This window comes from Sebastes fasciatus, chromosome 9 (assembly GCF_043250625.1).
Source record: "Sebastes fasciatus isolate fSebFas1 chromosome 9, fSebFas1.pri, whole genome shotgun sequence".
Taxonomy (NCBI): Eukaryota; Metazoa; Chordata; class Actinopteri; order Perciformes; family Sebastidae; genus Sebastes; species Sebastes fasciatus.
Window position 1 is genome coordinate 33,650,141 of NC_133803.1, and position 72,089 is coordinate 33,722,229.

A 72,089-nucleotide genomic window follows, 5' to 3' on the forward strand; every position below is an offset into this window, starting at 1 on the left:
TTTGGTTTCTTTCCTGATCTGTATCTCTCTTCTGCTTTTTTTTTTACTCACCCACCTCACCCTTTTCTTTATCCTTTCTTTACTCCCTCTACATTTCTTCTCCTCCCTCTCCTCTCCTCGCTGTGTTTACAGTTTAATCTCCGTTGTGAACAGATCATTAGCTCTGTCTCTGACAAATGGCACCGCACTTTAACATTTGGAATTAAAGGCAATAACGTTGTTATTAAAATGTCTTCTATTCGTCCGGCCCACCTGCGTTTGTCTGGGCGGAGACAAAGAGCAATTTAAATGTTTGCTAATGTGACAGAATTAATATGTATTCATTACTTTTCTTTTACTTTTATCCGGCCGTGCACGGTAGCTCATTTCCTGCTTCTACACATTCACACACAGAGGAGCTGAACTAAAGTCACACTATACTGGCCACGGAGCGTCCTGCTGGAGACGGTGCTCAAAGGCATCTCGGCAGTGGTTGTTGAGAACAGAACAGAGCAGAGCTGATTTACAACCCTTGTTTTATTTGAAATAAGACAGCATGAAACACAAAGGCAAAAAAAATAATAATTCCTGGTGGAAACGCAGCCTCAGTATTTCGGTACATTCCTGTGAGCAACAGGAAAAGACAGTAATTTGCTGCTTCATTTAACAGTCATTTACCATAGTTAGCTAATTTAAACACACGCAGGCACACACAAACAAATCTCTGTCAGGGAGCATAATTATACGGTCAACAATCATTTCATCTGGGTCAGGTGAGAGAATCAGCACAATTAACTTGTTAGAACATGAGCGTCGTTGTCTAGTTGAATCAGTCACACCTCCCGGGGGATGTGACGCTCTCCCTCACACACACAAACAAATGCACCCGATTTGCAAAGATGCGTATTTGTGACGTGTGAACAGATAAAGTTATTATAGTTATTACAGCTGCTAGACTGCTATTGTGGCTGCTTCTATATCTCTCTCTCTCTATCTCTCTCTCTCTCTCTCACTCTATCTATCTGTCCCCCCAGCCGGTCTCGGCAGATGGCCGCCCGCCCTGCGCCCGGTTCTGCTCCAGGTTTCTTCCCAGTAATCGGGGAGTTTTTCCTGGCCACAGTGCGCTTGGTGGATCCTGTTGGGTCTCAAAACTATGGTGTACGGTCATAGACCTGCTCTACATATAAAGCGTCTTGAGATAACTTCTGTTGTGATTTGACGCTATACAAAAATAAATTGATTTGATTTGATTTGATAAATAGAAACACTCAGTAAGCGACAGCTTGAATGTGTAACATTTCAGCAACAGATGGACCCGCGTAATTTTTCCCTCACAGTGACTCATACATGAAGAGCTCTTGCACGTAAACCACTTGCAATTCCACGGAGTCACATGTGTAATTTCACACGCAGGCAGCTAATTGGCTCTGGGGCTTAGCGGAATCTCACATTTAGGTGTGTAGACATTGACGTGGCTGACAGGTTTAATCAGAATGTCTGATATAGTAGGCTGACTGTCTCCTTTACAGGCAGGGTGCCAACGGAGGATGAGCTACCAGCTGCACCTCACCGAAGAGGAAGCGAGGCTCCCGTTTAGGCCACCCACACACACACACACACACACACACACACACACACACACACACACACACACTCACCGATCCCTCAGAGACTTCTAGGAAAGCTCTGGGTCACCTACTGGCTACATCCTGAGTAGAGCATGTTGGGAAACGCGGAAAGCTGGCAGAGGAAAAAAAAGGGCAGCGGATGGTGTCGGCAATCTGTCAACATCAGGTGAATGTGTTGCTGGTGCGAGGCAAGATTGATGCAGGACTTTCCCCGGGAGAGAACCCATCATTCCTGCACTGTCTTCAAAACAAAGTCTACTACATCCAAAGTTCAACTTTAACAACTGTAGATAGAACAAGTGAAGGACCTCCCTGATTCAGCTTGTATTCTATAATAAAGACCACAACTCAACTTCAATGTTCTCATCCACCTCCTCTCCCCTTCCTCCCACCATCAGCAGTGTCTCTATCACCAGCTCTGAGCGTAGCATATTTAAGCAGATGAGTTTACGTCAACACAGACTACACGGAGTGCAAATGACACATCAAAAGCAAGAACGGCGTCCTTATTGCACGCAAAATGAGTCGCTAATTACCGTGTCATTCATACGCCATTTAGTGCGACCGGGCTGGTGATTGCAGAGGTTTAATTAGGCTCAGGTGTGCCCGACGCTCCATCACCTCTTGTGCAACAAGCCACAGTCATATTACTCTGAGGAAATGAGGAAGGCTATCTTTTGAGTATCAGGGCAATTATTGGCCTGCCAGGTTGAAATCTGCCACAAGATACGTAGACATTTAAATAAAAACATGCACATGTGAATTATGCATAATATTTGATAAAACTATATACCAGCCGTAGAATACCGTATACTCCAAAGACAGTCTGCTAAAGATAGGATGACTCCTTCACTTTATTTTACTTATATCAATTACAATTCATTATCTTTCCATGCAACACCCACCACTCTGTTGGGTAGTCTGCCTAGCTAATAAAACACTTCTACTATTTTATTACTTTTAGATGCCTGCGATTAATAATTATGTAGTTGAATTACCAGCCAACTTTAAAGGTAGGGAGGCATCATATTCATCATATTCTTAAGCCTTCAATGCATTTCGTGCATGGCAACCCGATATCACGCAAACGCATGTAATAGACCTGCCTGTCTACCAGAGGATGGCTTGTCAGTGTCACACTTTGCCTCACAGAGACCTGAATATTACACACTTTTATTAATGTGCAGTACCAGCAGGGAGCAACAAAACCACTCACTTAGGATTAGGCAACAAAAACAGTAAAATAAGTTTGTAAACTAAGTAAAACACGTACGGAAACAATATAACGTCTGTGCAGAAAACACATGACAAACGTCATCAACGTAACTTACAAAACAAAACACCGGTCTCCTGCTTGAAAGTCCTGTGTTTGTTGGATCCATCAACTTCCGCAGCAGCCCACCATAAGTGGTCTTTCTAACTTAATATACTACGTCACTAGCTCTGAAGTTAGACAATCATCACTACACAACACGTGACAATCGTCACTACACAACACGTGACAATCGTCACTACAAAACACATGCAGGCGTGTAACATTCACGTGTCGGCAACATAAAACTTGACGCTGACACACTTTCTTCCAGAGGACAGACGGGTCTGTTGCACGCTTTACTGTGAGACTGGGCTGGTGCTTTGTACATCGGTTATGAAAATGACCACAATGACCAAAAACATTACAGGTTATTATTTATATATATATATATATATATATATATATATTACAGGTTCATATTAATATTCATAGTACTTGCAGTCTGTGAAAGTTGTTCATAGTTTTCAAATTGTTCGTATCCCACGGGCAGAACAGTGGGTGGTAAAAGGTTGACTCACCTTTAACATGCCTTGATTTGTCTTACAGTGAGTGGTACGGGGCCTTTCATAAGTACAACTGGCTTCTGATATGTCTAAAAACAAATAAATCTGCCAGATATACCCAGAGCTATCACACTGAAAGCTGCTTTAGTCTTACCTTACCTACACTCAGTACTGAGTCTTACTCCAGGCTCTTATGAGCGAAAGAGCAGCAACAATCTTTAGAATAAACCCCAAAGACATCGACCTCACAACAAGGAAAACACCTTCCAACTCTCACTATAACAACCCACCTACATATAGTATTGACCAAATATATAACACCTACCGTACAATCTGTCTCATAGAGTCGATAAACACTGACAAACTTTCTGAAAGTGATACTCCACCGTAAAACACAAACTACCAAACAAATAAGAGCAGATTTGAATGTGAATTTTAGAGAAGAAATACAGAAAAAAAACAATGAGAGTTCTGTAAAATCTCTTTCTCAAGCTTCGGTTTAGCAATTCAGGTTGCCAGGTTTGGTTGCCTAAGGTTGCCTTTTTGTCCCCACCACCGCTGTTTCACTCTTTAGAGACTGAGAGCATAGCTAAGGGTCAGAACAGGCCTTTAATAAATTAATAGAGTCTTTGATTTGTGGTACATCTTTCAGTAAAAAACAAAGAGCTGGTTTGTTTCCAACTTGTCTGTGGACCTCAGCCGAAAGCCAATTTGGAAGATGTAACTCTTTAAAGGAACAGTGCTGTTGCCGTGTTGTTGGTTTTGGTCTTTTTGTGGGATTTTTAAAAGAAAAAAGAAAAAAAATATATAGTATAGTATATATAGTATTATATATAGCAGTATAGTATTGCAAGTCTTGTCCTTTAAGAAACATGACAACAAGAGAGAGTAGACAATTTAAATACAGTTAAAAGGAGAAATAAAATAATACAATTTAATATTCTACCTACTATCTACTATCATACAGTCACCTTGGTCATATATGGCTTTAAGGTTTCATATTTTCCTTTTTTTATTCCTTATTTTTCATCATTTATTTCTCAGATCATAGATGTTAATCTTTGTGCACGGCCCTGTAACATCAAGTACCAAAAATAAATATTACACACAACATGTACACTGACATCTCCACATTCTCCCTGCAGATATTTACCAAACGGAGGTGTGGGCGGATGGTCTGAGGTTGTACACAAACAAGTAATTAAGTTCAGAAAAAGTACACCCGTGCCCATCAAACTAGTTCTGTTGGTCACATTTTCCCACGCATGCACACACACACATGGCTAATAAATTCAACTTAAACATATTAAAATGCATGATTTCAGGAGAAAGGTCAACACTGCTGGTGCACAGATTCTGAGTGAAGCTGACATATATTGAAGGAGATAAATATGGATGATAACCTCAGATCTGTGCCGACAAGGTCCGCTTGTCAAGCAGTCAAATATGCCCTACAGCAGATGGCTGTAGCTTCTACATGTGGGTCAACAGCAGTCAAACTCTCAGCTGATACAGGTAGTACAAATACAGTAGTGGTAAATCATTGAGTTATATTGTGTCAGTGAAATGATTATTGTATTTTGATGTATTAATCACGTTATCTATAGAATAGTTATTATGCAGATATGAACATTGTTCATTGGTGTCTAATTAGAAACGGAGGATTTTCCACAGCAGGCTCTGAAAAGCTGTTGGACATATGGCGGCCAATCCGTGTTTTTCATGGCTATAACTCGGCCAAAGAACCAACCCCAGCGGTCATGTTTGATACCTCTCCCAATACACACCATTACTAGTGGGATTAACAGGATTGTGGTTTAACACACACACACACACACACACACACACACAGAGAGAGAGAGAGGGTGAAAGAGGCAATGTGAGACAAGAGGCTCTGGCAGTGGAAGACAAGCCTGATGCCAGTGAAGCGCTTTGAAATGAAAGAGAAGAACTGAAAAAAAGAGGACATAAGAGGGGGGGGGGGACAGAGACAAAGAGGAAAGGAAATTGGGAGAAACAAGGTCGAGACAAGTTGGATGACAAACGCCAAAAGCTGGAGTCAAACCCACAACATCTTGAGTACATGGTATGTCTTAGCCCGCTGCCACGCTGAGCATCCCAGTGTGTCTAACACGCTTTGGTTTCAGTCCATTTGGAAACAAATTCAAAGTGCACAGACATTGGGAGGCCCAGTGGTGAAGGGAGAGGAAGTGTGTGTGTGTGTGTGTGTGTGTGTGTGTGTGTGTGCGTGCGTGCGTGCGTGCGTGCGTGCGTGCGTGCGTGCGTGCGTGCGTGCGCGTGCGTGCGTGCGTGCGTGCGTGCGTGTGTGTGTGTGTGTGTGTGTGTGATTTGTATTTAAGAACTGCTCAGTTCTAATGAGTGAACTCCTCATTGTTTCCATCACACATACAGTGTGATCCTGTGTTTTCTTTGTTGTTGTTGATGACCTATTTGTAACCCGGATAAAAGAATACCTGAAGCTTTTGCATAAGTTAGCTTTTGGACCAACCAAACTCATACCCACAAAGTCTGCCTGGAATCTGGGCAGACTTTGTCTTGCAGTTGCAGGACATACTGTATGTAGGACGAAATCATGAGTCTTTATCCTGGTATACTGGAAACTGGGCCCGTATCATGATATCTGTTTCCTCCTTAAAGGGAAACTCCACCAATTTTACACATCAAAGTTTGTTTACAGGTCTTGGGAACAGTTGCATGAAGCCTTTGTATAAAGCTCCAGGGGGAGCTGTGTGAAGTTTAATAAACTGCCTCAAGTGATGTCACTCGAGACTACAAGTTTGAAAACTAATCTGAGGGTGTGGAGTTAGAAAGTCCACCAGACCTCTGCAGCCCCGTTTCTCATCTGTGCTGCAGGCGAGAGACTCCAGGCTACGTTAGCCACTACTAGCATAACACAACACTGTCAAGGAAAGAGAGTTGAGCTGCATTGTGGGTAATGTCGGCACCAGGTTTTGACAAGAAGAAGAAGACTGTCCATTTTGAGTCTGACAATGTTATAACTGGGCATGCATCATCGTCGGAATACTCTTTTAATCTAGAAGTGGTTCATGTTATTTTTAGATTAAATAATAATAATGATTTTTGTCAGGTTCATTTGTCTCTGTTTTATTCTCCCTTTTCTTTCCCTCTCACTTTCTCAATGTGTAGTATAATACAGAAACCGTGAGAGAATGAGGTAAGAAAAGGCACAAATTAGCAGAATGTTTGGGAAGAGGAGAAACTGGTCTGAAGGAGAGGTCACTCTGAGGAATACAGCCGCTCTCACAGTCTGTATTAAACCTCTCAACAAGAGGCACCTCCCACATCTTCAGATGGACACTTCAAGAGAATTGAAGAACCTCCGCTCATATTTTTTGTATTCAAAATAAGTCCCACTGCGATGTAACCCTGGTCAGTCCAATCATCCAACTCAGACTTCAGACGACTCACAGAGATGCATAATCTGTTACACACACACACACACACACACACACACACACACACACACACACACACACACACACACACACACACTAAGGCTAGCTTCTTCTTATTTTAATATGGATGGACGCGGAAACACTTTGTGCGAGTGAAAGTGCACATGTTGCAAAAGTGTCTCAACAGCAAAGCATAAAATACTACAACTAATTGGTTCTCTGTGGGCCTCCCCCTGACAGGCCCAAACATTAGGGTTATACAGCGGCGAGAGACGGGAGGAGACGCAGAATGAGAGCGAGACGGAGACGCGGAGATAACACGAGAGAGAGAGAGAGAAAATGAGACGGCAAACAACAGGGGAGAAAAAGAGGGGAGCGTTGTCAGACAGAGAATGCAAAAGGAGGGTCACTTGAGTCAATGAAGCCTGGAGAGAGATGTGGGGAGAAGGCAGAGAGGGAAAGAGAGAGAGAGAGAGTTTCCATGCAAATATATAATGGGAAAAAAAGGGTTTTATAAGCCTTTTGAGATCTCGTTTTCTTCTTTGACCTTTTCATTTCTATGTGCAATTTCACAAAAGTTAAAGACAAAGAGATCAGACAAGACAACTGACAGCTTGTGAAAACAGTGGATGTGTCTCTTTAAAGAAGTCCTTGATTGGCTGTAAATGCCTTGTAGTCCTTTCACACAGAGTCTCTGTGTGCCTCTGAATGTCTTGCACGGCCTTGTATTTCTCCTTGTTTGTGGTTGCACTTGTCTACCTGATGTGTGTTAACAAGGAACATTCCTTGTACATGTTACCAGACTACACGGTGATTGTAGTTCGGTGTGTTTAGAGCCAACGCAGCACATTCCTCAGCTTCATCTCCAGCTCCTCCTCAGTCCTCTCCGCACACTGGAGCTGTCAGTTCACCTGCTCCAGATAGAAACCACCACACGAGATACAGCTTACCGATGCATGTACACTCACTGTGTCATGTGTTTACGGGGAGGATTATAGATTTAAAGAGAATAAGGACTCATCAATTATTTAATACTACTACAAGGAACTTTAATTTTGTGTTGATTTTGGCGGTCCTTGTGGACAAAAGCGATAGTGCTTCCGAGCCCCAGATTCCCTTTAGAAAATCTCTCATTTCATAGTTGCCAACCGTGAGACTTTAACAATAGGGAGGATTTCTACGACAGCTTTTTGCTGCAGTGCCAAGAGCCCAACTTTGGGCGCTACACGCTGTGGCGAGCGCAGCTTAAACATGAGCTCAAACGGCGCTGTGTCGAGAGCATAGACTGCTCTCTTCCGCAGAGAAACGACAGTTGGTGGAGCTCTATTGTCGTCTGGATGGAAACAGTAGGGATTATACACACTGTTCAGTTCCAGAAACAGGCTAAGATAATGAAAAGGAAAAAAAAAAGTGTGAAAATTTGCCATAAACTGGGAGAAATCTGGGAGAATTGTGACCCCGGGAGGAAACCAGGACAGGGCGATGCAAAACGGGAGACTCCCGGTTGAAATCGGGAGGGTTGATTAGTCTAACCTGACCGTCTGATGGTTTGATTCACAGAACCATCTGAGAAGCCGTCATTGAAAACTTTTTGGAAAAGTGCAGGCACATACTTGTCAGGTGATTGGATGAACCATCTGTCAATCAAACTAACAAAAGCGGAAATAATTGAAGGCAAAAACGTCGCCGTACTTTACACGTCCAGCTCTGCTCTTTGCTTTTCTTTCAGTGAAGAAATACTCTCCAGTTCTGATAGAAGTGATGCTATTGCAGCATCTACGCTAACCTCTTCAGGAGCCGCAATTGTTGTTTAGAACAAACAGTCGCCCTTCCGTATCATGTCACCGGGTCTCATGTCACACACACCTAAACCACATCCCTAGCTGCAGTCGCTCCTCACAGGACGCTGACTGGTCCATTGTCTTGCGAGCCGGACACAAACGCATTACTTGAAGCCTGACAAGAAACACATACAATGAGCTTCTAACACCGATGGAGAGGTTCTAAATATCAGGTTTGGAGTCAAAGAACACAAGATGCTGAGTATCTACAGTAACTGGTCATAAAATACAGATATCCTCAAGTACAGGCGGAAACGATTGAATCCAAAGAGCCAATTTTGCTCATGAAAACATCTTCCTTCCTTCTGACAGCGTGGCCTTTCTCCTGGACTAATAGTTACACACATTATCTAAGCCAGTGCAAAATGAGGTGAAGACTTTTTCACAAAACACAAAACTATTCATCCACACTGCCAGTTTCATCACCGGTCGTTGGAGAACAACAGTTTTGTGTATTTATTTCCAAGACATATTAAAACTTTTAGTCCTATTAAACATCAATTGGAAGAATGAGTGCTTGAATTTATAATATTGGTTCTTTTAGTGTTACAGGTTAGAAAACTATGTATGAAAAAAGGCTATGAAGCACATCACCGACACATTTAATGAACGCTGACATTTTCACGCCCACTCTCACACGTTGGTCTTCTTATTACAACGCTAACAGTGTTCTGGTTGTCATCTTTAAGCCTTGAAAACGTCTATATATTCTGGGGGGAGCTTTGTTGTAAGGCCGAGGCTGGACGGGCCGGTGCCAGAGGCGGAGGGGGAGGATGAGGACAAATCACACTCCATCCTTAATAACATCTGTCATGTCTAATTAGCTGATGGGGCTGCGGTGCGTGTTCAGCCTCTTCATCAGATCAGGATGCAACATGAAGCATTTTAGGATGTGTTCATTCACAGACCAGGAGTCTACCGCCAGGATGAACTTGATCTGTGCTGTACTGCTTCTATCAATGAAGAACACTTTAGGAAGCAGCTAAATACGAACATCGGTTGTGGCTCTGCAGCTTGATCTTTTTCGAAGGAAGCAAAGAATCTCACCTCATCTTGACTCTGAGCTCACCCTGCTTCGTTTGTTACATGCAGCTTTCCAAGCTTGAATAGCTGCAGGCATTGAAATGTTGACATCCACCTCCAGAGTTTGAACACGCGGCTCCAAACATGCCTGATATGAATGTGCGCCTCTTCAGTTCCAGCTGTCAGAAGACTCATCAGTTCCTGCAAACTCAAAAGGGCCCCAGTCTCAGCCAACTAGGTGGGTGCTGAAGCCGGACATCTGCACAATCTATACAAACTATCCTCCGCCGCTTCTCACATTTCCATGCTCCAGAATAATCTATATGACATCTGCCGGCACTGTTTTCTGATCAGTTTGTGCTTCTGCACATATTCCGCCTGTGGACATGGCACATTTTTCTATATACGTGACCTCATTCCATAAATATCTCCTAACAATAGTAGTGATGCAGCACACAGAAGACACTGCATATCTGGCTTCATTTTCATATTCATAGTAGGCAAAGAGATTCTCTCTAATGTGTTAATGTGTTTGTATTATGTTGTCACTTTCTGTGTGTACAGCGTTCATTAACAACTTCTCTCCAATGTGTTATTTGTTAATGTTTATATGACACATTTTGTAAAGAGGATGCTGTTTTATATTTTACACATAATACATTAACAATTTTCTTTGCTATAATAACCCGTGGGTGGTTTCTGCAATCATTTATGTGTTTTGTCTGCTGTTGGTATAAAAATGTTTCACTCTAACAAAATGTTTCCGTTTCCTTCAAAGCGTACTTGCAAATGCATATTAGCGTTACAATTATTAACATAATTTGAAGGAGAGAGGGCTTATTTTTCTGTAGTTGTAGGCATATTCTCTACTGAGCATGTTCTAGTGTTGCAATAGTCAGCTGCATACTGTATGTTTACTATGTCCTTATTTCACTTCTTGCTATATCCTGAAATGACCCAATTAATGTTACATCTCCCTCCTCCCCTCTCTCTTTCTCTCTCTCTCTCTCTCTCTCTGCGTGTCTTCTACTCAGCATGGCAACGTCTCTGCCTCTCTGCCTCTTATTACTGTTTGCTAACTTACAGGTTTTTTTTGCAGTTGCTTACACACTGAAAGTGAATGCGTAGACAAAAGCACCAAAACCGTAACTTTTGTAACCGTGCCCCTAAACACATTTTTCTGCTTTGCACTTTGTTTGCAAGTCTGCAACACACACTGCCTGCAGAACACGACGCACTGTTTCTCACATTAGAGACACACGTTCAAGAATGAAATCTCTTGGAATCGTTGGGAAAACACTTCTATTCAAAATCAGTGTGAGCCTTATTACTACAAACAGACCTCAGGTAAGCTCACCTCTTCAGTGAGAAGTTTGCAAACATGGAGGCAGTGAGAGATGAGGAAGAGGAAGAGGAAGAGGAAGAAAAGGAGGAAGAGGAGGACAAAGAAGGGGACCAGGGATGACATTGCTTGTGATGTGGATGAGTTGATGTGGCCAGATCCATAAACCATCCACCATCCTATACAAGACTATTTTCTTTGTTTACCATCTGTACTGATTACTGTATAATCTACCTTTCTTTGTGTTTTTTGTTGTTGTTAAAACCTGCAATGGCAAAATAAATAAATAAATAAATAAGCTGTATATATATTGTTTTCTATTTTTAGAAATTCGACAGCCTGCCGGCAGATCCGGCCGCTGTTCTGTCATTCAGAGGTTGGAGCGGGATTCATTTTGAAGCTAGAGTGAAGATACTGGCATCATATGAGAGTGATATCCAGCGGTACCAACCATGTCATGCTTGCATGTTGAGGCTAAATTTTGGCGAGAAATAATTGGCATGACAATTTTCAAAAGAGACCTCTGACCTCAAGATACGTGAATGAAAAAGGGTTCTTTGGGACCTACAAGTCTCACCCTTTACCACCCTTTCCACAAAAAAACATGTAGTTTTATGAATGCATTAAAAATGTGTTATTTTCTAGTATTTTAAAATGGTCTATTTAATATATTGGGTATCACTGTAAAGCTGAGACTCTTGAGGATCCAATGAATCCAACTGTATTCATGTGTAATGATGGTAGTCCATGAAGAAGCTATTTCACATAGTGACTGTTTTTACTCTGATTTTAGACACATGGTAGTGTGTCTTTATACACAAACTGTTATCTTAAAATTAGATTTGAAAACAAAAATCACAATATATCACCTCGCTTACAGTATTGCAATATATTGCAATGGTTACCCCTGTATCATGATACGTATCGTATTGCCAGTACACAGCCCTAGTGTCTAATATAGCTTGTGTTTAGAGTTTTGAGCAATCGCAAAAAACTGAAAGAGGTTTTTCTCCCGGGTCTCTCTCTCTCTGACACTCTGTTGTCTCTGTCTTTTTTATTTTTTTTTCGCTCCATCCTGACTCATGTTTTTCATCGCTGAACCTCCTGCCCTCGGCCCCGCCCCGCCGAGCCCCTCCAAATGTCACTCCTCAGTGGAAGAGGAGGCAAAACAAAGCAGACATGATTGTTCCCTCTCTGCGTGTGAGACCGCCTGCCTGCCTGGGATTGTGTGTGTGTGTGTGTGTGTCACTGTCTGTCTCTGTTTGTGTCTGTGTGTGTGTGGGTGAGTGCATGTATCTGTTTAGACAGAATGGTGTGTGTGTGTGTGTGTGTGGGTGTGTATGAGTGTGTGTGTGTATGTGTGTGTGACCGACTTAGCTGAGTTTGAGGCGGTTATGTGTGACTTTTTGTTTGTGTAAGCACGACTTCTCACCTGGTTTTGTAAGACTACCTGTTTATATGTGTGTTGTGTGTGCTTCTTTAAATGTCAGGTCAAGTGTACTTGTGCCAGTTTAGTCCCAGTTAACAGGGCTACATGTTATGTTGTTAGAGGGCAGCGTGATTTGGAGGTCAAAGCTGAACTTAATTGGGCTTTGGGTGCAAAACATGGCGAAACCCCCGGTGGTGAGCACTGCTTTTACGTTAGCAGCTCATGGTGTGCACGGAAAACCATAGTATGTATTGAAGCTGTAAGATAGCTGTTAGCATTGTTAGCACTTTGTACGCTTTGCAGCGATGAGCCGATGGTTATCTATATGCTTAAGGTGGTCTCACAGTGCAAACATGGTATTTAAAGGGTACATTTTGAATTCATATTATTATTGTTGTGCTGGTTATGGTGCTGCAGTATCACTGAATCTGCAGTGTCGTCACAGATGGAAGCTGCTGATAAAAAGCCTGATGTTTTTAAAACTAATTTTGTTTTCTTCTTTTACTTTACTCCCTTGATACTGTGCCTCGCAGTAACCCGTCTGATTCCAGCTGGGTACCAGGAGGCTGGTGCCGATGCACATTGAAATCATGACGTGAAAAAAAAAAATACAAAAAAAATGATCTCAATGAAAAACAAATGTGCGTGGGAAAAGTGGTAATGCTTGTATAGTGAAACTCTGCCGATCCCCAACCGGCTCTGCGCCACCTCAGCGACGGAAGCACGCAGACGAACAGCGCCCGAGTGAGCGCTGTTCATTTGCATGACCAAACACCGCCAAAAAATGTCAAAGCCTCGAGCCAGTAAATAGCAAAGCTGTGCGTTTCATTACTGTATTGTATCTTTTTCAAAACAAATATGTATTCAATGTCCCCACAAGCACTGCCGCATTGTAACTACTTCACAGACACAGAGCGGAGAGAGGACCTCAACTCAATAACGTTACCTCATGACAAGTAACCGTGGCAGTGCTACTGCAGGGCTGAGCTTTCTCTTCTATTCTCCAGGAAACATGCGAAGTTCAGGCTGGTGCACGCCAAGGGTAGAGTACGAGCAGGGGGGCAGGGAGGCATCTGATTGGTTCTTTCCAAGCGGACCGCGAGGCAGTGATTGGTAGACGTTTTTACAGGATTACAGCAGCTACAGATGACGGCTCTTTTCCGGTCCTTTTTCAGAGCTCATCAGTAATGGATCGCTGTCGGGGTGTAAACACTTCAACCAATAAAACAAATAGTGTAGACTGGAGAACATCATCAACCCTGCCTTTAATGGTTCAAGTGTCTTCTTGAATTTAAGCCGTTCTGTGATTTTTATATAAGAAGTTATTAAGCATTAAATAGAGGGATGTAAAATCAGGCGGAAAAACACCCCAAACTGCTCAGGGGTTCATTTCGAGGGTGTGAGTGCATGTATATGCGTGTGTTTATATGTGGTGAAGTACGGTTCCACGCACTTTCTATTGTGTGTTTATGTGACTTTGTGTGTATTCATCTGAATCTATGTGTGATTGTGTGTGTGTGTGTGTGTGTGTGTGTGTGTGTGTGTGTAAGTGTGTGTGTGTCAGTGGATGGTTGGCTGGTTTTGTGTATTCACAGTGTAAGTGTAAGTCACGACTCAAGCAGCTGCTGTCAAATTACCCTGCAAAATCACAAAATCAAACCTTTGTAAAACGCCTCTGCACACATGCCAGACAAGCCTTGTGTGCACCTGTGTGTGTGTGTGTGTGTGTGTGTGTGTGTGTGTGTGTGTGTGGAGCAGCTTCACCTGTGAAGTGAGTGCCAATGTTTTGTAACTTGCTGGCAGCCGCAAAAACACAAACCCTAAACTGGTTGATTTCACACTAAAAAGATCACATTGGTTCAGTTTACATACATTACAGATGTTGTTAAGGTGGATGGTTCCTGCACCGCCATTCTGACAGGCTGGGTATCACAACATACCCAATTAACACACATCCATGCATGCATAACAGCTCATTTAAATAATAATACAGTAGCTGAAAATCCTTCTGAATCCTTCATAAGGCAGTGTGTTTTTGATATTAATATTAAATCAAATGTGTCAATGTAATGACCGAGAGTCGTCCGTAGTGGCGAACCACACTGAGAATCACACTCTGCAGCACAATGCAGCATTTAGCTTCTCTTACTGTAGCTTATTGTTTTGGTTCTCCAGCCACACATTTACAATATAGTTGAGTCCCACGGCTCTAATCGACCTCCACATATGAAACCAGCTGTTTCTAGCAGCTACCTGTTCTGCATTAAACGCGTGAGAGGTGATGTTAATGAGTGGCTGTGAAGAAGCTTGGAGATCGAGCAGCTAATACCCAGTCACTTTTCCTGGGGGGAAGTGGAAATCAAACCACCCCTTCCAACAAAAACACAAGGGAATAATAGAGATGAATATTATTACAAATTCTTATTAATATTTCACATGCAGAAACGTCCAAAAATGACACGTCTGTACGTTAATTTATCATGTGATGTGGTGATAAACATGCAGCAAGAGAATATTCCCATTCTCCTAAAGATGATCTTCCCCTACAACTAAACTGCACTGTGAATGACGTCTCGAGGGAAACATATTTTGTCGAGGATTACATTGTAATAGTCCATAGAAGTCCGCATAGGCGGTAAGGGAGGTGGACGGGTCAAACAAACACAGGACTTTCCCCCAGGAGACAGCTGTTCATCAGCCAAACTATGGTGTCATTTTACTAAACATAACTAAGTAGTTGTGTTGCATTTTTTGTTTTGTTTTGTTTTAATTTAAAAAGTTAACCACATGTTTAAAACTGTTTTAAAATTGCAGCCGTACCTTTCCCTCGAAGCGTAACTGAGAATGCCGTTTTGTTGAACGTAGTTCAGGAGACAGGGTTGAAATATGTTAAATGCTATTTTCAGGTTGATGAAAACCCATTAGTTTGAATTCACTTCTGTCCAAATTCAGGCTGGTCTCATACACCGTTCGTAGCTACCGTACCTACAAAACGTAATGCACTGTAATTTGTATATATATATCCCACAAAATCAATGTAGTATTTGTTGTATGTAATCTACATAATCGTGAACCAGGAAGTAAAAAGAGTGGAAAACGCTGTGTTGGGAGTTTTTTTAAGCAAAAACACAATCTTTTCCTAAGCCTAACTAAGTAGTTTTGCTACCTAAACCTAACCAAGTTGATCTTTTCAGGTCTGATAGGATCACAGTGTCTCTGTTACTATCGACTAAAAGATGGTTGTTGTTCCAGGCACAGCTGTGAATTAGAATAGAGTGAACTATTATGGTATGCAATTACAGAATCTGGCACATCTGGGCATATTTAGGTTATTAATGACATGCTTGAAGTGATGTTCATTATAATTCATCTCTGGGTTAACTTCATATGTATGTAAACTGGAGTAACAGTACAACCCCTGCAGAGAGGAAGAGGGAAATTAGTTTATTCAATTTCAACAGAAGGAAGAACGCAACGGTTTATGGGCTCTTTTTGTCTGGGCTGAATTCCATTTATTGAATTTAAAATCTTGGTTAGCTCTTCGTGAAGCCAAAAGCCTTTCACTAATATTAAAAGTGATTACTGCCACCATGTCCCAAATCACTGAGGTTGAACTCGGGGTTCTTCTGAGGCTTCAATTAATGTTTTTGTACAAAAAAAACCTCTTTTTTAAAGAAGTGATAGAGGAAGAAGAAAAGAAGCTCCAGGATAATTGATAATAAATGAAGGGGCAAAAAGAGGAGGAGGAGACACATTCAGACGTGAGGACGTATTCCAACACAGACAGAAGCGTTTGGAGAGGCTGGAAGCAGATCAGAGAGAGAGAACGTCCTAACAATCTGTTGCATTTCAGTGTTGTTGAAGGTTTAACGAAGCAGATGACAGTAAATCAAATCCACCGTTTTCTTTTTTCTTTTATCTTTAAACCCTCCCCTGCTGTTTGTCCTTTGTCTCTCCCATCTGTGTCCAACATAATGTTGAGACAAGCTGTCAGAAAGGTCCGCTCCTCCCATTGAAACCGGCTAAACACCGAGGGATCAAGGTTTTTGACAGTGACAGAAAGCATTAATTATTATTATTATTCTTCTCTACAACTGTGTGGATAGCCTTTATTTCTGTTCAGTTGTTCCACCGGCATCAAGAGTAAAAGTAAAGAAGAGAGAGTGTTTTTAAAGGTAGAAGGTAATTTACCTATTTAAATTACAAAAACATGCCTGCAGGTTTTATTTTTTAATTCCCTCTGTAGAATAATTTGAGGCTGAAACACATTCATCACCAACAATATCCACGCTCACCACAAAATAATAGAATATATTACAACCTATTTTCATTAAGCTGCGGTCTCATTGCCAGACATCTCCACGCTGCATTTGCACCGTGCTGGTGCAGGATACAGGTGATGTGTTTGAGTTTGAATCAGTGTCAGAGCACCAGCAGTGTGCACAGTGCTGAGTGCATGCATCATGACATCACACTGTAACAACCATCCATCCATGGATGAACATCTATCCATACACCCTGGACAGGTTGCCAGACTATCACAGGGCTGACACATAGAGACAATCATTCACACTCACATTCACACCTACGGGACATTTAGAGTCAACAATGAACCTGCATGTCTTTGGACTATGGGAGGAAACCTGAGCACCCGGAGAAAACCCACGCTAACACGGGGAGAACATGCAAACGCCACACAGAAGAGCCCCAAGTCGGGTTTGTACCTGTGACTCTCTAGCTGTTAGGCGACAGTGCTGACCACTGCACCACGATGTAACAGCCCCAGATACTTAACAGTCCCTGCTATGAGTGCACTGACTGGGCAACGCTCACAGATGGACCCAGTCTGGAGGAGGTTACTGACATCATCACTCCTTTTCTGTGATTGTCCCGACAAAAAACTGTTCAAGTCTTTTCAAATAATAAACCCTGCATCACAAAGAATCTGACAAAAACACACTTAACCTGAAGAAAACAGCCTTCACCACTGGCAACAGGAATGAGGCCAAACTCATTCAAGTGAGGCTGAATATGAGGGAATAAAAGAGGCCAAAGGAGTGTTTAAGGAGAAGGCAGAGAGGCTCTACCAGGAGGACAAAGCCAGGGATGCCTGGGAAGGTGTTAAGACGCTGGCTGACCTCCCAAACAACCGTCCCCACATCCTACCAAAGGCCAGAGGAATGGGAGGAGTTTGCAGAGAGCCTGAACAGCTTTTACTGAAGGTTTGACGAGCACAACTTTCACAGAGGAGAGGGAGGACCTGACCACCAACATCGTCACATGCACTCATTAACATCAACACAGTGTTTTAAGGCCCTGACACACCAAGCCGACGGTCGGCCATCGGACAGTTTGGGGCCGTTGGTGAGCGTCTGTCAGTCTAGTTTTTGCGGTGTGTCCTGCTCCGCCGTTTCTGAGGTTTTTCGGCCGATTCAGCATGTTGAATCTTTGGCAGAGCTCGTCGGTGTTCAGCTTAAACCAATCAGTACACGAGAACATAAACGGAAGTGAGGAAAGCAAGTCAACAAGTAAAGTCAAGAGGACACACAGAAGGCTCTTCTCTTTTTTCATCTTCATCCCATCTGATCATTCCAACACACAGATGTTTTCACAACGTCATGAACATCTGGAATGAAGCTAAGTGGTGAATGAGAGTGGTGTGAAAATTGGCGGCAAACGCAGCTTTGTTTCTTGTAGGCAACATAACAAAGGCTTGTATATCCGCTATCCTCGGTCTTCCTGTTTCCCTTTATGAATGATGAATACAGACTACCGCCGCCTGCTGGTGTGGAGAGTTATTTCATCTCATGCAGGACGTACGTGCTAACTGGCCGTCGGCTGTAGTCTTTGCGGTGTGTTCAAATGCAACTTATCAGCTAAGACAAAGGCGACGCGAGTCAAAATATTACTACTGAAACTTTGTTTCAGGAATCATAAGGACAGGTAATCAATAACCACAGACTATGCCAGCTTTAAAGGCACAACACAACCAGTTCAATACAACCAAGCAACAATGGAACTTGACAGTGATAAAGACAAGTGTTCAACTCTCCTCAGCTACTCTATATTCTCCTGAGAATGAAACAACCCCTTTAGAAATACCAACTATACAAACAGTGATGAAGCTTTTTAACGTTTTAAAAACGCATTAAAAATCATACCATGATATTTTTTCCCCTGCACTGTGGCCACAGCACTATTATGTTCAAAAATGATGTGAGAAATAAATTAGATATTAGGTGATTGTGTTTCATGAATTGCGTAGGTGTTGCCATGGAAACAACACTGCCGTATTGTGAGTTTAATAGCACTCATTGCTTAAATAAATGTATGAGGATGGTTACGATCACAATAAAAAGAATAATAAAAGTCACATCTGCGCTTCCATCAATCCGTCTTCACTTGTTCGACAGCAGCAGCGGTGCTCTGCTGCTGGATATGAATTTGTTATGATTATTCAAAACCGTGTCTTTTGAAGTGTGTGATATCACAACTGAGGACAAGAACTGTGAGAAAGGTTCAGTTTCTGGTTAACAAGGCTGCTTTTTTTGTGTTTCGTGGGTTTTCTGATCCCGAATGACAGATTCCAAAAGCGAGAGTTTACTCTGATCACATGTGGTCTTTCATTTAAAGGCCTCTTCCTTTCTCTTTCTCACAGAGATTACGTACTCTGTCTGCCTCCTCGCTTTATCATTTTCACAGATTTCTTTCTTTGTGCTCATCTTCAATCACCATTATATCAGGCCCTTCTTGATCTCTCTAAATATCCACTCTTTAAATGCTCTCTCTACCTTCTTCTTCATCTCCCTTCTTGCTTTACTGTACAGACTGTATGAAACCGTCCTGACCATAGACTGACTATAAGAAGTGGACGTAGTCACCGTGACGTGCTGTTGTCGCTTTCTGTGTGAAAGGCCCATTATTGTTGTATTATTGTTGTCATGGCAAGGATGGCGTGAATAGGTACACAAAGATGAAGCTTGAGATTTTGTGAACAAAAAAAACAAGATCAGCCAACAGTGAGTTTTCTTAAGTGTGTCTTTGCACATATATACAGATAGGATCTCTTTAGATAGGAGCTTTAAGTCAAACCATGTTCAATAAATCATGTTAATTGGAGCGAGTTCAGGTAGTCCCGGCATCAGATCAGGACTTCTGCCTGTGGAAGTCCAGGCACACTCAACTCGTAGGAAAGCCTAGGGGCAGATCCACAAACTGCTGGAGGGATTATGGATGTAATCTGGCCTGGGAACACCTCACGATCCCCAAGGATGATTGAAAGGACATGGCTGGGGAGAAGGATATCTGGGCTGCTCTGCTTGGTCTGGAGGACTAAAAAAAAATAGCTCAAAAGAAAGATGTTTATTTACTGTAATAAAGAACATATTGGAGTAGATTCTAAATTGTTGAAATGGTGAATATTTCTATGAACATTATTCATGTAAACACAAGCTAATAGTCCATCCAGCTACAGGCTGTGTCCTCTCAGACATATGCCTCCACCACAAATCATTTATTCAAAGAGTGGTTCAGTGTGGTTAACAAGTGCAATAAGAGTAAAATCAGATCTTATGACTCTTGAGGGAAGAAGAGTCCACTCCTGCAGTTTCTCTAAAGTGTGTCAGTGGTTTAATTTGGTTTTGATTACGGGATCGTCCTTCAATCAGGACCCTGCTGAAGTGTCTTTGTGTGGGACACTTTACTCCTACCAGAGCTGCTGACCTTCCTGTGGTGCAGGGCGAGCCAAACACTTTTCACTTCAGGGGATCAAGAACAGAAAAAAAAAATGAAATATCTGTTGGAAATGCCAACAAATGTTTGGCATGGTATGAAACCGGTTTTATATTCTCATTCCTCCCTTTAGTACTACTTGTTCTCTCTCTGTTCTGCAGTGTTTGTTTCATGTACACAGCAGAGGTGGCCCACCACAGTCCATTATCACCTCTGCTGAAAAGAAGAAGGGATTTTAAAGAGCATCATAATTCAGTCCTTTTCTCTCCCTGAACACAAACATGTGCTGCCTGTTGTCGGTGTTTAGAATTTCTGATTTCGTCAGGGTGCCGACGGTTGCTGAGTACAACATGTACCTGAGACCAAAGTGGGAACAGAACCAGGACTGACGTGGAAGCAAAGTCATCAAAACACCAAGCAAAAGGTGTTTTTCTGGCATTTTACACTAGTTAAAGATACAGGGATGTATTGAATTAGCTTTAACAGCAATGTAACAGGAACAGGAACGTTTTCTGAAGTTTTGGTTAGGCGAATAAAAATACTTGATTAACATTAAGGGATGTTGATTGTTGGTGGGAGATGGGAAATGAAAAGCAGTCTCCAATGTCAACCCGATATCACACCAAAGTGTGTAATAGACTCGCCTGTCCACCAAAGGATATCGTGTCATTGTCACATTTTCCACGTAGAGGCGGTAATATTACATGCCTGCATTAACGGGCAGTACCAGTAGGAGGCAGCAAAGCCACTGATTTAGGATCAGGTAAAGAAAACCACTTAGTTAGATTAAGGGAAAACGTCATGGTCACTGGATTAGGCAAGACAAAAAAAACGTTAAATTAAGGGAAAATGTCATGGTTGGGCTGACCATTGGCTGAAAATGGGAAATAAACAGTGGCATCCCATGTTAAAGTCAAGTAACCAGTATTTTAAAAGCCATAGTCAAAATTACTTAAAATAATTACTCAGAAATCCAACCTATTGTCAAATCTCAATCAAATTTATAACATCACATACTGTATATTAAATCAAATTAATTTCTGTCAAATTGAAGATATGAATTAAAAGTGTTGGATCCAGGCATGTCTGAATTCATCCAGGCGCTGAGAGGTATGGTGTCTGTGCGCTCATGCATCTCTCTCTGTATTTCAGAGGAAAGGTGCGCCGGCTGTTAACCACCCATGAATACAGATGAGCAGCTCGCTGTGATGTGGCTAGGGGGTCGTGACGAGGCTCAACAGAGAACTAACTCACCACATAATGAGTGATCCTTATCGGCCCGGCAAGAGCCACACAAGTTTAAATGAAAGGCCAACACACACAATCTTCTATCCGTCTCCAGATTCCTCTCTCTCTCTGGCACATATACACTTTGAATCTCACAGAAATACACACTAAACTATGTCTGTCACTGTGGAAATCATCCATAATGTCTGGAGGAAGTTGAATCTTCACCGTGTTCAGCTGAAGACATTGGGAGAGGTACACACATTCAAAACTCCAACACAATCTTTATATTTTTAACTATCAATCAACGTGTCGCCTCATGTTGGCTTCTTAATGATACATTAATAGCCACGTGTCATCTGCGTAACACGTAGTGACAGCTGATTCAAATCAATTACAGTAGCCGACAGGGCAATCAACATGAACATGGCGGTATAAAAATAGAGCCCATAGAGAGATCTGTCATGGCAGAGAGATGTTTTAAACACAAACATTAAAGGAGCAGGCTAATACGAGATAGGAAAGCAAAGAGTAAATAATGGTTACTTGCGTTACCGTAATATGAATATAAATAAACAGCTCAGATAAATAATCTCAGTTATTATTCCCAACAATAGTTTGAACTAAAGAAATATTTTGTTTGAATACCTTAGACTATAGTCACCTGTTGTCAGCCTCCATTCCCAGTACAATTGATATTTGCAAGAATGATTGCGGTACTCCATGTCCACTATGTGTCGTTATCTAATACCAGACATCAGAGATCTCTGCCTACCGAATATCTGATAATTTTTAAATGCAAGGTTGTTGCTAGAAAGATGGCGAGAATGGCCGGTAACAAACCTACAACCCTTACATGTCCTGGATTTGGACAGGCCAATCACAACCGTTTATCTACATGCCGTAAAGGGACGTACGGGGGTGCCACGTGGGGATCACACGCTGTTATTGGTCGATGTTGTCTAGGGGTAGAGAGCTGGATATTCTGGAGGAATAAAACCTGTAAGCCGTCTCCAGATTCCTCTCTCTCTGACACACACACACTTTGAATCTCACAGTAACACAAACTAAACTGTGTTCGTCACTGAAGGTTCGTCTAAATCATCCATGATGTCTGGAAGAAGTTGAATCTGCACCGTGTTTAGCTGAAAACATTGGGAGAGGTACAGTACGCACATTCAAAACTCAGACACAATCTTTATATTTTTAACTCTATCTCCCAACTCCAAATACCAACGCTCGGTCAGTGGTCCTTAAAACTATGACTCTCTAGGTACCCCCCTAGCATCAGCTTTGGACGCGTCAGGGACGGCGTAGTCAATATACGGTCTTTTCAAAATAAACAGGAAGTTAGGTTTAGGCAACACATTCACTCAGGTAGGCTTAGGAAATGATCACGGATGACATTAACTTGACTAGCGACTCACGTTACTCACAGCACTAACGATACTAACGAGTATTGTGACTAATGACTGCCGTAACAAGATAACGTTTACGTTTAGTTTCATATGGTCCACGAACAGTCTGATAACACCGCGTGGGTTTATATTGGAGTTAGTTGAGAGCCTGTTGCATTGCATACAGACGCTAAAGGCTGCCGATGCCGAAGGGCAATGTCCAAGCTGCAGTATTTCACGAGGTGGGAGAGAGAACGGGTTGGCACATGACTTCTGCATGTCACCGCCCCGATATGAACGTCCAATCGGTTCTGATATGCAGATTTTAAACTCCATAACTGTTGTTGTTTAGCAGCAAAACCAGTGAGATTGTCTTCAGTTTAGAGACTGATTTGTGAGTCTACTATGTGTAGGATTTTCTGTCTCATCAGATTTTTCATCACAAAATACATCACTAACATTGGTTCGTTTCATCAACAACCACAATACAATATAATAATGAAACTGCCAGTAACAGAATGAGCTGAAATAATCAAGTATAAATAGTAGCCTAATATATTTAACTCTTCCATTTAAGTGGAAATTTGGAGAGTCAAACTCCTATCAAGAATTAAATGAAATTGAATTTTTAAACAAATTATTTTTTTTAACCTTCAGGCCTCGGTAGACTTAAGTACTTCATAAGTTTGGTTCTGATTAATGCATTTTAAAAATGACAACTTCTAGTTACTGGAATTGCAAACGGGAACGTGTCTAAATTCCATCAAGTGGAGGATTTTCCTGCAAAGCTGCACATGTGTGATTCTAGGTCACCAAGTATTTTAGCTATGAATATCACACGCCAACTACTTGACTATAAAATTAGATTTTACATTACCGTATATGGCATGTTCTTCAATTTCTGCAGTCTGAGGCCCAAACAGAGCAAATTCAGTTTCACACTGGCACTGAGGCTCATTCAGATGTTCTCATACTTGCATCATGGGGTGATCCAAACTGAATAAACTCAATTTTCCACCTCGGAAGCCAGTTTTATTGAAATGCACCCGTTTTCTTGTCATGTGGTGAACCAAACTGAGTAAATGTAGTCTGTCCCCCCTTGGGAGCCATGCTTCTTCACCCGGACTAGCAACTCGTGTCACATGGGGGGTAGAGGGGGGGCTAATCTGAGTAAATGTGGTGAAATGAAGTGTAAGTGACCTACCTAGCCCTCATGGATAACTCGCGGTTTGAATCAAGTAGCATGGCCTGAGGAACATAGGACAGACAGAGTGAGCTGTCAGACCTCTTTGCATGTTTCTTATCTGCAGAGCAGCAGTTCTTCACACCGTCTCTCTGCGTGTCTCTTCATAGTATTTACCTGTATTTGAGCCTGAGCAACAGTTTGAAATACAGGGAGAACTTAATAACTTAATGGACAAAAGAACAACAGAAATAGCTGAATTATTGTCGTTATAAACTGCAAAAAAACTCGGAGCAATTACTAATTTCATTGATGTCGCATTTTTTGATGTTATTCATTGTTTGTGTTATTTACTTTACTCTATTTCAGCTTTGTCAACACATTTTCTGATCTAAACATCATGCCAATAAAGTTTCAATTAAATTGAATAGAGTGAGAAACAAACTGAGGCACAAAAAGATAACATATCATCTTTTGGATTGTTGTGTTTTTATGATTGTATTTCATGAATATGTTTTTAATACTACAATTTAACACTGAAAATGAACTAAATTGACTCAACATGGAATAAGAGCGTTAATAGAGACTACAAAGTATAGAGACCATTCCTACTACATATTTGTGGATGAATGTTTTTGCAGTTGGACAGCTCCCATATTTCTCAGTCAAATGGAAGATTTTAAACCATATTAACACTTTAATCACCAGCATACTGTATGTCCAACGTGATACACAGCCAGGAAGTATTAAGACAGTGAGACATGGTTGTTGGGTTGTCTCTAGAGTCCAACACTATGGATTAGAAAAGGACACAATCAAGGTTTCCCCTCCCTGACGTCAGAACTGATGAATGGTGAGACATCCTCAACTCTGCAACATCAGGTCCAGTGGATTAGGCATGGAACCAATGACTAATCTGGGGATGTCAACGTTAATGCGATTGATATTTCGGAGGTTGTAGCGGGCTCGCTGGAGTTCATGCTAGCTCTCTTATCAGATACTGCTTTACATCTGGAAGACACAGTGAGCAGCTGTGGCGAAGCAGCAGTATATGGAGCTGGTGTCATAATATCTGACTCTGCTCTGAATAATATTACTAATTTTGGTGGAGTACCTCTTTCCCTACGCCACCCTGCTGCCCTTTTATCTTAATCCTTTACGCAAGTGGGAAGGAATCAGTTTTAAATATAGACGAGGTGCTATACCCATTAAAGCTACACAATCCGCTCTGCTCCTCACAGAGGTGCCACAGGAACTATATCTCAGAGTTCATCACAGTCAAACTTTTTTCCAAGCTTTAACAGAGGCTTAGGTGGTAACGTGGCCCGGTTTGCATGTAGGGACATAAGTGATATATGAGGTTAGGAACTTATGGAATAATGTTTCCTTAAAGAAGAAGAACCAGGGAGCCAGTAGGGGGTTTGGGACTAGAAATGCTGACGTCACCTTGCTGTGGCAGAGCCAGAACAATAAGGACACAGAGCGTGAATAAGACTCAACTCAGCTGAGAGGTTATTGAGAGGCAACTTTCTTGAAGCGAAACATTTCTTTGATCGACATGACAAATGTTAACTAACTAATAAAAGCTGCCGCAGCTTCTGTGTTGACTGGAAATACAATAATGTGTTCTCACCATTTAAGAAATAGAATAGAATAGATCTTTATTGTCATTGTGTTTAAAACAATGACAATCTGTTTCAGCAATGTGCAACAACATAGTACAAGTAAATAAGTACAGTAAGAACAGTTGCTGTAGATAAACGTCTAATTTCAGTGTAAGGTGCTGTTTTGAAAGGGCTTGTTTACTCTAAATCATTTATTAGTTCGGTAACTAATTAAATGTTAATCGTTATGACAAAATGAAGAATTAGCTCCCTAAAAACACCTTTTTTCACATGATCATAAATAAAAAAGAGTTAATTAATTCCAGGCAAAAAGTTTGACGCAGTAAGAAAAGGTCATGTTTGTCAGTCTGTCTTAAACATACACTTCAAAAGATGACAGTTTGCATTCTGTAATCCTCTGTAATGTGATTAAAAGACTAGATTGGAGATTATAATAGAAATGTACGGTACTTGACCGAGTAATTATAATCCATGCTTTTCTTGATCCTCAAATTTGAAGTTACACCTTTTCTTTTATTGAATCCAAGTCCGAGCACAATGGGGCACAACGGGACAAAGGAAGAAGCTAATGACTTAAAGTGCCATTGAATAAAAAGGAAAGTGTGACTTTTTTTTCCAAGGACATTTTTCAGACTTTTTTTTTTTACATTTATTTGCCCTTTTTTCTGACATTTTTCTGACTTTTTTTTTAGACTTTTTCAGACTTTTTTTCAGACATTTTCTTTCATCAGACTTTTATTATCCAAGGACATTTTTCAGACATTGATTTTCAGATTTTTATCAGACTTTTTTTTTTTTCGACATTTTTCAGACATTTTTTTTTTCCAGACATTTTTCAGACTTTTTTTACAGACTTTTTTCAGACTTTTTTTTTTTTTTTACATTTATTTGCCCTTTTTTTCCTGACTTTTTTTTAGACATTTTTCCGACTTTTTTTCTGACATTTTTCTGACTTTTCTTTTAGACATTTTTTTCAGACATTTTTCAAACTTTATTTCTTTGGACATTCTTCTGACTTTTTTTTCAGATATTTTTCTGACTTTTTTTTTTCAAAACATTTTTCAGACTTTTTTTTCAAATATTTTTCAGACTTTTTTTCCGAGGACATTTTTCAGACTTTTTTTTTTTACATTTTTTAACATTTTTTCGGACATTTTTCAAACTTTATTTCTTCGGACATTTTTCAGACTTTTTTTTTCAGATATTTTTCAGACTTTTTTTTTCAAATATTTTTTAGACTTTTTTTCCAAGGACTTTTTTCAGACTTTTTTTTTTTACATTTTTCAGACTTTTTTTCAAAATTTTTTCAGACTTTTTTTTTAAGGACATTTTTCAGACTTTTTTTTTTCCAGACATTTTTCAGACTTTTTTCCAGACTTTTTTTTCAGACATTTTTCCAAGGACTTTTTTCAGACCTTTTTTTTAAAAAAAATTTTAACATTTTTTCGGACATTTTTCAAACTTTATTTCTTCGGACATTTTTCAGACTTTTTTTTTCAGATATTTTTCAGACTTTTTTTTTCAAATATTTTTTAGACTTTTTCTCGAAGGACTTTTTTCAGACTTTTTTTTTTTACATTTTTCAGACTTTTTTTCAGAATTTTTTCAGACTTTTTTTTTAAGGACTTTTTTCAGACTTTTTTTTTTTTTTTACATTTTTTTACATTTTTTCGGACATTTTTCAAACTTTATTTCTTCAGACATTTTTCAGACTTTTTTTTTCAGATATTTTTCAGACTTTTTTTTTCAAATATTTTTTAGACTTTTTTTCCAAGGACTTTTTTCAGACTTTTTTTTTTTACATTTTTCAGACTTTTTTTCAGAATTTTTTCAGACTTTTTTTTTAAGGACATTTTTCAGACTTTTTTTTTTCCAGACATTTTTCAGACTTTTTTCCAGACTTTTTTTTCAGACATTTTTCCAAGGACTTTTTTCAGACCTTTTTTTTAAAAAAAATTTTAACATTTTTTCGGACATTTTTCAAACTTTATTTCTTCGGACATTTTTCAGACTTTTTTTTTCAGATATTTTTCAGACTTTTTTTTTCAAATATTTTTTAGACTTTTTTTCCAAGGACTTTTTTCAGACTTTTTTTTTTTTACATTTTTCAGACTTTTTTTCAGAATTTTTCCAGACTTTTTTTTCAGACATTTTTCCAAGGACTTTTTTCAGACCTTTTTTTTTTTTACATTTTTTTACATTTTTTCGGACATTTTTCAGACTTTGCTTTTCAGATATTTTTCAGACTTTTTTTCCAGACATTTTTCAGACTTTTTTTTTCAGACTTTTTTCAGACTTTTTTTCCAAGGACTTTTTTTTACATTTTTTTTTTTACATTTTTTTTACATTTTTTTGGACATTTATTCAAACTTTATTTCTTTGGACATTTTTCAGACTTTTTTTTTCAGATATTTTTCAGACTTTTTTTTTCAGACTTTTTTCAGACTTTTTTTCCAAGGACTTTTTTTTACATTTTTTTTTTTACATTTTTTTTACATTTTTTTGGACATTTATTCAAACTTTATTTCTTTGGACATTTTTCAGACTTTTTTTTTCAGATATTTTTCAGACTTTTTTTTTCAGACTTTTTTCAGACTTTTTTTCCAAGGACTTTTTTTTACATTTTTTTTTTTACATTTTTTTTACATTTTTTTGGACATTTATTCAAACTTTATTTCTTTGGACATTTTTCAGACTTTTTTTTTCAGATATTTTTCAGACTTTTTTTTTCAGACTTTTTTCAGACTTTTTTTCCAAGGACTTTTTTTTATATTTTTTTTTTTACATTTTTTTTACATTTTTTTGGACATTTATTCAAACTTTATTTCTTTGGACATTTTTCAGACTTTTTTTTTCAGATATTTTTCAGACTTTAAAAAAAAAAAAAAAAAAAAAATGTTGCACTTTTTTTCAGACATTTTTCAAACTTTATTTCTTTGGACATTCTTCAGACTTTTTTTTTTTCAGATATTTTTCAGACTTTTTTTTTTTCAGATATTTTTCAGACTTTTTTTTTTCAAAAATTTTTTAGACTTTATTTCTTCGGACATTTTTCTGACTTTTTTTTCAAATATTTTTCTGACTTTTTTTTCATCAGACTTTTTTTCCAAGGACATTTTTCTGACTTTCTTTTAACATTTTAGAGTAACTGGGCTAACTAACTAGGCAGTGTTCACATGCACATGTGGGACACATGTTATTTGAATGCTCACAGCAGTGAGAAGCAAACAGTACGACAGAACGCTGTGCAAAGACAAATGGGTGTAGAAGAAAGAAACAGATCCCTTTTTTTTGTATCGATCATATTGTCAGTCTTCAAAACGACACGTAGTTATCTGTAGCATCGATAATTTCGGACTGATCCACCCACCCGTATCCAACATGCATGTTAGCTAGAGTTGGGTTACAGCCCCACAGCTTCTGGTTCCTTTTTTGTTCCATTGTGGTAATAAGGGCATTTATTGTGGATACAATTCACACTTAGAATTCAAGTAAACAGGCGGATAGTGGATGAAGTACACCATAGTACAGCCAGCCTTGACAGCCTTAATTCAGACAATATATGGCACAACATGTATAAGTTGTAGCTGCTTATACACTGTGAGTGGTGACTGAAAGAAAGAAAAGTGAAGAGAGATTCTGCCTCAATGTTTCCCACAGGATTTTGTGACACTTTGGTGGGTCCACGGATCCTCTAGGACCTATAAATGTTGTATATTTTGAAGTTAAATGCATCAATCTGGTGCACTTTAAGAGCATCATCGAACGTCTACATCTTCAAAGAACATTTGTACTCTTGTAAACTATTTTGTGCTCTAGCTGTACTGAAGTACAAATTTGAGGTTCTTTAATTGAATATATCCATTTTATGTAACTTCATACTTCTACTGTGCTAATTCTCAGAGGGAGATATTGTACTTTTAACTTCACTACATTTATTTGACAATATACAGTAAGAGCAGCTCTTGTATTATTCATGCTCAAAGGGCAAGAACAGCATTTCTCTTGATGATTAACCCCGCTGCCCTCTTTCTCTCCGACTCTCTCTCTCTCCAACGATCTACTATATTATGCATTTACCGCACTGTATAGTGCATCCATGCATTCACGTAGCAGTCTAATTAGCGTATATTTAGGTTTTGTGAGCATTACCACAAAGGTGCCTGCTCCTTACACGGATACTGCATTCTGATTTTACTAGATTCCTCTTAACAAATAGGTCTTAAAATATGCTATTTTAAAAAGTAGGTCATTATACATTTAAAACTGCCAACCAGCCAAGATGATGCAACTTCTCCACAGCTGCACTAACATACATGTTTAAATGGATGAGAGGGCAAGCGGAGGATGGAGAGAGAAAATGGAAAAGCGGAGGGATGGCAGTTGAAGAAAGCAGATGAGAGGCACAGCAGGGGGGGGAATGGAAGAGAGGAAGAGCAGATCCAAGCTGCACTCAAGCAATATTTGAGTAACACACTTCAAAGCGCACATGCACATATTTCATTGTTAAAATCATATGTATTTAAATATTTGATGTAGATTTGAACACAGGTTTTGAGCTCTACATCATCACCGTGTTTCCTCTAAAATTCCCTTTTAGAATATAAACTCAGTTTGGGTCAACACGTCACTTCTATCCATAAACAATCCCAGAAAAGACTCCATGTCGTACACACACTCTGAGGACTCTCTGTTGTCCCCCACCTCAGCCATTCAGCCCATCCTGCTGCACTGCTCCAACATAAACAGACTCACACACATACTAAAACGCCTCTACAATCATCTGCCTCTCCACATCTGCCCTTAATCCATGCTTCACATTATACAGTAACTAACTGGTCAGAGATACAGGACTTTAAAATGGAGAAGAGTTTGTTCAGCCCTGAACAAACTGCCTCGCTGACACATACTGTTGATACTGATGCAAAGGGGCCTGAATGTATTCATACATATTTTATATACTGTCTATATCTATGGGTTTCTGTATGCACTGGCTGTGAACAAATCTTCCTCTGGGACAATAAATCTAATCTATTTTGTCATATTTTCATCTCAAACCCTGCTGCTTATTTCCCAACCCCTAATTGTGGGTAATCCAACTCAAGAGACAAAATGTAACCATTAACTGACTAAATAAAATATGAAAAATCCAAATAATTAAAGTTCTTTAGAGACACAATGCTCATGCTATCTTAAGACACTGATGCCTGTCCTTGTTTGCTGTGTTCTGTCAGCCCAGTCACCAGGAAAAAAGTTTGGGCATCGTACATTTCTGCAAACCACAAATACGCTGAATGTCGATGTTTCTGCATTCAGTGAGAAAAGTAGATGTTGACTTTACGCTTCTCACGTAACATTGTTTTGGGTAACGTTGCTTTGCGTGACGTTGCTTTGCGTGACGTTGCTTTGCGTGACGTTGCTTTGCGTGACGTTGCTTTGCGTGACGTTGCTTTGCGTGACGTTGCGTTGCGTAACGTTGCTTTGTGTAATGTAATGTAATGTTGCATAAGAAAGGTCCTAAAGGTGGTTGTGGTTTATTTATGGTAGTTACGTTGCGTTGTTAAGTTGTGTTGTTTTATAATTTAAACACAAACAATGACCTTTTTTCTAACTTTAACCACTTAGTTTTGTTGCCTAAACCTAACCAATCATTTCACTACATTAACCACATGGCATTGTGCGTTTATGCAAGCGTGATACAATGCTGAAATGTATTTATAACACTTTTTTTTGTTTGGTACAGAAATGTCAACATACAACGCATCCCCTGGTTTTGCAGACACGTACAATACCAAATGAGTCTGGTGACTGGGTTTGTTCTGTCCAATGACAACGAGACAGAGAGAATTAATCAGAGATTTGGGGAATTGGATAGTGTGATTTTTTTGAGAGAATCCATCTACAAAAGAGTAACTAAAGCAGCTGTGTGTGTGTGAGAGTGTTTACTGTATGTGAATCTGCAGCATTGCGGGCATCTGTGCATGTGTTTTATACATGATTGTGTTCATGAATGTCTGATTGAATAGTGGCATAAGGGAACAGTCTTGAAAAGAAACCCCGACAGACACACACTCTCAAGAACGTTGTGTATTAGTGTGAGAGACGTTGCTTAACTCATTTACTGAGCTGCTTCATGTAAAAGTGTCCATGCGGATTTATGTGTGTGTGTAACAGCTCGTATGTTCTACAGCCTCGGTCGTTTGTATTCTCTACTGATAGCTTTCTCTACTGAAAAATAGGCTCCCACTCTGGTTGTGTGTGTATTGTGTACCCTAACTCTTTGTCAATATATGTGTGTGTATACGTTTGTGTGTGTGCATTTGCCCAGCTAATTGAAAAGTGCCACGGTTGTAAACAAGCTGAGAAAAGGGCGAACATTTTTCATGTGGAACTGGGGCTCTACGCAGCGGGGAAGTGTGTGTGTTTGTGTGTGTGTGTGTGTGTGTGTGTGTGTGCATGTGTGTGTGTGTGTGTGTGTGTGTGTGTGTGTGTGTGTGTGTGTGTGTGTGTGTGTGTGTGTGTGTTTGGGGCCTGTCAACCTCAGATGGCAGTCACTTATCTCGGGTACTTGCATCATTACGCCTCCTCCTCTCATCCCCTCCTCTCCTCGGTCAGCTTTTCCTCCTCTCACCGTCTCATCCTCTCCACTCCTCTTCTTTCTTCCTCTCATTTGATTTTCTCCTCTTCCTCTCCCCGTCTGATCTCTCCTTATCGTGATTGGCTACGTTGACACTGACAGAGTAACCCATATTCCTGGCTGTAATTCAATGAAGGTTTTAGTTCCTGTTAAGCTGTTTGCAGAAAACTAGATGCTGTAACTGAATATCTGCGTTGCCATGAATGAACCAGTATTCCCTCTTTCTCAGCTATAGATTACCTCTATTAAGAATTATGATTTTTACTAGTAAATACCCCTCAAGTGTTGTTCTCACTGACATCCACAGCAAATGTGTCCAGATGGAAGAAGATTGAGCAGATTGAAAACATGAAGGAGCACAGATTTAAGACTTGAGACACAGAATCCCGTCAGATTTAGGTGACAAAAAGCTCCATGCTAACGTCACTATGTCAACATGCTCACGATCACAATATTAATGTGCTGATGTTTAGAAGGTTTAGGACTAAACATCAACCTAACCAAGACAAAGATCATGAGAATCAGCAACAAGAATGATGCCCCTATTACCATCAACAACACAGCTCCTGAGGAGGTTTCATCATTCACCTACTTGGGAAGTATCGTTAACACCACGGGAGGCTCAGATGAAGGCGCCAGAACAAGGATAGGGAAGAGTAGAACTGCTTTTTACTTGCTAAGAAAGACCTGGAGCTCAAGAGAAATCACCACACATACAAAGCTCAGAATCTTCAATTCAAATGTGAAATGGGTGCTCTTGTATGGCTCAGAAACAAAAACATCTCTCAAAAAAATCCAGTCCTTTATCAACAGATGCCTAAGACAGATCCTATGCATGTTCTGGCCAAACACCATCAGCAACATCAGAATATGGGAATTAACAGGACAGGAACCCTTTGATACCCAGATCAGGCGGAGGAAATGGATTTACGCTCAGGAAGCCTCTCAACAGCATCACAAGGCAAGCTCAGGGCGTGCTGGAAAAAAATGCAGCGGTCTGCAGAGGAAACGTCAAAACAGAATCAACTTTTGGACGTTCACGCTGCAGTGGCCAATCACGTTACCTGTTAATCGTCGTGCAGGCTGGGCACTACGCTGCCGCGACAATGCCGTGGTACGGGACGGCGTTATCAGCTGTAACCGCCGAATGAGCGCAGTGCAGAATGTAGGCTGTGAGCTAGACAGTCGGGCACAACAGAGAGACTCACATGCACTGAAAGGCACGCACGACTGGTACGGTTATGTTAACAAAACAAGAAGAAGCACACACAGAGGGAGAGAGACTTGATTCTTGTAAGGTGTCCTTGGGTGTCCAGAAAGGCGCCACTAAATAAAATGTATTATTATTTTTTTTATTACTTCATTCTCTGCTCAGGTAGACATTACTCCTCTATATCTTTGAATAGAAAAACAGTTGTGTGCTGCTATATTAATGATCTGAGTATCATTTAGGGAATTTCACATACAACCAAATCTATCAATGTCTGCACAGAATTACAAACTAAAGGTAAAATAAATGCCCTCTCGACTGTTATTTCTACTAAACCTGTTCATCTTAATCAAATTTGTTTGAACTCTATTCAAACAGCACATTCCACAGCTGAATTATTCTGCAGAACAACTCTCAGATACTTTAAAACAGCCCACTGCCCTCTGATATTATAAATACTGTAACTGAGAGTTAATTAATTCTCCGGCTAAATGACGTTCGGCCGGACACTTTGTAACCGTTCCGACGACTGACAACTCAATTAAACTATTTGGATGAAACACTGAAGATGAGAAAGCCTCACTGCGGCGGAATGACGGTAATGAAGGGAAAAACTTTGTAGGTCAATCTATTTTATTTATATTGAAGAAGGGTGAATTCAACTTTTTGAAGTATTTATATTGAAGTGTCGCGGCAACGTGTCCATTAAGAACGAAGGTCAGATTGAAAATAAAGAAGGAGGAAAGTTACCGTCACTTTCAGGTGAAATGGGCTGCGCCTTTCATCGGACTATAAATGATAATTAACATGTTAATGAGCAGTTGGTCTGTAACACAGTCTGGGCTCTGTGTGACTGCATGTTGTTTCCATATATTGCTATGATACAGAAATATGAAAAAAGGCCTTGAGCCAGTGTGTGTGTGTTTGAGTGTGTGTGAGTATTGGATTCTACTTTGAGACCCGTCTCCGGGGAATAGCTTCAATTTGCATTACATTATTCTCAACATAACACGACATTCAGCCCAATCTCTCCTCCGTGTGTGTTGTGAAGTTTTCTGTGAATTAACGTATTTGTTACACTTAACATCTTTATGCGAGGTAAAAAAAACATCTTTAAGTTTGTTTATGTAATACATATTTTACATTACATTAGTCTTTTTTTAACTTTAAAGATGCCAAAAAACAGTGGGAATACTAAAACATATTCTATTTACTGAAGTCTATGTTGTGTATTTAAACTGAGAATGAATCCCGCCTGCCCTGTTTGGACTCTCCAATCACATTAATGTTAACTGTTGACCTTGAAATGCGAATGTCATTAATTTTTTCACTCATTTTCTGTCAACTGTTTTGTTTTCCATACTTGAATATCAGCTTACAATTCACCTGCGTGGAACTAAAGTCAACATTGACGTATTAGTCCTGTGAGTCATTAGTCAGTCACGTTAACATCAACCACGATCTTTTCCTAAACCTAACTAAGTGGTTTTGTTGCTCGAACCTAACTTCCTGTGAAGATGGAAGTTTATTTTGAAAAGACACAATGCATGTAACAAGCGTATTTTAACAAAAAACTGACACTAGAGGGGAACGTAAAGCGCCAGAGTTTGAAGCGTAGAACTGACCATGCATGTGACGGATCCTCTTCCTATGCCAATGTATGCGTTATTTACTTCAGATCAACAACAAGAAAACACATCCCATTTTCTCATTAAAGGTGCGAAATTGAGAGCATTGCCATTGCCTGCCTCAACATGGCGTCAGCTCACCCGGCGGCTTGTAGCTAAACGGTGCTAACAGTGCTAACTGTAAAAACAAAAAGGCAACAGTGCTGATAGAGCTAACAGCGTTAACTTGGTTGGGACGGCACTTTAACTGCCGTGTGAGCGCAGTGCAAAGCCGTGGGCTAGCCAGGGGGCACACTCACATGCACTAACATGCACTAAAGCATGCGGAGCCATCCTGGAGATGTCAACAAAGCACAGAGAGACTTCATTCTCTGCTCAGGTAGACATTACTATATTCGATGCTGTATTAATGCTTTAGATATCAAATACAGAACCTTTAAATATCCATAGTTCTGCGTTTTAAATAGTTTTCATAGCATGGAATCAGGAAAGATTCAGCCCTTTGGTTTGGAGCAGTGCACTTCACAAGTTGGAGGTGGTAACTGATAAAATAACGTGTATAAAACGCATTGATGTGAAAGAAAAAATCCAATAATCCAACTAACCACGCTGTTAGAACTGACGATATTAAAGCAGAATGAACACGTGAATGAGAGAACTCAAAGTAAAAATGCTGATATTGTTTATGGAAATAAATTAACACAGTGTTCAATCTTCACATAATTATTTCTTCAAAACACACAACAGGTGTGTCAATCAGGTGCACACACACACACACACACACACACACACACACACACACACACACATATACATACATGTAAGTTGTATTGGCAGAACAGTGTGCACGTGTGAGCATGTGTTGATGAAAGGGGGCAAGAAATGGATTTTGTGTTTGTGCACACTTCTGTGTGGTTGTGCATGTGCACGTGTGTGTATGTCCGACGGTGCATATATGTGTGTGTGTGTGTTTGTTTGTTTGTGCATGCATGTTTGTGTGTCCTCTCTGTTGTCACAGAAAGCAATTTAAATGGAGATGGTTCCTTCCCCCTATTTAGAGACACAGAACAAAGGATCTGACTACAAAATGAATGCAATCAGAATCCCCTCCATCCCTCTTTCCCTCCCTCCCTCCCTACCTCCCTCCCTCTCCCTCCCTCACTCTTCCCCTCTTATTTGTATTATTTTCTGTCTCTCCTTTTCTTTCTGCAGTCTTATATTTAGATGTATGACTCTACGGAGATCCATACTCATATGAATACGAGCTAGAAAGAAATATGAGCTACTCTCAAGTTTTTTCCTCAAGTACAATGAAGACATTTCATTGGGGAGCTCGCACTGAGTACAGGTGTGTGTGTGTGTGTGTGTGTGTGTGTGTGTGTGTGTGTGTGTGTGTGCGTGTGTGTGCGTGTGTGTGTGTGTGTTTGTGTGTGTGCAGAGGTTGGGTGTATAGAGTGGCATTATAAGAGAGAGGGAAAAAGAGAGGAGTTTCGCCTTCGCCTGCAGGATGAACAGAGCTGCATTTCCTTCTTTATTGCATTGTGTGTGGTGTGTGTGTGTGTGTGCTTGTATTGCAGTATTGCAGTGTACTACCACTCAGACAAAGTGATGTGAGGCAGAACTGACTGCAGTAATCTGTTAAAACCACCACATCTCTGTTTCTCTGTCTCTCCATGAAGGACAGTTGTGTGTTATGATGCAGCTGCAAATGGAAACACACACAAACACACACACACACACACACACACACACGGACAGATGATTGTCTCTTGTCGCTGTCAGCCAACATTGCTTTGAATGGTTGCCTTGCACAGACCGCCAGAGACAGTTGGGGGGGAAGTGAGAGAGTTCGTTATTTTACATTCTGAGCACCGTGGTGTGCACGGCTCTGCCCTTTTCTTTCTCACTCCATACATCACAACATTTCAGTCTCAGCTCTGCATCACCTAAAGAAGTTGTGTGATTACACCTTGACGGTGCGAGGCGTCACTGAGGGCAGTGAGGAGGAGTGCAGCAGCAGCAGCAGCAAGCCTGATGAAGAACCATCTGCAGCTTGAAAACAGGAAGACAAACGGTGACTCTGTGTCTGTGTCCAGGGCGAACAGATTGAAATATGGAACATGGAAGCACAGCACACAAACTGCTCGACGATTCCTCCTCGCGGGGTCAAGTTATTCTGTTTTACCAGACACCCACAAGGCTGCAGAACACAGGCTCACCGTCTGATCATTTGTGTTGGAAAAATATAGATATAGAGAGAGACAAGAACACTTATACATGTAATGTAGAAATGTTTTTCATCCGTGTTGGATTAATAGATGCATTGAAGTATTATGTTATATCTTAATGATAAACTCAGTTGTTGTAGTTTAGTTTTTGTGCCCAAACCAAACAGGAAATGTTGTGCTGCAGGATTTGAATAAATTCTCTGACTGTGAGCTTCATCGTCTGTCTGATAACAAACTGACCCGCAAACTCTGAAACTCATCAAAGGAGTTTTTTTTCAAGTCATTCATAGTTCCCTCTAAGACCCGAGTCTCATTTCCTTTATACAGACTTCATTTTCTTTCTCCGTAGACACAATCACAGCGATACATTTGGGTAACTCATTGGCATGCAGCCGGCGGGCGGAGCTGACGAGGTTTATTAAAGGGATCTGGAGCCTGCTGCTGTCTCTCCTCATTAACCTCAATAGCACCTCAGACAGGTTATCTGGCACACATACAGACACACGCAGCCACAAACGAGACATGAATGAGGGATGTGAGAAGAAGAAGAAGAAGAAGAAGAAGAAGCGAAAGGTAAATTTAAGAAGAAGCAAAATATGAGGTTAAGAAAGAAGAAGAAAAGGAGGGAGACAGATTGAGAGAGATGGACACGAACATTCATTCTGTTTCAGATAAAATAAAAATACAGTAAACCTAAATGTTGGAAGTTTATTTTGAAAAGACACTACGCATGTAACGAGCTGAAACTGACACGCCTAGAGAGTCATAGTTTGAAGCGTAGCGCCACTGACCAAACGACTGTAATTAACGAGTTGGGAATGAGAAGGTGATGCATTAAAGGAACTGTGTGTAGCATTTAGGGGGATCTATTGGCAGAAATTTAATATAATATTAATAAAAAAATAAAAAAATAAAATTAAAGTACTTTTTCTTTAGTGTATAATCACCTGAAAGTAAGAATCGTATATTTGTTTTCTTACGATGAGCCGTTTATATCTACATAGGGAGCGGATCCTCATCACGGAGTCCTCCACGTTGCACCGCCATGTTTCTACAGTAGCCCAGAACGGACAAACCAAACACTGGCTGTAAAAGGCTGGTCTCAAACAATATTAGTAGTCATACCTACGAAAAGTAAAGCATTGTAATTCATGTATATCCCACAAAATCGATTTGCGTGTAATTAACATAATCTTGAACCAGGAAATAGTAATAGTGGCAAACGCCGTGTAGCTGGGAGGTCGGGGTGGATGGGTGGGTCAACAAATACCAGACTTTTGCCCCAAAAATAGGGCTCCCCCAGAATCTACGGTGTCATTCGAACACTGTAATTTACCATATACAGTATATAAAGTGTTTTTATGTTAAATATATTGAACATTGAATAACATCAGATCTACTATGTTTTTCCTTCATTTAGCGCAGAGATTTCAAAAGTGGCAGATAAAAAAAAATACTTGTCTGCCACAATGGCAGGAAGTGAAACAAGTTAATTTCAGACCCTGGTTGTCACAAACGTTACATACTTAAATAACGCCACTTCTGGAGTTATGTTAAGCCAAAGCACGATATTTTCGTAGTTTTGTAAGACATCATACGAACCATTGTATGAGGATATGTTAAAGTCATTTGCGTTTTTACGTCGGCCACCGTAGTTCTCCTACTTGCTTGGCACAAGGGAGAAGATTCAGTAGGTTGCAATCTGCAACCTCACCGCTAGATGCAGGCAAATCACACGTACTGGCCCTTTAAGAGAGAGGAAGAAGAAGACAGAGTTAAGACAGGCAGAAAACAGAGAACAGATCCAGACATGGATGGAGGTGGGATGTATGGAAATGTAAGGTGACACTGCTGATTGGAGGGTTCTGCAACCTGACGTACGTGTCCTTACTGCTTAGCCAGGTTAACACACACACCCACCCACACACACACACACACACACACGCACACGCACACGCACACACACACACACACACACACTGCATGAACCCAATTGCAGCGTACAAAACATAAGCACATATCTCTCTCTGCTCTCACATACAGAGGTCGTGTCTTGTTAGCTTCATTAGCCAAGTTAACTCTGTCTATTTTCTTTTTCTTTCTCACACACACACATGCACACAATGCACACGTGCACACAAACATACACACACACACACACACACACACACTAATATGCCTCTACTGTTAAATCAAGTCAGCGACGCTTACGTCTCGGCTTGTTAGCTTCTCAGCCCGTCGACGCACACGTGCACACCTGTCAGTGTACGTACATTCAAAACACACGTTGCTGTACACCAGCACACAAACACACACACACACCCACACACACACACACACACACACACACACACGCACGCACGCACGCACACACACACCCACACACACACACACACACACACACACACACACACACACACACACACACACACACACACACACACACACACACACACACACACGCACACAAAGACAAAACATCAAACACACACAATCCCTGTCCCATGCTGACACATACACACACACACTGTCTGCGTCTCTACGTCTCATCTTGTTAGCTTTGTTAGCTGGGCTAATTGACAGTTCATTACCAGGTTGTTCTCTTCACACCGAGAGCCACTGACATCTCTGAGCCTTTTTATGGAGCTCCACGGTGAATTTTAAAACAGCGTGTTTTACTTCTAGTTGGCTGTTATGAAAGACCCTGAACCAGATCCTTTCTGACATGGTGCTAGGGGAAGGTTTGTGGGGAACATATGATCACTTTAAGCTACTTCCTCATTATTTCACTGAATCTGTGGAGGTATAAACACATATTTGTAGTGCTGGTTAGGTGCACCTGAGCAGGAAGTAAGACTTATGTTGAAGGTTTTGCAGGTCCAAGAAGACAAATCTAAACCATCTCTTCAAACCAACAATTAACCACATGGTTTAGTGTGCATGTCCACACTGCGTTTTATTACCAACTGGTTACTGCCCTCTCTAAAACATCTATGTGAAACTGACTCTGGTCTGCCTCTGCTTGCTTTAGGGTCCCTCTCCTTGCGTACCTGTTACAGGTTGTGTCCTTTGCTTTGCGCGTGAGTCAGTCTGTCATAAGACCCCTCCCCTAAAGCACGGTCCAAGTCACATCACATCACAAAACACACAACGGTGAATTTCACTGATGTCGTCGGCGCTCAGCCCTCTAAGACATTCACTCCCACTCTGTCTAATTAGACTTCTACTCATGTTGAAGGTGAAGTCCACCAAAACTCTATGAACTAATAGGAATCACAAATGTGTACGTCGTTCTGCCCTGACGGTGTGTACACACCCACACAGTTCAGAGAAGTGCTCTAATCAGCTGAAATAGGTTTACTATGGATGTGTACGGCCTGTCAGTAAGAGGCAGTAACATAAAGTCCTGTGTAATATATCTGGACCGGTCTGTGTGCAGTATTCACACTAGAACCTTTTATTTTTTGTGCTGACCATGACTCCCAACTGAGCCTCAAGCTGGGATCTGCCCTTTTAACAAACCTGATGTAAATCAGATCTCAGCTCTGTTCGGGATTAAAACCACCGACCTCACAGTCTCACTCACACCAGTCATTTTGAAATTAAATAGCGGCTCATTTCCCATCAGTAGCATCTCATTCCTCCTCTGTTTTCATGAATCTCATCACTCACCAGATGGTTGAACAGGAGTGTAAATAGTTTGTAAAAAAGGCAGATCCCAAATCGTCTCCAGGTGTCAGATTGGTGAATCCTTGTTAAGATCTCACTGGCAGCGTGGCACTGATGGGCAAACAGCTTATGTTCACCGTAAAACTGCAATTAATAGCCCACGCTTTGATTCGCTTCAATCACTGAACTCAACCAGCGTCGATAGGGGACGGGACTTTAATTCCTTTTGCACAAAACTCTTGCTCAGCAAAGATGGGAAATACTATAAATTTGCTTATTTAAATCAGTATGAATATTACTTGTGCTTATAAATTATGAATCATTCACTTGATCTAGCACTGAGACAGTTAACCACGCTTGTTTAACGGCACCGGTATACCGACACAACACGTCTCTTTATCCCATTAAAACCCACCGGCCCGTCAGCGACGAGCCTATTTGGCGTATCAAAGAGGAAAAGCGGTGAAAACTAAACAGAGAAAGGGGGGGACACTTTTATTTTGTAGCCAGTAAAGTAACGAAGACAAACAAACCCAACAACACGGTGCAGGACAAAGAGAACATATTGTATATGTGAGTTAAAGTGCAGTATTTGTTTGACAAATGAAGTTAGCAGACCGTGAGCAACGGACTTCACATGACAATGTTCACAACTTGGATTCGAATTTATGAAAAACATGTTTTGATTCTTTTGATGAGTGGACCCCTTTGGACTAAAGGGATCTCTCTTGACCCCTATGGACTAAAGGGATCTCTCTTGACCCCTATGGACTAAAGGGATCTCTCTTGTTTTATGCTGGTCAATCTGAATGAGTTATAGTATGGTGCTCATAGTTTCCATAAAATGAACTGAACAGTTTAATTGTTAGAATGTAACTGATCTAACGTTGCGTAGCATGTCCATATCGGCAAAAGACGTGCAGCCACACCCAGCGAGTTGAAGGGACTCGGTGTCTAATCGGCGCTTGACTTTTAACTGAATTTAAACAGTATTCATTTATTTATCATTCCAAATACAGGTTTTATATAAAGCATTGATTACACACCAACTATTATCGATGCTTTCTCTCTATTTTCTGTTGCTACTTTGTAAGTACAATGTGAGACAGTCGTTTGTCTTAAAAAGCTCAAAGATAAAATCAAACTCAATACCAATGTCTGGGAGCATTCCTCATCTGAATTATTTATCTGTCTGGAACCACCGAAGTCCCAAAATGTCTGCGATGCAAACTAATGTAGTCGTCTGTCGAGCATTTTATCATGCACGCTCCGGCGCACCAGGATCAATTACTAATGAAATCCTCTTACTCAGAGGGCCTTCTGGGGAAATCTGATGGTTCCCTCTCTCTGTTTGACTTTATTTCTTCCCTCGTCTCTTCATCTTGTTCATTCTCACCTTTTTTGACTTTCTCTTTCTTTTAATCATGTTTGTCCTTCCTGCTTATCTTCATGCATACTTCTCTTCTGCTCTTCCTCCTCTGCAGACTACATTCGTGAAACTCATACGATCACTAATAGATGAGTCTAATTCGTTCAGGCACCGGCGCAGCATACTAACTGCTTTACTCTCAACTAAGCTGTCAGTCACAGGGCTATTAAGTCTATTACGTACGTGAATATAACGGCAGGCAACAGTTGATGAATCCTCACACCTCTACATCTTTTATAAGTTTTGAATCAAAGTGACAGCTGAGAGGTAACTGGAACCTCCGCTGAACCGCTGACAAATGAACAAGATGAATAAAGGAGCACTCGGTTTTATGTAGGCCTCACTTTTAATTTACATTAAAACCTCTTCAGTTGTGAACCCTGCAGCAATACATGTACCCATCATATAGCATACATCCATCTTTGATCCCATCATTCTTAAATGTCATATAAATATACACTACATAACCTCCCATCAGCTCTCACCCCCATAAAACTACTGAAAATAGACACAAAACATGAGGGGAATAACTCATTTATACAACCACTTTGAGAGAGGTAATTTAAGAAAATGTTGTTCTGATGCTGATTATTCATGTCAGGAACATGGTTTACATTTTCTAAAATTACTGTTATCTAAGTTGTTATGTAGGTTTTTCAGAAAGGGAGCAACTGCAGCAATGACTTTGGTTTCACTTTCACAAGTGATTGGCAATCACTTCTAGTCATCTGGTTGAAGGACGGCAAATGTGTGTCTTTGGAAAATATGTTTCTATGTTGATCACTCAACAACATCCCAGAGTCTGATTCAGATACACGTACTTCTCACATTCAACTGTGATCTGACTTTACAGCTGCTACAAGTCTGATCTCCTCTCATACAACCATCCATAGTAACTCTGATTTGTGTTTATTGCTTATGGAGTCAGACAATCTAGGTAAAAGCGTTGGAGAATGAAGTGGGCGAGCCTAAGAATGCATTCCTATCAGCTAAACCTTTAGAAACTTAAAGAATAACTTAACCCCCTAAAAATACTTGTTTTGCTGCCCACCAGTGGTTTAACTTCTTACCTTGCTGCAGTAATGTAAAGGTGTACTCCACGACCCCGTGACATCACTGTTGGGTGTGTGAACTTCAACCAGCGGTGATGCTGGATGGTCAGAGGTGAAACAGGCTTAGAATTTCAACCAGCGAAGGCAGCAAAGCATTCCTCTTCAGCCTGGTGTTAAAGGTACAGTGTGTAGGATTTGGTGGCATCTAGTGATGTGGTTGCACATTGCAACCAACTGAGTACCCCTCCGCTCACTCCTACCTTTCCAAAACTGTGGTAACATGAGCCACCGAGTGCAAAACTGTGGTAACGCCGTTCGCCGCGCTCGGAGGCCATCCTTACTAGGGATGTTAATAATTGGTACCACGCTTTTGCACTCTGTGGCTCACTTTACCACTCTTTCAAAAGCGTGTCAGAGAACTAGGTGGCCTCCAGGTAACATAAAGACGTGAGAGGCCCTCTCTACAGCCAGTGTTTGGTTTGACTGTTCTGGGCTACTGTAGAAACATGGCAGAGCAACATGGCGAACTCCAAGAAGAGGACCCACTCCCTTTATAGATGCAGATGTAGATGAAGGGCTCATTCTACGCTAACGTAAAACACAACGGTTCTTAGTTTCAGGTGATTGTACTTTAATGAAAATAGTTATGAATATTAAATTCCATGTCTGCTAATAGATCCCCTGAAATCCTACAAACTGTCCCTTTAAGTTATTTAAATACAGTCATCACTCTGATATCGACATTACGTTAGAATAAAACAATTATAAGTTAATCTCTTTTGTAATAGAGTGCCTCTGGCTGCTTCATCGGGATCCTAAATTTGTGGACTTCAGCTCTAAATTTAGCAGAAGTGCTGATTTATCTGAGGCTGTTATCTCCCACTAGCCTCCACTCTGTTCATATAATGATTGAAAACATCATGTGGTAAATCAAGCTGCTGCTTATATTTATATACTAATATTACAACATGGGGAGGATAATAAATGTACACAGTGCACACAATAGCTGCTTGAATGATTGTATGTCAAAGACTATTATATTCTCTGCAGGTAAAGCACTTACAGGCTTCGGGTATGGTAATGACTCAGAATTGCACACAGACACGCATACATAATAAGACACATTTCAAATGAATTAATGGTTGAACGTACTGAAGTCCTACACAGTGGAGAAAGAAAATGTCACACTGACACATGACACACCAAGAACAATGGAGATAGCACACATACTTCACACACATACGTGTACAACACACACACACCCAAACCTCAATTGAATAAAGCCAGTACGTCTTTGTCTACAAAGCAGTTTTGTTGTCAGACAAAATAGCTGAGCTGATGTTGTTGCTGTTGTAATTACGCCTGGGCTCACAGGGAGCCGCTGGTTAAGCTCTTACAAGCCGAGAGTGAAAGCTGAAGGGAACACACAGACATCTGAACAAGAAACTGTCACACCGCAATGTTGTCACACAGAGAAGCAGAGAGAGAGAGAGAGAGAGAGAGAGAGAGAGTGTTGGGGGAAATCACAGGCGTCACAATGCAAAGTTATTAAACCAAGCCACAGAGAGCGGGAGAGAGAGAGCGAGTGAAAACCGTGGAAGAGGGAAAAGAAAGCAGCACAGGATTGTCAGTGGAATAACAGACAGCACTTGTTGCTTTCATGCAATGTCACAGCTATTTGGGGCCATTCTGCTGGAGCAATTTTGCATGGCAGATGTTCATCTTGGTGTTAATAGAATTTGAATTGAAATTAGAAAGAGCCAAGGTCTGCGTGATTCTGCAGATGGTCTCTGTGAAAACACCAAATAGAACTTATCACAGATTATTCATTACTTGTGTTTTTTTTCATTTCCGTTGCCACACTTCTAACATCTTTTGAGCATGAGATGATTTTCCTGCAAAACATTGTTCCAGTCCAATGTTTTCTTGTTATTTCCAAAGGGGGGGCCGAGCAGGCTGTGCGTTACACTTTTTTTTAATTGAAAAGCAAGAAGAGGACCCGTGAACAGCAGGGAAGGATTCAGTCCAAGGCAGGGCTCTCTAATGTCTGGAGCACAGTCACAGTATTGAAAATACACACACATGCTAACACAAGATGGAGACATAAACACACACCCACACACACACGGCTTCCTTCGAGGCCTGTCTGGGTTTATAAACTGATTATGTCTGGCATTCACAAGAGGATGTTTAAAAATCAGGAGATAGAAAATGTGAGACTCCACTCGTAATGATAGATAAGAACAGAAGAGATTTGTGTCCCTCACTCATCAGATCACACACGACTGATTCCCATCTATTCCATCTAGCTTTTTGTAATACAATTGTGGTTGTGCTCAATTTGAAGCCAGCTGCCCCAGATCTTATTCAGAGAGTATCCTAAGACTAGCTTCCCCAGCTGATTATGACCACTCTCTGATTGTAGCTGAGAGTCACTTCTTCTTCTCAGAAAGCAGATGGTACTGAGGTAGTTTCTATGTGAGGGGGTGTGGGGTGGGATAGGTAGGGGAGGACTGTAAACGGGGGCGAGTATGAGGAGAATGTCATTGCAGGTCACACTACTGGACCTCCCACAGAGCTCCGGTTATATCTTCACTCGTCTTGATCATAATTGTGTTTTAATTAACTGTGATTCCACTGTTACGTGTACCCAAACGTACAATCACAAAGTGCAGCTTGCCAAGATTGACCTGCCTGAATAGAAGCAGACATCTGCTGCGACATTTTTACCTTCCACGCTGGGCAGTTTGACCTTGTCATGACTTTTTGGCATGCCGGGTATAGGGGGGTTTGTGATGAAGCAGTTTCACTGTGACACTAATGGACATTCCTAACATGTCTTTATTCAGGTGGCTGACTGTGTCCAGCATGTCCTCTGCTGCACATACATACAGTATGAGTAATTGCTTGGTAGAGCAGTAACAAGCATCATGTATGTGTGATGCCTCCATGCGTTATTAATCTCAACCAGAGATCCCGGATCAATTCAGTGCCTTCGGCAAGATTATACCATCACAGCCAGTTTCACCACCAATTATTGTCTTCATACACTCAAATAGAAACTGCATAGCTTCATCTCTTAGAGATTAGACATTAGACATTAAATTGTAGATTATTCTCCAAACACCTGAACAGTCTTTCCAACTTTCCCTGATGAATTTAAGGTGGGACCAACTGACAACTCTGGCTACTTATTAAATCAGCGAACATTAGATTCTATCATCCGCAGTAAGCTGGTAGCACTGTGTTTCAATGGTAACTACTATGCAATAGATCAACTATTCATTCATCACATTACATCTGTCTTTTTTCCCGAGTGATGCTGCGGGCGCCCCAGAAAAAATGTAGTAGTACAAGAAAAAAAAAATTTGGGGCATCCCTATGGATGGATGGCGCCTCTCTCACATTAACATACATGTATATCCTTCACATCCCTACGTTAATAGCAAAGAAACATTCTTTAACATTAAATAATATTTTTGATATTAACATTAAAACAAAAAGGGGTGCCTAACACACTGATTGAAGCTCTCTACAGCTTTTGCTAACTGCTTTTAGCTCATCGTTTTGGTTCCAGTTGGCACATGCACTATATGGTTGAGTCTCACGGCTCTCAGCAACACATTCTAGCAAACACGCCCGTTCAAGATGAGTGTGCACTAAAAACGTAACAGGAAACACATGAAGGAAACCAGTGGATAAGTTTGGACATTTATCAAGCTAAGAACCCCAGATGTTAACAACTCCAGGATGTTAAGCTGATTAATGATAATTAATGATAATAAATCGTTATATATCCATGATATAAAAGAGGCACAATATCCCAATATCATGTCTCTCACTTACAAAATAAACCCTTTCTGTAAAAATAGATTCTTAGTTGATTACAGAGACCGTTAGTGGACGGAGTCAACGTGACGTCACCCATTGGTTTGTGGACTGCCGTTTTGAAGCATCGAGTTTGGCATTTTAGCCATGCAATTAACTTTGATGAACTGCAAACAAACTGTGAAAGGGTTAAAGTTCTGAGACGAAAACACGGACAACTCCCAGACCACACAACGCTGCAGTAGCAACCTGTCAATCACAAGGTAACCCCGCCCTAAAGCATCCCCTGCTTTATGGTCTATCTGACTCTAAATGGGACCATAGTTTACTAAATGAACATCATGCTGTATTGAAGAAGACTTGAAACTAGAGATTGAGACCATAAACTCATGTTTACAATGTTTACTGAGGTAATAAATCAAGAGAGAAGTAGATATGAGAAGTGGATATTAGAAAGAATGCAGGTTTAAGGCACTATTGGCTTCACTTCTCAGAACCGGAGGTTGCCCACTGATTAAAGTAAATTGCGATGCCTGTGATAACTTCCTGAACAGCCATCTGCATTTACAGATACACTGTTATTTATACATATTGGGCGAGTGGGTTTCTAATATGTCAAACTCCGAGTCTGTGCAGTGGATTCTAACTGGGAATGATCCAGCTATTTGAATCATCGTTTGCCTTCCTTTAGCCCTACTTGGCACTGCTGTGAAAACGTGGCTTCTGTCAGTTTGCTCTGTACTTGACTTGATGCCGTATTGACTGTGTCACTTCTGCAAGGCAGCTACATTTTAGTGTGCCTGTCATTGCAGTGACCTTGTCAGTTAAGAGTGGAGGATGTTCAGACGCAGCTGCTACTGTCAGCTAATCTATATGTGTAATTAAGGATCAGAGCTGGTGATTACCTGTCTGTGATCAATACCACACCCAGTCATATCCTCTCTACCTCAGGCATCTGAGACACACATGCAGACACACACACGTACCGTAGCAGTGTAGCTTTGAGTTGAAAAAAAGGCTTGTTTTCTGAAATCCAGATGTGAATCACAGTCTCAACTGTCTACAGAATACTCTTCCTAGATGGAGAAAGGTCCATCTATTCGTGTAATATATAGACAGAAGGTTATTACATGCTCAACAGTGAATTGCATATTTAGATAGATCACTTGTATGCAGTCCAAGTTGAGATGCCATGCATGATCTGCTTTTAAAATTAAAAAAAGGAACCTATTTCAGATGTGACCGAGCATAATAACCTTCACCGTGCTCCATTTTATTTAATAAATAGATTGTTTATTTTCCCCCGAGGGCTGCTGGCTCAGACCAACACTCATTAGAGCCTCTTCATGCAGGATGTCAATTATTAATTCTCTCATTTATGGCCATCTATTAGAATGCATGCTTCATAGCACAAAGGAGAGAGCGTGGCAGGCTTTGTGAATAACATTTCAGAGAATAAACGCCTTTCAATAAAGGGAACTTTTGCCCCCTTTGAAAAAAAGCCTTTCACCGCGCTGCCCCCTTGTTGCGTGCTGCTGAAAAATAAGACGGGGTGTGTAAGATGGCTCATTTTCTCATTGATGGTGACCTATTGCAATGCAAAGGAGCATAGAAACAGAGAGGAGTCTGTCTCAGTCATGAGGGGAATCACAGAACAACGCATGAACAAGGCATCGTGCTCCTTTTGCTGCTCAGAGGCCAGCGAAATGAGACCGCTTGGACCGGGCAGCTCCCTGATGTGTATTAATAAATATGTAGGAGGTAAGAACTGTGGAAAAGGAGCATAGTATCAAGCTCCCTGGGAAGGGAAACATATATACTGTAAGTCATGAAAAAAAGATTTCTGCAGCTGACAAACTAGTGCAACCTAAAATCTATATAAAGGTTATACATAAATGTATTTCTTTATGCATCAGTGCACAGATTTCCTCCAGTTAGAGTCCATTGGTTGTTGAAGATATTGTGACTGAGACATTTATTGAAACTTGCAATACGGGTAAATTTAGGCTGGCAAGAGATGGAGGAAGTAATGTCTTTATCTCATGGTTGAATAAGGAAAAGTGATCGGTGCCAAGAACACACAAACATGCATTGTAACAGCAGAGACCAGAAAACCATGGTCGGTGGTCTGTGTTACCGGTGTTACACGGTGGTCGGGCACACACCGATTACATTACGTAACCACCGTTCCGTCGTTTTGGTTTCTTTACAGAAAGCGAGTATCAGCGCCGCGTTATCAATAGATAGTCTGACGACGGACACTACAAACTGAAAGTGAACGCGTCAGCTCAGAGTAGCAGGAGTCATATTTCACACATCACGGGATGAGAGAGAGTTGACAGACGAGACAATGGCGGAGGATTTGGAGTCAAAACGAAAATCAAAAGCCTGCGGACCCGCAGTTTACACGCTACACATGTTGAGGCTCATCTTTTCTTGTAAAATGTCTGTTGTAATCGGGAACACCGGTGTTTTCATAAGTTTATTAACCGATGGGAAAATGTCCTCACCATCACGTCTCTAATTCACACTGTTATCTTTGTCATCAAGGACAGCTACCACATTCCCAGCCTGGTCCCAGACAAAAAAATAACCTTATTAACCAATCTAATTTATTGGCTGGATTAACAACGGGGATGTCATCTAGTCTCTCATTGGCTATCGTGGTCCTGCTCATAGTACTGACGTAATAATCCAGATTTTAACTCCTCAATATCAATTGTTTGATATTATCAGGGCGGCCCCCATGAGCAGTTGGGACGTTTAAAACTGGATCTGTAAATCGACTTGTGTTTGGATCATACAAGTTGGAAACAATCCTATGCAGCTACCACTGGAATCTAATTCTACAAATAATATATATATATATATATATTTTATGATGATGATTTTGATGTTCGAAGAGGATAAAAGGCTCCAATCTAGTCATAGCTGCCACGGTAGTTTACAGCATAAATGTGCACACACAGCAGGGATTCCTTGCACATGAGTCTACATGCATGCATACATTATCATACATGATTTTCCCTTATTAACGGCAGCATCCATCACAGAGAGTCACTCCACTGTAGAAGGTGTACTGTAGGTATCAGATCTCACCCTACTTTGCACCTCTCATTAAAGAAGAGTCACTGCAACTTAAACCGACATGAACAACAGCTGGAAGTAATCTAGAAGGACGTATTGACAGAGGGAGACGGTAAGAGAAGCAGTGGGAGAAGCAGGTGCTGTAGAGAATCCTGCAAGGTTTGAGCGTATAAAGATGATTAGATCACTGGAAGTTTAAATATCAAAGAAACAGATATTGATTGAGGAATTGAGAAGCTCTCCAGGCAAATGAACGCCCGTCATATTCCAACACAGCTCGGAGATTAAAGAGAGGCAAAGACAGAGAGAGAAAAGATAAAATTAACCTGAGTAATGAGGCTAACGAGACGAGACAGCGTCCGAGGGAGACACATACAGAGCAATATAGAGAGATTGCTTTAAATTGGTGGGGGATAGCGGGGGTCTGGAGAAATCCAATTAGCAGACCATCATTTCCAATGAGAGGATTCTTCAATAATGCAGACCAGGTCAAATAAACTGGCTCTCAGCGATGGGAACATCTCACAATAAACCATTCATCCTGAAACTATCTCAATCCATTCCCTAAATGGCCGCAAGTGCATAGAGCAGCAGTTTACAGAACCCCCCCCGGCTAGAAAACGCACGGTTAACCTCTCCTCACTCTTCACATCTTTCTCTTCTTCTCGTCACCCTTTTGATTTCTCACCTTCCTTCCCTCTTTCTCTCTTTAATGGCAAAAGAGAGTGGGAAAGAGTAAACAGCCATTGTCATTAAAATATCCATTAAGAGCAAATGAGAGACAGAACAATAAACTGCTCGGTGCTGATGTTATTCAGCCGGCACCTTGAACTTATCTTTCCCAGAGAAAGCTGACGTTTGGCCCATTGTTGTCCAATTGTTGGTTTAATTTAAAAAGAAAACAAATGAAATCTTCTTTTATTGCTAATTGTGTCAGAATAAAGATATTGTTGTTCTTCTACTTAATTAATCCTTTCAGACTTTCAATCTCAGTTTGCTTTTGTTCCTCAGCACATCTCAAACAGAGTCTCGGCCTGTCGTTGTGGTCCTCAGTTGTGTCCGTATTGGTAGTAGCAGTAGCTGAATTGGTGATCTAGATTTATTTTGTTTAAATAGATACATGTATCATAAATGCAAATATTTGCTGAGTGAGGACTCTGCTATTTGATCTGCTACTCCTTTTGAATTTCTGATGGAGAGGACGGGCATGATGTGGTGGTGATAACGGCGTACGAATCATCCGGTAGTGCTGGAATAATGGGAGGAAACTGGGGCTGAACTATACATCAAAATCTACACTGTATATCTACTGTGTCACTCCTAGCATTGTCTTTAAATACAGCTTTTAGTTCCCTAATATATAATAACTATACATGACAACACAGTATAGTTTTGATCCACAGATACAGTAAAAATGTCATTGAACAAAATCTATGAAATTATAAATGAAATACTGTGAAATAAAACAAAATTAAACAATTTCCCGAAGCGTTTCTATCACTCTCTTTCTTATTACATGTAGACTCTTCTCTTTCCTCTTTCACATGATTACAACACTGTGTGTGTGTGTGTGTGTGTGTGTGTGTGTGTGTGTGTGTGTGTGACTAATTCTTTGGAAGACAACTCATTCAGAGTTGGCAGAAGGTGTTGGTTGACACCATGTACCCGGCGCTGGGATTTCCCTACAGGCACACCACAAACACACACACACACACACACACACACACACACACACACACACACACACACCACACACACACACACACACAAGCACATTCACACATGCACAATTAATTTTCTGGGCTGAAAGAGGGTTAGAAGTGCTAAATGTAATATAAACACTGTTCACACACACACACACACACACACACACACACACGTATCCTGGGACAGTTGGCTGGCTATGAAAGCAGCTCTCTTGGCATCATCTGTATCTGTTCACAACTACTTGACTGATTGCGTCCATGTGTTTTTTCTGTGTGTGTGTGTGTGCGTGTGTGTGTGTGTGTGTGTGTGTGTGTGTGTGTGTGTGTGTGTGTGTGTGTGTGTGTGTGTGTGTGTGCGTGTGTGTGTGTGTGCGCTCTGGTTACTTGCAGCTCAGCTTTTTTTTGGCGATGCATTTAATTGTTCATGCATGTTTTCTTTTTGTGTGTGAGATCATAACAAACAATTTAACGCATGTTTTTAAACACTTTTTTTAGGTGCATGTCTGAACACTAATTGTATTGTTCTTCTCCGTTTAGCAGTTTCCCTTTACATTAAATGCTACTTTCCAATCATATGGGGTCACTTGAGATACATTTGAGACGGATACAGGATGCCAGATGTAAACTGAAATCCATCCCTGCTGGTTCTTGACGAAGACTGATGTAGGATTAAAGACAGAAGAGGAGAAGAAGAAATGCACACAGATTTTTATTTTGAGCGTTTGCAAACAGAACATCAAGGCAACAACACAATCACAGACGGACTAAGTCAATCTGTTTCTTCCACTGATCTCATAATAATCTCTCCATGTTCTCCATATGTTAATGCTGAGGAAGATGTGTGTGTGTGTGTGTGTGTGTGTGTGTGTGTGTGTGTTCAGAGTCTTGAAGAACAGATGGGTTATACTCGGGGAAGACCTCCCTTGAGTCATGGCATGTTTCATGTTTCTGTGTATTTGTATTTGTATAAATGTGTCCCTATGCATGTGTATTTATAGTTAAGACAGCACCTGGATAATTATTCTTTTATACATTTGACACACAGAGAATCATGTTTACCTCTTTTGTTTATAATGAGCACACGCCTGGCGTTAGTCACATCCTGCCACCAGTTTCAAGCTAGTTGTTGGTGGTAATGCACTTTAGACAAGCAGCAATACACCGACGAATGCAAAGAAGAAGACTGCTAGCAAGTAAACATGGATGCAAATAATGCACCATATGAAATATTTTTAAAAATCATCTTTGCAAATGCACTCAACATGTTTGTTAGACATCAAAGATCCATCTAACGCATTTTGGTGAGTACACAACTTTTTGTTTGTCTATAACGCTGAATTCACACCAGAGCAAACTGCCATGCAACGTCCATGAAAAGCTGTGGCAACCGCTCTGCTTCGGCAAGTCACGGCCGTTTGACTCTGTGGCGAAGTGCAGCCAGGACCCGCAGCCAATCAGGAAACAGATTCTATAACTCCTGTGACATGTTAACCTACGTTATAAAGAATATCTACCGTCTGAAGCGCAGGAATATGGAGTTATTGTGGCGAGCCACAGTTCACCGCTGCCTCGTGTAAATCCGGCATAAGAAAACTCTACAGAGCAGCGACTGTATAAGCTGCTCCCAGTTTTAACTGATTCGTTTGAACCAAATCCCTACATTCATGACACATCGTGACTAGCTAATATATGAATAAAAATCTCAAGCAATTGATTCAGACCAAAAGGTGGCTTTATGCAGCAAGTTATGCTACATGTACACAGCGTATAGGACACCCCAAACATTAGAACACAACTAGAGAAACTACAGTTGTCTTCAGTTTGTTATCAGTTCCTTTGCTCTCAATAATGACACACACAATGTGTTTTGCTGGCTAAAAGAGGCTAGCAGTTGAATCATGTTGCCATATGGCTTCAATAAGAGTGTATACAATTGTTTCACAATTTCATACTAAGCCTGTTGTGTAATTTTTCAACGTATCCTCCTACAACGGTTCGTATGATATCAAGTTATTCCTTATTTTTTGTGCACTCTCCTACGAATACAGTCTTTTCGAAATAAACTTTCGTCTTCACAGGAAAAAACTTGTATATTAAATATTAAATTACTTTGTGGGGTATAAACAAATTACCGTGCATGAGCCTGATTTGTTTTACATTATTTCTAGTGAACAGCTGGTGGCTTTAAGTTGCATTTTTACCTTCTGAATCTGTTATTTCAGCTTTCCAATTTCAAGTCAATTTATCTAATTCATTTATGTGCTACCACTATTTTCCAACATCTAAATGTAAGTGTTAAGTATTAGCCAGTAAAGTGCATATAGCTAAGAGAATCCAAAGAAAACCGGAGCTCAGCTAACCCCTCTGTCTCTGCTCATAAGGCTGTAATGTAGCGCTGAAGCTAGAGATGCTAAACAGTTTACTGTGTAACAGGACATCAGCCTCCGTTTGGAAAGAAATCTACCATACCAGGCTATTTACTGACGGAACTGACAAACCCTCATAGCATAAGAATTGTCTTTTTCACACACTGTACCTGTGACTTTCTAACCTGCCTGTTGACTTGTTTCACTTTTGAGTTCAGTCAATACTGAAAACTGTACCTGCCACAGTTCAATAGAAAGCCTCTACTGTTCTCTGAGATGTTAGAATCTCTGGATCTGTGTCCTTTCTCATCTCTGTTCATCTCTCTTTTGTTTTGTCTTTACTCTCTTTACATTTCTCTCTCCGTCCGGTGTCTTCTGCGGTGTTTTTTTAATATTGATTTCAATCCCCATCTCCCTCTCTCTCTCTCTCTCTCTCTTCCATCTCTCTGTGTTTCTGACATATGTTTTCTGTACCTTTACTTTCTGTCTCCATCATTTCCATCATTGCAGTTTCTTTCTCTCTCTCTTTTTCCTCAAAGTTCACATTGCAAAACCCTCAACATGTCAAGTAGGGCAAACTTCTGGAGCTGAAAACAGTTATGTTGCCAGCTTATTTGTATCTCCAAACAGCACTCTTATATATAAGACAACAGCCTTATTACAGTAAGCGCGCAGCAGGCCTCTGCCCTCTCTGACTCACCCTCAAGTCGTCATTGATGGAAAAGTTTCCTCATTTTCATTTGCGTCTCCGCTTTTAATCGACTTTATTCAGAGAACAAACTATAGTCTGTTTGTCACAAAGTGGTTCAGAGACAGAAATAGATCAAAACCAGATTACTAAAAACAAGAGATAGAACATTACATCTCAAGCTCAGGGAAAGTTGGCTTTTAATTATTTTTATACTTTAATTAGATAGCTTTAGGCAATTTCCTGAGAAATGTATTTTCTTTTTTTTACATTATTTATATAGAGAAAGTTGGCTAAGCACACATTCTCTTTTAGAAAAAAAGTAGAATTCATGAAAGAGCTTGATCACATATGATATCTGTAATAATATATGTAGAGTAAATTACTTATTAGCATATTTATCCTTTTGCAATTTCTCTACAGCCGGCTTACTGTTCTGATACAAATGAGATTCTTTAGTGCTTCGGAGAATTAATTCCTCCATTATGTATACGACACTTCTTCGATTACAGTTTAAGTTGTTAAAGTTCACTCACAACATAGAAAACACATCGAGTCTGATCGACCTGCAGATCAGGAAAGTTATTCATTCATTTCTCACATCCAATGCAGTTTGGAAATCCTCAGGCTACCAGTCATGTGATCATTTCACTTTCAATAGGTGGCTATCAGTGTCCGTATTTAACTTATTAGATTATAAAGTAGTTATGAAACAACAGTGTGGACTTAAATTGAATAAATAAAACTCTCTGCTGTCTTTATGAAGGTTTAGCATTACACAGAGAAATGTATGACTTTCTGAGAAGCAACAGCATTTGTTCATTAGTTCCTAATACACTTTATGTTTAAAGTCAACAAGATGTCTGTTAGGAACTATTACAGTAGTGTGGCATTGTTATAAACCTGCACAACTTGGTAGGGACGATGGTTTGGTCAACAAAGTTTGCTGTTCATTTCCAGTTTCCAACAACGTACATTTTTTTTCTTTTAACCATGATCACAATCATTCCTTAATATTAACCGAGTTGTCAATGTATTCTCATACAATACAAAAAGTTATTCTTAGTTTGCCGCCGAATGTCCAGCAACACTTGCCAATTTCTGCACATTTCATGCATACAGTCTTTTAAAGAAAAACTTCCGTCTTCACAAGATGGATTTAGACAGCAAAACTACTTAGTTAAGTTTAGGGAAATATTGTGGTTTGGGTTAAAATAACTACAGAAGTGGTGCTACTGAAGTACGGAAGTTATGTGACAATAAATCAGTGTTGACTTCTGGTTTCACACGAGACACTAACAGCGGTCTCCTGGGCGAAAGTCCGGTGTTTTTGGACCCATGCAGCCACCCTGATCTCCTCCCTATGCCGTGCTCGTCACTCTCAATACTTCATTACGTGGATTTAATATGCACTGATATACAAATGTAGGAAAAGCTAGGAATGGTGTACGAGAACAGGCTGAAGTAGTTCACTTTTTAGCCAAAATTATGATAGTTTTCTACAACCAGGAAATCTTTAACCTGTTATGACCACTGATATGGGCAGCAGATCAGGAAAAAACAAACTCTTCAAATCACTCTAAATGGGTCAGTCAGTCTAACATAAGCATATTGTTTTACTTTGACTATTATTGGAAGTGATATTGTAATTCTGCCTGTCAGACAGATTTGGTTTGATTTCCCCAGGTTCTGCGAAATCTGTCAACATGTTATGCTGCTGACCCGAAACAATGAAGGCCAATTGAGCTTCATTTGTGAGCACTGAAAAATTAAGTTAAACATTTGAACAGCAATTTGAGTTTCCAGAAACAATTGTAATGTCCATGCGACACTGATTTAGTATTCTGAGTGTTTAATCCTGTTTCCTGTGCATTGCAGCTTGTTTTGAATATTTCCCATAATAAAGTTATTTTTTTTCTGTTTTTCTAGTGCAACAACCTGCCTCACTCTTTCTTGATTTATATATTTATTGTTTTTGTTTGCATGCCGTGCATGCATTGAGTTTATTAGCTCAACATATACTGTATAGGAGTGTCTGTGCACAGGTGTGTGTGTGCGTGTTTGTGTGTGATATCTCCCATTAATGGTGTTTTTATTGATGAATCCTCCAGTCATGTGGAACTCCGTTTACCCACAGTGCCATTGACTTCAGGGGCGCCATGGCAACACGGTAAGTAGGATAAATGACATCACAGCTACCTGCCATCGCACAGCTGGAGGGGAGAGAGAGCGAGCGAGAGACTGACGGAGCAAATCATCAAGAGAACGAGATCATTTGGGTACAGGAGAGAGAAAGATGGAGACGGATGCTGGAAGAATAAAACAGGAGTGATGCTGTGCTGCGGCGGAGAGGTGGAGGACAGGAGACGGATGAGAGAGTGGAGAGATAGAAAAGGAGATCAAGGGGAGGAAAAAGTGTAATGAAGATGTTGGGTACGGGAGAGAAAGAGGAAAAGGGTGATGGATAAACATCTAGATGAAACTGTAATGAAATAAAAAGTTATTGTATAATCATTTATATGTGACATGTCATCAACTCACCCGAGTCATTAAAGACATGCTGGCTCCATTTACACCTGCCATTAACACACGAGTTGTATTCAGATTATCTAAATGAGAAGAAGCTGCACTCCACTTCAACCCTGGTGCCGACAAAATATGTTTATATTCTACTTATTTGCTTTTGCAAATATGTTTTGGAGGAAACATCATTTCTGTCTGGATTACATTAACCGGGAGTCTTGGATGTGTGATGTTCATACACTGCTGAGGAGACGTGAAAGGAGGAAGTTAGGGCGGCTATTTTGTGTACAAAGTGCGAAACTTTTTTTACATGATGCAACATCTGGAGGTTCGTAGAGTTGGCAGTGAACATTTTGCAGATATGCATAGCTAGATACGTCTACATTTTGCCTCACTTTTAGGAGATGTCAGTCTGGTATGTACCAACCCCTTCTCACTCCCAACACGTCAAATACAGACTCTCGGTCAGTGCCCCTCGGCCATTGATACCGACACACCCTTAAGAATCTTAATGGGACGCACCAATTTTAACTATCTCCAATGTAAACCCATCCACATCATTATCAGCTGCTCAGAGCAACTGACATAGTATAAAGAGCGAGAAAGTCAACTCCAGGGGAGGAGGTCAGGGTGAATGGTTCGGTCAAACAAAGCAACCCGTTCTCATCCCCAGGGCGTCATTACCGACACTTTGTTATGTCAGTCGGCGTGTGATTCCACTGCACAAGGCACCCTTTAGCGTCAGTTTGAGACGCACCGGGCTTTCCATTAACTGTAATGTAAACCCATGCACAGCAACAGTAAATGCTCAGAGAAAGTGCGCCGGGAGTGACTGTGGTGACGTAGTTTAAAGAGCAAAGTTTCACTTTCACATTACAATCAGCTGTTCGTTCATGTCCCGTTCATGTTCAATTTAATTTGTTGTTTTTCTTGAAACTAACTAAGTGGTTTTGTTGCCTAAACCTTTAAGTGAAAGCTAAAGGGGCTTGACAAAGCAGCAGTATCTGACAAGCTAGAGCGGCCTAGTTTGAAGCCATATATATGGCCATATAAGCATCGGTATTTGACGAGTTGGGAGTGAGAACGTGTTGCATATACACTGAAATGTCTGGTAATGTCTTTTCTTAAACACATTGTCTCGCATATCACCCATATTAACATCCTTCAAAAGTGGTGTGAATACTTGTGCTTGTTCAATATGTTATGGGGATTGTGCACTTCTTCATTTAAAAGAACTAAGTAGAAATATACAAAGAACCTGCTGAGGGTCTGACTCAGCTGGTTTCCACTCCACATGGTGTCTTTAATGGATGCAGTTCTGATGGAGAAGAAATTGCGTAAATAAATGTTTAATTTGTGTGAAGGAGGTAGAAGCTCTAAAGTTCTTAGTTTTGCTTGTACGGTACTTCCTGGTTGAATCAACACGCAAAAGTATATCCATTAATGTTCCACTTATCATATACATGAATAATAAACACAAATCTTTAGGTGGCCTGATTAAATTCTGTCTTCAGTGGGTGTTCGGCCCATTTAATATATCCTTACAGAACCACTACAGCCAATAATAATCACCCAGGATGGATGTTAATAAAGGTAAAATGGGGGCAGTGTCAGTCATGCTATAACAGGACATCAAATTCAGAGCAAAGGGACAAAGCAGGAGGTATAATAGACTGCAGCTCAGCAAACACTTTGATGTTAAGTAGATGTCAAAGGGACGGCCTGTACCAACACCGAGAGCCTCTGCAAATATAGTGTCAGAATGAAAGCCGAGACGACGACCGCAGTCTCTCACATCTGCCAAATGGACTGCTCGGTGATATCAGCACCGCCGCATTATCAGTTCAAAACAGTTCCCAAAGCTATTCTAATAGGATTTCTTCTTTATCTGCCCCCGTAATATTATACAAGACATTAAGATTGATGTTGAAACTGTATGCGTCTGTCAGTCGAATGTTTGCTGAGGGACTGTTCCCATCACTCTCCATAAATACAGAACAACCCTGGTTTTATTAAGTGCATCTGGGAAACAGATTGTGGTGCAGTGGAACAAAACAATATCTATCTATCTATCTATCTATCTATCTATCTATCTATCTATCTATCTATCTATCTATCTATCAAGATGATAATGCACAAGGTGTTTAGCGTGCAATAAGTGTGACTTTCTTGATTTCTGCGTGTTATTTGTACGCCACGTATCCTGTACTGACAATGTGGCAATGTGAACACATATAAAGTGCATAAATGCTACAACAATAGTTGGTGAGGGGAGGTTGACGGGTCCAACAAACACCATACTTTTAACCAGGAGACCCGTGTTCGAGACGGTTGTTGACCCGTGTTTTGCAAGTTACGTTTGTGACATATTTTTCGTAGTTGTTTCCGTAGATGTTTTACTTAGTTTATGCACTTATCTAGAGCCCGACCATGATGTTTTCCCTTAACCTACCTTACCAAGTGTTTTTTTCTTGCCTGAACCTAACTGTGGACGTTTGCTTGGCGTACAAATGACACTTCAAAAGTCAAAAAAAGATCTTCATGAATTTCGTGGTATTTATATGCCTTCATAACCCGAGACCGAGATGATTTATCTATTTATGACGCAGGTTGAGAAAACAAATTGAGCCACGTAAAAAACTATTCCAACACCTTGAACTGATTTGGAGGTTCAATACAATGCATACTGTCATATTATTTCTAGAGTCTTGATAACCGATCTCATGAGACTGAGCCAACTCCATTACCCATCATTCCTCTCTGCCTCCCGAGATGGCTATCGGACATCAGTGCGCCACTTTGCAAAAAGAATCCTTCACCTTGGCAGTCTTCTTACCGTGAACAGGTAATGGATACACAGGCAGGTGAATGCACTGCAAGTCAGTCCATATTGGTTTCACACACGCACCGGAACACACACACACACACACACACCTCAGAGTCTGTTAATGCTGCAGACAAAGGAGATGCCGATCGATCGCTGGCAAGGCCAGACATGAGAAAAGCACTATAGTCAGGAAATAATGCCACACACACACACACACACACACACACACACACACACACACACCCTGCTCGGCTGCTCGCAGGGTGAGTTAAACGCTGATGGAGGCAACGGTATGAAGGTGAATGCTTTGTGATTAGAAAGCCCTGATGATAGAGGAAATGTTCAGAGACATTCTGCTGGCAGTTACCAGCTTGCAGGCCAGGAGGTTCATTTATCAAAGACTCTTACCAGGGTCTCTGTCAGTATTCTCAGGGTCTGCAATAAAACTTGATGTTGTGGAGCCAAGTGGGAGGGTGCCAGGTTGGCACAGTGCAGGTTCTTTAAGTCTTCCTACACAGATACTGACACTGACACCGGATCAAAAACACTGACAGGTATGTTTGTTCTGGCTGTGAGCTGGCAAGAGAGGGCCAGCAGGTAGTAAAGTCTCAGACTCAGGTGGGAGAGCATCAGACTGTTAATGTGAGGCTTGCTCTTATTTATTTCATTTTATCCGTGGTCTTGAATTTTGAGTGGAGTTTGGGATGTGGCAGAGTAGCTGACTTTTCACTCTGACATTAAATCTATGCTGGAGGTAGGAATTTGCCACCCTGTCGTCTTTTATTGTGACTTTTATTTAGGGATTATTATGAGCAATATGGAGGTGTGTTTTATAGATTGTCAAGATGTCATATTAGGTGATCACAATGACATGTCCGACTGGATGTTGAACCCAAGCCGTAACCTCCAGTTCTGAAAAGTGAAGCCGATGCTGAAGTGCCTTAAACTTGCAATCTTTCTAACAGCCAGCAGGGGGCGACTCCTCTGGTTACATAAAGTAATTTGATTGTATAGAAGTCTATGAGAAAATGAGCCTACTTCTCACTTGATTTATTACCTCAGTAAACATTGTAAACATGAGTTTATGGTCTCAATCTCTAGTTTCAAGTCTTCTTCAATACAGCATGATGTTCAGTTAGTAAACTATGGTCCCATTTAGAGTCAGATAGACCATAAAGCAGGGGATGCTTTAGGGCGGGGCTTCCTTGTGATTGACAGGTCACTACCACGGTGCTGTCCGGTCTCGGAGTTGTCCGTGTTTTCGTCTTACAACTTTAACCCTTTCACAATGAGTTTTCACTTCCTCAAAGTTAATTATAACGCTTTTTGGTCGCCTAAAAAGTCTTATTCAGCGTTCGATTGTACTTAGCTCCACCCTCTCGTGTCACTTCTGGTTGCCAAAAAACAAGATGGCGAAGGCCAAAATGCCAAACTCAAGGCTTCAAAACGGTAGTCCATAAACCAACGGGTGAATGGATATCCTGATTTTATCAAAAGTGTTTTTGAGTACAGCTCCTTCAGCTGTTTAAGGGGGAAAAGCGTATACAAAATATTTGTCCTCAGAAATTGACGCAAACTAAATCAGTAATTAGTTTGTTGTTGTTGAGTTAAATCAGGTGTTCAGATTCATTTACCCAAATTTAGTTCCATCAAAAAAGTAACGTTTCTTAAAATTGAACAATGAAACAGTGTAATATTAATGAATGTGCAAAGAAAATGCACAAACCAAAGCACTCGACGAAACCACCCACCCACCAACTGTGACTCTGACTTACAGCCACCTACGTGCACAAACGCACAAATCCATTTTGGGCTCGCAATCAAACTCGTTTCAAAGTTGGGATTTATGAGAGAATCAATTGTACTGTCAAAACGAACTGTTTGCATTGATTTTAACCAGTTCTGTGTCTCAAAACAAAACAAAAATGTAAAAAAAATATATATATTTTATGTAAAGTTGGCAAGACTTCACATAAGAACTTTCTTAGTGTATTTTTTCTTATGCTCTTTTAAATGACTGCTAAATGTTTTTGAGTTGAAGTGAGAGAATACTCTGCCAGCACAGTCAAAAGTCTATATAAGCCATCAGCAAACTGTTACATACGATAAATAAACACATTGGATTATAGTTGTTTTATGAGTGACGACACAATTATGAAAGGTAATATTCCAGTAAGGGCTTTACAGATAAGAAGTAGGGCTGTCAATCGAGTACAATATTTAATCACGATTTATCGCAAATTAATCGCACATTATTTATCCTTTCCAAATGTGCCTTGAAGGGAGATGTGTCCAGTATTTAACATATATATATTTATATTTAGTACTGCTGGTCTAGTATCTTCTCTCTAGCTTTAAAAATGAGCCGCTACAACCTAAAAACCACAAGTTGCGTTAATGCGTTAAAGAAATAAGTGGCGTTAAACCACATTTTTGTTAACGTATTATTATCATCACCCGTGATAAATCTCGAGGAAGAGTGACAGGTAAGAACGATTACAATTAGACTGGTAAATTATTTGACAAATTATCCATTAGTTCACAGCGTAGTTTGATTAGAACAAATTAACCACTTTTGAAATGTGCTTCATCTAACGCTCTTAACACCGTTTCTCCCCTACGCACATACGATTCAGACAAAAAACTGTGTGCATCAACACCTTCAACACCTTCATTTAACAACATGTCAGGCAATATTTACATATACATTACACGTTATGAGAGAAACAGTGCGAGGGAATAGGAGATGGAGATGGGAGTGTGGATAATTGCGATAACGTGCAGCGGTTCCTGCAAGCAGCCAATGTTTATCTGTTACCGTCCACATTTACTTGGCTTCCATTCTGCTGGACTGCAGACAACAACCTCTAGAGGGAGCTTTGTTAGAAAGTTGGCCAATGAAATGGGAGCATTTGAGAGATCACAGCTGTAGCTGAATCACAGAGAAGGGGTGAAATCGTATGCACTTATCGTATGCAGAGAGTGTTGGGATAAAAGCATCCATTAAGTGGTCCATGTTGAGACTGAGTGGAGAAGCTCAATTAGTCCATTTGAGAGGAAAGAACAGCAAGATGTGGCTTCTCCTATTTCACATCCATCCTGGGTTATGTTTATATATGTAAGGCAGGCGCTGTAGCCTGTACATGTTTTACATCACTGATGTTTAGCTAATATGTGCTGCTTTCCTTCTATAGGTAAAAGCTCTTAATGACACAACAGGGGTTCGGCTTTCTGCTCTGAAAGCAATTCCTGTAGTGCAATACTGGCTGGGCTGCAATACAAGTACAGTTCAGGCATACATTAGCAGATATTCTAAAGCTCGGTGTGCATGTAAAGAGAACATAAAACACTTTTTTATATTCATCCTCCTGTTGTTGTTGTTGTCGTCGTCTCCGAGCCAACCCGATCTCATGGGAAGATCTAGCACAACATTTCCGTTTGGGGCGTTGGGGAGGAGGGAGAGAAAGCGAGAACGTAAAGAAATGGAAATGATTTAAGAGGCGCTGGATTAATTACACAATATACACGGTATATCGTGACGCTCCTGCTTGCCACATAATATGTTTACATGGTGGTATTGGTACTTTTACTTAAGGAAAAGATCTCAGTACTTCTTCCACCATCAGCCTTCTTTATCTTAAACATTTGCACAAAAAACCTGGCCTCGCAACCCGTTCTCACTCCCAAGTCGTCAAATATACCACCGTTTGGTCAGCGCCCCTTGGCTTCGGAGGCCGACACACAGAAGCACCCTTTAGCGACATTATATGATGAACCGGGCTTTCAACTAACTCCAATGTAAACACACCCACGGCGTTATTCGACGGTCGGAGCAGTGACGTATTATTAATAGTGTGAGAGTCCATTCAGGGTGCGAGGGAGGGGAGGTGGATGGGTCAAACAAATACAACCAGGAGAATGCTGTTGGTGTACTGTGTGAAACTAAAAGTAACGTTGACTTATTTTGTCAGTCGTTAGTAGCGTGAGTCTTCGGTATCAGTCAGTCCCGTGAGTCGCTAGTCAGCGAAGTTAACTACAACCGCTTCCTAACCCTAACTAAGTGGTTGTGTTGCCTAAACTTCCTGTGAAAACGGAAGTTTATTTTGAACTTTACACTATGCATGTAACGAGCGTATATTGACACGCCATCCCTGCTCTGGCCAAAAGTAAAAAAAGAGGGGTACCCTGTGCGTCGGTCTCAAGCGGCGGTATTTGACGAGTGTTGGGCCTCGTGTCATCACAGCCTCCCCCTCATCCAACGCTTGTATTTTTCCACTAGAATAAAGTGATTTCATCTTTTCTTCTTCTTCTTTTTCTCCAATGATCAAAAGTGATTTACTTTTGAGGGATGGAGTAAAATTCCAAGATTAAAGATTTATGATAACTCACTGCACACACACTGGTTTTCGTTTGGAGCCAAATCTTTCTACTCTTCTCTCTGAAAGAAAAAAAAAATAGTGCTGGAAGCAGAACTGTGAAATCAGTTTGTTTAGTAATATGACAATAAACCCCGGGGTTAAAACACATATTTCTCTTTGTGGTCAGTCCGACTGTTCTGCTGTGTGATGCACTTCAGGTGGTGAACAGAACAAACACACTCTCTCTCTCACACACACACACACACACACACACACTGAGTAGTAAACACTGAAATCAATGTTCACAGCAGGATCTGAATGGACTGCACGAACCCAACTAAAACTATTAGCCTCTAATGGGGAAAACCAACATGAACAGGGCTCGCGCTTCCATAGCCCGGCTCAGAATGGGGCATTAACACACACGGTGAATACTGGCTGTCAGCATGCTAACTTTATTAGCAATGTGGCTCCACGCTGGTTATGGAAATAGGTTTGACTGCAGGATCATAGGGAGAGGGTTAGCATGCTAGCATGAGCTTTATAATGGAAGTCAATTGAAGTCAAAGTGTGTTTGTGTGTGTGTGTGTTAAGGCACACAATAGTTTTATAATTGCTGTCAACTCCCAGGGTCATGGAATTATAAAACGCCATCGGGCATGTGTGTATGTATGCGTGTCTCTATGCATGTGCACTAATAAAAGTGTGTTTGTGTGTGTGTGTGTGTGCGTGTGTGCGTGTGTGTATGCTGGTAAATGTGTGATGTGTTCCTATTGGCATATTGCATCTTCACATGATAATTGAAGCCAATCTCCAGTGTGTAATAGAGTTGACATATGACATGCATCTTCCTCTCTGTGTCTGATAACACAAGACACAAATGAGGATGACATGTTAGTTTGCATTACGAGCAAATGGAAACTGAAAGCGTCTGAAGTCGTGTCTGTGAAATAAATCAGAATAACAGAATAACGGGTGATGGCTAGCAGATGTCTGGTTTTAAGTCTGGATGTTTTCCAAACCAGTTGAACATAGATTATTTTAAATATTTGAGTTGTTGTTAGGTGTTGATCTAGAGAACAATCCCATTTAACGTGTCCTTGAAAGGACCCGACTATGGAATTCCTCTCAGGTGTTCAGAGTGATTTCATATTTCCCAGCTTTGGTTTTACAGTCTGCAACTTTAATGATTTTAATGTTTTTGGTTCAGTCTCACTACTTTTATAAACCCCTTATTTCATCAGTTAGAAAGTTAGTTAGAAACTTTATGTGGAAAAGTGTCTTTGACTTCACCACAATCAACATGAATTACAAATAAGACTGCAGTAAGAAACAGTAAAAATGTTGTCCTATTACAAAAGGTACAATGTGCAAATTCTGCAAACATAAAACAAATCATTCATTGAGGGTCGGGGTGAGGGGGTGGACCTGTTCAATTGACTATCTATTCAATAATTTAACTGCGCTTGGGACAAATTATTTCTCGTAGACACTTTTGGTGGCTCGTGGAAGTCTTATGCCTTCCTGAGGGAATAAATTCAAACTGTGGGTACGGATGAGACGGATCACAAGAAACAGTTGTTTCTCAGTGTTTTCAGCAAAAATGATCTTAAAACCCATCGTATGTTACCCGTCACCAAAGTTAGTGACTAGTCGATGATGCAGGATGCAACGACGTTGCCCTTGCAAAATAGATAGCGGAGAAAGTGGAATGGGAGGAGAATGCTACGTGAGATACGTGGCCAATGGCAGACTTAAACATATCCGCATTATTTAGACGGTCAGAGCAACTGACGTAGTGTAAAACAAACCAGAAGCCAGCTGTTCATGTCCAGTGTGAAACTAAGTTGTGCACTTATGTGTTGCATAAAACATATACATATTCTAACCAAAACAATCTTTTCTTAAGCCTAATCAAGTACTTGTATTAATATTAAGTATTTTGAAAATATACTGTATGCATATAACGAGCGGAGACTGTAAGTTTCCTGTGAACATGGATGTTTATTTTGAAATGACACTATGCATGTACTGTAATGAGTGGAAACTGACAAACCATCCCTGACACATCCAACAGTGACACAAGAGGGGAACCTAGAGCGTCATAGTTTGAAGCATAGGACCACTGACCAAGCGTCGATAGTTGATGAGTTGGGAATGAGAACATGTTGGTTTACGACTTGTTCCTCTGCCTCCAAGTGGCCAAAAAAGATATTAATGCTACTTTAAAGAGCAAATTAAAAAGGTTTTGTATAATAACGCGATCAATGACGGACCACGATAAGACCCAGATGGAGTACCTGGTCAGGCAGATGCTCTTATGAGCAGGTGGAGGACGGCGTATACAGTCCTAAGGTAATTAAATATTGTACTGTAGCCTAATGCAGCCTGGATGAGCTCCTCTCCAGCCTCACAGAAGCCAGCATTAATCTCACATGCTCAGCGTTTCCAGTGAGATATTAGTGTGGAAAACATGCACTGAGAATGAAAATAGGCCTGGCAGATGGAAACCAGACCAATCAGCCAATCATGAAGCACCTTGTTTTGAAGCTGTATTTTATTTTAAGCTCGCCACCTTTTGAAATTCCTGAACAACATGAAATGTGGAACAATTTAAACAGTTATACAGATATAAAAAAACTAAGGTTTGGCCTATTTCTCACATTAGATTGATTCAAAAATCTATTTGATGGATAGTTTAGCAGGTGTATCTGGAACAGCTGATGTCTTTTTGAAACTAAAATCTAAAATCTGTGACTGGTTTCCGACAAGTAGATTACCTATTTATTCTAAACGTAGGTTAAATATCTATATCCCACTTAGTTTTATCACTGTGACAGCCTTTCAAACACCTGCCAATTCACTCCCGTCTTACTGCACATCTCATATGGCTCCTTGGTTGAGATATTTTACACCTGCTCCACATTGAAGGTCGTCTTAGTGCACTAAAATGTCTTTCAAGCTGTGCGGAGGACAGAGGAACAACGAGCAGTACCCTGACAAGAATGTGAACCTGATCAAACGGGCCTCTAACTGCTCCAGACGTTTGCTGTAGCTTCAAAACTGAACCAGTAGGTGTACTTCAGGATGAATGGGGAGAGCTGGACTCTACACTGACACTTTTCAGCTTTGGATGTTCATCTCTGACACCAGCTGGTTCCTTTGAACGTAAAGGTCTTTTCAAATCCTATCGTGGCCTGCAGATCTTTCTGGCTACATCTCTCTGAAAACTGGACTCTGCCCATTTCAATGTACTGTATTTTATGCAAAAATCATAGATAATGTATGTGAGGCGACATACCTCTGTTCAGACATTTTCACCTATCCTGACACTTTTATCAACACCTTGTTTGAAGTCATTCTGTTATTGCATTAAGTGTTTTCTCTGTGGAAAGAATTCCTTCATTTGTTAACGTGAGGCTTTTACAGTGTTGTAGAACATGCAGTGACTTGGAGAGCTCCATGAATGAATAAAGTAAAGGGCTTAAATTGTGGATTATTACTATTATTTACCAATTGCCACACATTTCTTAACCTTTCTCTGTCTAAAATAAATATTAACGATATTTATAATGAAATAAAATGGCCATTATGAAAGGCAAACTCTATGTAGAAGGAAAGGGCTGACAGCAGCAGCAGAAACACAGCTGTTGTGAACACCCGATGCATCAATCACGCTGCCGCTACGCGCCGCAGCCGCTACACAGCGCCGCCACACGCTCCTGACGTTCCCAGTGTGGACGAAGCGTAAGGGATGCTGTGTTTAAGTCGAGTTGTTTTGAATGCACCAGTAAGTGCAGTTATTTATTTCATAGCTTAGTTTACGACCTTCACTGTTTTCATGCAGAATACGATACTGATCGACGAGGTAGATTTGTAGGCCTCTCAAAAAGTCATTTAAATATGTGTTTTGTGAAATAACACAGTTCCGCCTACTGTGTATGACTCACGTATAATATTTTTTTCTCAAAATATGATGATTTTAAGCCTCTGGTATGGTAGTTTAACATTTCCCATCTGGCAACACTGTTAACATTCCTCCCCCTCAGCTAGTCGAGTTCACACCTGCAAGGAGCACACAGAAAGCCCTACCGATATGCAATAATAAAATACATAATACTGAGGTTGTTTCCTGACACTTCAAATAGCTCTTTTGAATGGATTATCTGATCTGCAATTTACTTTGATTTTCTTTCCACCGGTGATGTTGACACCACTGTTCTGTGACTGCGAGCCTCACCTTCAAAGCCCCAGCGAAGCTCAATCAGGGTCACAGGGTTTATATATCATATAAATATTTATTTCCTAATGTTTAAAGTTGCATATCACAGCTCTAATTTACACTGACAAAGAGCGGTGTCATGACATTGTCACTGATATTTCCATCTATCCACTGAGTGAATTCCTTAGTATACTGTTTTAGTTTATTTCATTTGACAGACGCTGACAGACAGAGGGTCAGTGTCAGCACACACAGTGACAATGAAATGACAGCTGGGTAAGTTGTGGAAGATAACATGGAGTCCTTGGGGGGGGGGGGTTTAAGGGTAAATGTCAAATGGGTGCTATTTCTGGATTGGCAACTGTCCCTAATGCTTAAATTCTGATACAATTGCAACGCTTATTTATGCAACCTAAACCTGTACTGTGCATGGAGGAGTGCAACTGGAAATGAGCTCCTTTTTGTTTATCCAAAGCACTACAGCAGAGACAGGTTGGCAGATAGAGAGCAGAGAGCTGACAGTAGGGCATGTTGTGGAAGACAGTGTTGGAGGCTGTGATGTTTTCGCCTCTCTCCTGTTGAGTCAAATCTAACCCCAGATGACTCCCAACAAAAACCGTGTTCCTTCAGCAACCAAAGAAATCTACCTCCAGGCATCCAGCGGGCTAAGGCACACACTCCACTAGTAATAGGTTGGAACTCGGCTCATGACCTTGCTTGTCATCTCTGCTCTCCTTTGTTGTCACTCTCAACTACATGAGAAAAAAACAAAACAGAAATACCTATATGATAGTCAGAGTACAGCTGAGCACGAGTCAGAGGGAGGCAAGGTGAGGGGCAAACTGATGAGACCGACACATTCTCACTCCCAACTGATCAAATACCACCGCCTGGTCAGCGCCCCCGGCATCGGAGACCTACGCACGGGGCACCCCTCTTGCATTACTTTTGGACGGAGCAGGGACGGTGTGTCAATATACGCTCATTGCACAGTGTCCTTTCAAAATAAACTTCGGTTTTCACAGGAAAAAATCGTGGTTGACGTTAACTTCACGACTAACGACTCACAGGCTGCTGGGTTTACATTGGAGTTAGTTGAAAGTCCGCTTCGTCACATACTGTTGCTAAAGGGTGCCTCCATGCGTCAGTTTCCGATGCCGATGGGCACTGAGCAAACGGTGGTATTTGATGAGATAAGTGTCACTTAACTCCCGTTTACTTCCCTCTATCTCTGTCCTCTAGTTTGTGTTAAAGGCTAGAGAGACTACAGCTTCAGTGGTGGAGACAGGACTAATGCTGTGATCAGACACAAGCACACAATGCCTTTTTTTCCTCCTGCTCAAAATACAAAAGTGTAGCTCTGACCGTCGATATAAACGAGAGGGACAGAAGCTCAATGAGTACAAAGCCTGTTACATCATTCTTGTTATGTAACACAAGAGTTTGGAAGGAAAAGGAAGGTTGTTGCAATGATCGCCTGGACCAGCGGTGAGACTGACAGCTCACAGGACTGGAGGTGTAAAATGGAAATGAGAAGCAAGGCTATGAAGATTTACCTTCACACTTACCTTTGCACAAGCTGAACATAGCATGTAATTAAAAATGTGAGATGATTGTGCAGCCTGTCATTGGATTTGGACCAAATTTAGTAGCAATGGCAATAATGGAAAAACATACTGGATTACTGTAGCATGCCAAATGATGACATTTGAATGATACATTGGTGAGTTAATAGTGTCATTGAGTCACCTGTTGTCCAATTTGCACCAAAATTAGTGTTAAATCTGGCCATCTTGAACACACATACCAAACTGAATTTCATTTAGATCATTTAGTGCTCAGTGTTTGTCTAAATTGAGCGAGACCAGAGTCCTGAAGTGGCACTTCTCCTTGCTAACATTGCCGCTGCTGGCACTAGCCATAAGTGGGTGTAGCTGTGTAAATGGTTATGCACAGCACTGGTATTGTTGTGGTAGTTTAGGGAGGCCATATTGCAGCGGACGGGTTTTATCTGTTCTGGACCAAACATATTTCCTCATGTGGGATTATAAAGTTGATCTGAATCTGAACCAAACGATGGTACTCGTCGAGATGTTTCCTTCCCTACAAAAGCTCATGAACCCACATAGACCAACAGGTCTTTCCCCAACACCCTAAGTGTAGCAGCCTTTATCCAAAGCAAGGGCCAGAGCAAGTGTTCTACCTTGTGCTTGGCATTTTCAGCTGGGAAAAAAGGCTCTGGTGGACACAGGCCTTTAGCGCCCCACACTGCACAGTGTTAAAGTTCCGCATGACAACTATGACTTGTTAATAACAACTACCCACAGCGCCCCCAGCTGCATATCTGCTGTAGATGTATTGCCACTGCTCTATTACTGCACCGTGCTAAAACCACGGATGAACATTTAGTCTGCAGTGATGCAGAGTGTAGACACCTTTAGTTTGCACTAAATAACACAACGATCAGAACCACGACCTGCTGCGACTCAATCTGAGGCATAAACAGAGCAGCCAGCAACCAAAGAGTTGCCTCAGTCGACCGCAGAGAAATGATTCTGTCACCTGAAACACATGTCACTACTGTAGATCCTTTCATCATAGTGTAATCCTCCAGTACATCTGAACTGAGGAGTGATGACATTTGCTGTGTCTGATTTGGTTCCAGTCATCTGAGTCACGCTGTCCCTCTCAGTGTGCCGTGATGGGAGCTCTGATCTTCACTGCTTTGACCTTAACCTGCCCTTCCTGACATTTAGACTGACAGGGATCATCACCGTCTACAGGTTTGAGTTACATGTGGCAAAGCAGCATTATGGGTTAATACACTGGCTGTTTGAGAAGGGCTGAATTACATGCATGTGCTTTGGTGTCATTAGGGGTCGGGATTCAACGGCCTTTTATTGAATTTGAATCCGGTTACAAATCCACTTATCGAATAGGAATTGTTTCACTTCCTTTATCAAATCTAGCT